The sequence below is a fragment of the Beta vulgaris genome, chromosome 8, assembly GCF_026745355.1.
Source record: "Beta vulgaris subsp. vulgaris cultivar EL10 chromosome 8, EL10.2, whole genome shotgun sequence".
Classification (NCBI taxonomy): Eukaryota; Viridiplantae; Streptophyta; class Magnoliopsida; order Caryophyllales; family Amaranthaceae; genus Beta; species Beta vulgaris.
The window spans coordinates 12400995-12473083 of NC_079209.1; the positions used below are offsets into that span (position 1 = coordinate 12400995).

General features: G+C 37.5%; 4 protein-coding genes across 5 annotated transcripts; 1 reads left to right on the forward strand and 3 right to left on the reverse strand.

Annotated features, from left to right (window-relative positions):
* Window positions 1-16661: 16661 nt before the first annotated feature.
* LOC104882857 (uncharacterized) lies at window positions 16662-17210 on the reverse strand. The gene has a single exon (XM_010667274.1). The coding sequence runs from the start codon at window positions 17208-17210 to the stop codon at window positions 16662-16664; it is 549 nt and encodes a 182-aa protein (XP_010665576.1).
* A 3690-nt stretch (window positions 17211-20900) lies between these two features.
* Window positions 20901-31370, forward strand: LOC104882806 (uncharacterized). The gene is made up of 4 exons (XM_010667206.4): window positions 20901-21191; window positions 27764-28377; window positions 29627-30145; window positions 30754-31370. Exons 1-4 carry the CDS (start codon window positions 20954-20956, stop codon window positions 30907-30909), a joined length of 1527 nt encoding a protein of 508 aa, XP_010665508.3. The 5' UTR covers window positions 20901-20953; the 3' UTR covers window positions 30910-31370.
* Window positions 31371-31510: 140 nt separating this feature from the next.
* Window positions 31511-34371, reverse strand: LOC104882805 (U-box domain-containing protein 17). The gene has a single exon (XM_010667205.4). The coding sequence runs from the start codon at window positions 33800-33802 to the stop codon at window positions 31646-31648; it is 2157 nt and encodes a 718-aa protein (XP_010665507.1). The 5' UTR covers window positions 33803-34371; the 3' UTR covers window positions 31511-31645.
* A 9809-nt stretch (window positions 34372-44180) lies between these two features.
* LOC104882803 (protein STICHEL-like 4) lies at window positions 44181-59378 on the reverse strand. 2 transcript variants are annotated; one of them, XM_010667204.4, is made up of 8 exons: window positions 59083-59378; window positions 58935-58961; window positions 56330-58798; window positions 52504-52723; window positions 51129-51668; window positions 47025-47553; window positions 45569-45632; window positions 44181-44484 (listed from the first exon to the last, which is right to left on the reverse strand). In XM_010667204.4, the coding sequence occupies exons 3-8, from the start codon at window positions 58349-58351 to the stop codon at window positions 44392-44394; spliced, it is 3468 nt and encodes a 1155-aa protein (XP_010665506.1). In that variant the 5' UTR covers window positions 58352-58798; window positions 58935-58961; window positions 59083-59378; the 3' UTR covers window positions 44181-44391. The 2 variants fall into 2 exon arrangements, with proteins under 2 accessions (XP_010665506.1, XP_010665505.1); XM_010667203.4 differs by lacking the exon at window positions 58935-58961.
* Window positions 59379-72089: the final 12711 nt, after the last annotated feature.

Below are 72089 nucleotides of genomic sequence, written 5' to 3' on the forward strand. Positions count from 1 at the left end.
CCAATCCACTATATGAGAAGATTACAACTTACAGCTAGCAGCTAGCAGCTTATAGCTTATGCTAAGTACACTTGAGAATATTGTAATTGTAAAAGAGAGAAAGAATGTAAGTAAGAGCAATGTAAAGACTTATCTTTTACAGAATGTTTTCCCCCTTATTTATACTAATACATTTGTATACCGTTGTTCTTCTATTTGAACGTTGCTCAACAAACTCTCTTAAGAAGGTGCCACTACTCCTAGAATCGAGGGAGATCTTCTCTTCTGCTGGCTAACCACTTCTCCTATTTCTTTGGCTTAACGCATTTATTTTGACTAGGTCTTGATCAGTATCCAATGTTCTTTCAACCGGATTTATTCAGCTCCCTTCGTCTCTGCTTGCTGTAGCTGCTACTGATAATCTCTAGCTGGGACAGATGCTAACCTGCAGGTTCAGCTTAGGAAAATTTTTAGGACATAACAATTACCCCTAACTTGTGATACCAACCTAGGCGTAGCTGAGTTAATAAAATCGCAAGTTACCAATCAAAACAAACTGTTAGCAAAAGGACTTAAGATTTAAACAAACTTATTTTTCTCAAAATTTTATCTCTTTTCCTGAGGAATTAAAACGTTTGAAGATAAAAACTTTTTACTTTAGAAGATAAATTCTCTTAACCGCCGAAAAAGATAATTTTCTTGGGAAGAGATAAAATTCATCAGATAATTGATTACTTATCAACAGCTAAAAGATAATTTTTCACGCATCATTAAATATTTATCCGTTAGCCCAAACTACCGTTGAGCTACCAGTATTTAAAGGAACTCTTCCCTTTTCTGAGCTTCACTTTTCTCTCTAGCGAATTCATCTTCTTCTCAGGTAAAGCTTCTCTCTCTTCTTTCTTCCTCAAGAACTCTTTAGTCTTTTCTTCTTTTCTAATGGGTAGAGCTATAGATGACGTCGCTTCGTCTGTACTGAGAGAGATATCGAGGTGCTCAAAGTTCTGGGGGTTTCCCTGAAAGCACTCAGATTATCCTTCCCACTCCACATGCAGGCCCGAAACCTGCCCTGAAGATTACATTTGCTACTACGAGCACCCTTTTTACTAGGGTACAATTATGCATTCTCCCCCTCACTAGGTCTTTCATGGAGGTTTTGCACCTATCTCCTGGCCAGCTGATGCCAGCTTTTTGGAAAACCTGCCTAACTTAGAACCCTAACTAAGACATGGCACAACCCTTCTCTCTAAATGACTTTTGACTGCCTATAGCGTTAGAAAATCGGGCAAGGGTTTCATCACTTTTAGGGCTAAGGCTCCCTTCCCCCACTTAATAGAAGGACAATTGCATCAGATTCCATATGGAAGACTAGGTATTTCTTTGTAGTGAAAGATTCGCTGGGCGAAGCTGGGGGCCCTCTAGTTGGGGGTTGGTCTACTAAAGGTACCTATCTGTTCAATTTGTGCTTTGTTCCTAAAAACGAATTAACTAGGTTCTTACCTTGTTTCCCTTGCAGGTCTTGGCCCCATTGTCTCCCAGATTCCCCGAACAAGCTGAGAGGCATACGGAATTGCTTAATTCCCTGTTGAGGAACGCACCTTACAGCTCCTGCTGAAGTTTTACCCTAGACTCTAAGGCTTCTCTCGCACTAACTCAATGTCACACAGGTAATTTTGGTTTTTGTGAAGGTTTTATTTTACTTATAATTCTTGGACATTAGGCCAACTAGGTTTTCCTTATTCATGCAGCCCCAGCAAGGTCTAGCAATTTGTCCGATGAAGATGCTATGGACAGGCTGAAGAATAGGAAGAGATCAGCCGCCTCTTCTGGGCAACTCAGGTTGAGAGGTTCCTCGCAAGCACCTACGCTCATCCACCATCCCAACCACCATTGACATCACGACTGACTCTCCTAGAGATGAAGTCCTTGTAGTTTCCTGCGACTTTCTAGCTGAGAAGGTCTAGAAGGTGGGATCTGGCCTGCAGCTGACAACTCGTGTTTCCCAGCTGCACAAAAGAGGTTAAAGGACAGGACCCTGAGGTTGTCCTGAACCATGCTGTTCAGCTTTCCCTACAGGTTAGTAACGTTTTTTGATTCATTTCATGCTAAGAATATAATTACTGCTGCTTATACTTATGATTTTCATTAATACGCCAGCTTTCCCAGAGCTGCATAGCTGCCAGGGACAGCTTGCGGACTGTTGCACCCTTCAAGATAAGGTGGCTCGTCTGCAAAAGGACAATTGAGCCACCAAGCTAAGCTAGAGAGGGAGAAACAGTCCCGGCTGGATGCTGAGAGCAGTTAGCTGCTGAGCAAAAATTAATGAGAAAGAGAGGCTGGAGAAAGATAAGAAGATAGCTGAGGCGGAGAAAGAAAATGCACGCCTGAACACAGCTGTCAGAGATGCTGAGGAGAGGGTTTTAGATGTTCAAGCTGAAGCTAAAATCATTGAAACTGCGAAGCTGGCATACCTGATAAAATTCAAGAAGCTGGATGACAAGGGTGTCAATTTTTACATTGACAGTTCCTCAAGCTGGACTCGATGGCTGCACTGGAGGCCCTAGCTACAGGTGGCAAGGCAGACGATTCAGAGCAATCTACAGCTGGATCTCCTCCACTACTCAACCAGCCAGAGGGTGCCGCTCCAGCTAGCAAGGAGAAACTGTCGGTGATGATGCCAGTGTAGCTTCTTAGTTTCTTCAGTACTTTATCAGTTTTCTTTCTGGAACAATTTAGTTTTAATTAGCTTTGTATTTTACCATTGCCTATGGGGGCAATGCGTTTTTGTAAGAACATATTTCCTTTTAGCAATTTAATCGTTTGAACTTATGCTTTGCCTTTTGATCTTAGCTATTGATACTTTGATAATACTTAAGTTACATGCATGCTTTTTGTTCTTAGATATTAGAACAACATATTTACCTGGGGTAAGTGTTGTTCAACTTAGGTTGGGCCCGTTTTCTTGGTGCTACGACCATTCAGCTAAGTTTGGGTGATCTAACCCTTAGCTGCTTATGCTGGTGCTACGACCTTGAGCTGGATCTCGAAATTCCAGCTACCCACCTGGGTGCTGCGACCCCTTGCGTTTACCTGCGTATGAAGTGGACTTAGATGGCTTGTGCTACGAGCATAATAAATACTTAAGTCGTTAGAAAATTAATTGTTGTTTACCTGGTGGACCAATGCTTTGTGCAAAGCAGATGGTTGCCTTTAAAGATTCTGGCGTCTTTGGCCCGGTAGTAACCTGGTTATGCCCCAGGTAGAAATGATATAGCTTAAGGTGAGAAGCGTTCCAGCTTCTAGGTACTGCTTTTCCATCTTTAGTAGTTAAGCGATAAGCTCCTTTTCCAACTACTTGATCGATTAGATAGGGGCCTTCCCAGCTGATCCTAACTTACCTGCATTGACTCTTGGGTATTCTGGAAAACTTTCCTTAGAACCCAATCTCCTACCTTGAATACTTTAGCTTTGACATTCTTGTTGAAGCTACGAGCCACTATTTGCTGTTGTGCAGCCATTCGTATTAATGCATTATCTCTTAACTCTTCGATGGAATCTAGGTCGTAGCTAAGTCTTTGTCGTTGGCTTCAGGAGTCATCAATCCATATCTAGCTGTAGGGACAGCTACTTCCGCAGGTACACCGCCTCGCATCCATACACAAGTGAAAAAGGAGTTCTTCCTGTGCGCCTCTTGGTGTTGTTCTGTTTGCCCAAGCACCTTAGGTAGTTCTTCTACCCATTTCCTTCTTAGCTTTTAGGCGCTTTTAATGCCATTGATAATTACTTTATTGCTGGACTCAGCTTGTCCGTTAGCTTGCGGATATCTAGGTGTGGAAGTTATCAAGCTGATGTTCCATTCGTGACAGAATTGCCTTGTCTTGTCACTTATGAATTGTGATCCGTTATCACAAATAATTTCGCTAGGTACCCCGAATCTGCAGATAATGTTAGTATGCAAAAAGGATATTATCTTTATCTCTCACCTGCTGGAATGCCCCAGCTTCGATCCATTTGGAGAAGTAGTCGTGAGTGCTAGCATGAAAACTTTTTGCCCTGGAGCTACAGGTAATTTCCCCACAATGTCCATGCCCCACCTCATGAAAGGCCAGGGTGTTAAGGTGGGGTGCAATATCTCAGCTGGCTGATGTGTCATGCCTGCGTGTTTCTGGCAGCTTTCGCATTTTTGCACATACTTCTTAGCATCAGCACGCATGGTTGGCCAATAATACCCGTATGCTAGGATTTTGTTTGATAGGCTTCTTCCAGCTGCATGAGACCCGCATTCACCTTCATGGAACTCCTTGAGTGTGGGCTCCCACTGGTCTTTCTCCAAGCATCTTTGTAATAGATCGTAGCTGGCGCAAGCTCTTTTGAATAGAGTGCCGGAAATAACATGATATCTTGTGGCTTTCATTCGCAGCTTCCTAGCTTCCAGCTTATCTTCTGGCAAGATGCCCCTCTCCAGAAAATCGATGATTGGCTGGGTCCAGCTAGTTTCCTGCCTGGCTGTCATCTGTGCACCATGTTTACCTCTTTGCTGATAGCTGGCTCAGCTAGGTGGGCTATAGGTATTGATTTGAAATCGCATTTTCTGAGTGCTGATCCGAGGTTAGCTAGGGCTCGGCCTTGGTATTCTGGTCCCTTGGGATCTGTTTTATGCTGAACTCTTCGAATAACTTGGCTTTGTCTTTGGCTAGCTCAGGTAAGAGGCCATTTTAGAATCTTTAGCTGCGTATCTCCATTTACCTGGCTTACTATTAGCAACGAATCACTGAAGACACCAAACTGTTAGCTTTTAAATCATGTGCTAGTATCATACCTGCGATTAAGGCCTCATATTCAGCCTCATTGTTGGTAGCTTTAAAATCGCAGCAGATAGCGCGTACTATCATGTCCCCTTGTGGCGACTTTAGCACTATACCTAGACCAGCCCCTCTGAAGTTTGAAGATCCATCCACATACAGCTGCCATGAGCCTGATTTACCTACTTTGTTAATGTGGCGCACTTCTTCCTCAGCGGTAGCTGCTAGGTCAGGGCTAAAGTCGCCACAAAGTCAGCTAGGGCTTGCGATTTTATAGCTGTCCTGGGTAGATACCTAATGTCATGTGCACTCAGGGATATGGCCCATTTGGCCATTCTCCCTGAATGCTCAGGTTTTCGTAATACTGCTTTGATGGGGTAATTAGTCATAACATGAATGGGGTGAGACTCAAAATAGTGCTCAACTTACGAGATGCCATATATAAAGCTAACACTATTTTTCAAGTGATGTGTACCTGGTTTCAGCATCTAGCAAGGATTTGCTAACGTAATAAACTGGGAGTTGTTGATTTTCAGCTTCCCTGGCTAGTACCGCACTTACCGCTTTGCTGCTAACAGCTAGATACAGCTGGAGAGTCTCTCCTGTGATGGCTTTGATAGTAGGGGAGGTTGAGCCAGTAGGCCTTCAGATCCTGCAATGCAGCTTCATGCTCATCTGTCCAGTTGAATCCTTTATTCTTTTTTAGCACGTTGTAAAACAGTGGCATTTGTCGGATGATCTGGATATGAATCTGTTCAGCGCAGCTACCTCTCCTGTCAGCTTCTGGACCTCTTTCAGGTTTCGTGGTGACTGAATATTGATTAGTGCTTGCACTTGGCTGGGATTGGCTTCTATTCCTCGCTGGGTGACTATGTAGCCCAAAAACTTGCCTGCTGGGACACCGAAGGAACACTTGCTAGGATTAAGCTTCATCCCATACTTCTTTAAGACTTCAAAGGTTTCCTGCAGGTGGTCCACATGATCCTCTGCTTTCTTTGTTTTGACCAGCATGTCATCTATATAGACTTCCATCGTGTCCCCCAGCTGCTTCTCGAACATCTTGTTGACTAGCCGCTGGTAGGTGGCACCCGCATTTTTTAGCCCAAAGGGCATTACCTTATAGCAATAGATGCCTCTTTCAGTCATGAAGGCGGTCTTTTCTTGATCTGCAGGATCCATTAGTATCTGATTGTACCCTGAGTATGCTCAGGAACGTTAGCCTTTCATGGCCAGCTGTAGCTCCACCAATGCATCAATATGTGGCAGCGGGAATGGATCTTTGGGGCACGCCTTATTGAGATCTGTAAAATCGATGCACACCGCCATTTGCCATTTTTCTTTCCAACAACCACCACGTTAGCTAGCCAGTGGGATATTTGACTTCTCGGATTTTGCCAGCTTTGAGTAGCTTGTCCACCTCCTCGTTGACTATCATATTTCTTTCTGGAGCAAACTTCCTTCTTTTCTGCTTCACGGGCTTTGAGTTAGGATCGACGTTTAGCTTATGGGTGATGATGTCAGGCTCAATGCCTACCATATCTTCATGGCTCCACGCAAAACAGCTTACATTTTTCTTTAAGAATTCAATAATCCGCTGCTTCTCCTCAGCTGGCAGGGATGCCCCAATCTGCACGGTCTGCTCTGGCTTTGCTGGGTCCAACGCCACTTCATCTACATCTTGATCTGTTGGCTTGGCTGGCGCTGGACCTTGCTGTAATTGCTAGATAGATTCCTTTTTTGCTTTTAGAGATATGCTATAGCATTCCCTAGCCAGCTTGCGATCGCCCCTGATTTCTTGCACTCCCCACTTGGTAGGGAACTTAATAGTCTGGTGATAGGTTGAAGGTACAGCTCGCATTTTGTGGATCCATGGTGTCCCCATTATGATGTTGTATGCTGAGGGACAATCTACCACATTGAACCTGGTTTGGAGGTTGACTCCTTTTGCATAGGTGGGCAATACGATTTCCCGAGCGTTGTAGCTGGCTCGCCATTGAACCCGAACAGAACGGTTGCTTTCCTGAGGATATCAGCTTCCTGCAGCCCCATGCTTTCTAGAGCATTTTGAAAATGATATTAGCTGAGCTGCCATTGTCTATCAAGACTCGCTTCATGAGGCAATTGCTGACGGTGAGAGATACGACGAGGCCGTCATGATTATCAGCTTCCTCATCTCCATCTTCTTCGTCGAAGCTGATGGTCATGCTTCTGAGCTTTTTCTCTTCAGCACTCCTCAGCGGGCTAGGTGCGTTTTGGAACCTTCTCGAGCAAATCTCTTGGCTGCAGAGTATGTTAGTCCACATATTTCTGAACCTCCAGAGATAGAATTGATTACCTTATCGTGTAGGGGCTCAGGTGGCGGATGAGGCTGTTGCTGGCTGGGGCCAGCTTTATCTTCTCGCTGCCCCTTCTTCCCCATCAAGTGCTCGAGATAGCCCTTCTTGAGCAGCCATGCCACTCCTTTTTGAGAGCATTGCATTCTTCTGTTCGATGGCCATGGTCGCCATGTAGCTACACCACTTGGTGGTGTCCTTCTCGCTGTCTGGTCTGTCGCTTTTGCGAGGCCACCTAACGTGGTTCCCAGCTTTTCTAGTGCGTTTACTACGCCTCCTGCATCCACGTTAAAACAGTAGGAAGCAATGGAAGGGTAATCGTTGTTAGTGATTTACCTGTGGCCTTGCTGGCTACGTTATTACTTTCGCGCTTCTGATATGGCTGATGGCGCCAATCATCTTCTTCTGGTTCTGGGATTTCCGAATAGCTAGGCTCGCTACGTACCTGGACGCCTCGTCCTCCTCGACACGTATCTCAGCCATAGCTCTGGCCCTGACCTCTTCGAATGTGCCACATGGGTACCTGGTCAATTCATAATACAATCTAGATTTATAGGTTAGTCCTCTCCTGAATGCTTCGATAGCTGGGGAACATCCAGGTTCTTGACAGAGATCATTTCCTTGTTGAATCGATCCAGGTACTGCCTCACAGCTTCATTGCTTTCTGGGTGATGCGGTACAAGTCGCCGGTTGCTTCTCTAGGATCTGCTGCTTGCAAACTGCATATAAAACTTGTTAATTAAAGCAGCAAAATTTTGGATGCTACCTGGCTTAAGACTTATCAGCCATTGTAAAGCGGCCAGATAGGGTGGCCCGAAGGACTTGCACATGGTGGCTTCTCAGCAGATGCTCAGGAATGGACAGAGTCCACATCTTCTGTTTATATTGAGCACATGGTCATAGGGATCCGCAGCTCCATCATACAGCTTGTGAGGCTGGGTCACGTTGATCTTTTTGGGAATCCTGGCTCTTGCGATTTCTTCCACGAAGGGGGATTGCGTAGCCATCAGGAGATTCTTCAGCCACAGGGTAGTGGTGCTCCAGGTAAGCTTCGTCAGCATGCGAAGTATTTTCCTGTTCTGAGATTCTAGGAGCGCCATTTTTAGCTGCGGGATCAGCTTCATCTGCTTCATCGTCGGACCTAGCTGCTCCATCTTCACCTTCACTGGCCTCGGAATCTTCGAGATCAAGCATCTTAGGAATTACGTTCCGGACACGCTGTTTGGGCGTTTTGCTACTTTTGACAGAATCCAATTCCTTTCTGAGGCTGTCAATGGTCTGCTGGGCTTCAGATTGAGTGCGGTGAAGGTCTTCTTGAGCCTTCAGCAAAGCCGCTTTCATTGCTTCAGCAGAATCGTCAGCCATTTCAAAGTTGGGTTGAAGTGTTTCTTTTTTTTTGGGATTTTGATGAGAGTTTAGCTGTAGAGCCCCACGGTGGGCGCCAAACTGTTTATGCCAAATTCTGATCAGGCAGAACTTAGCTGAGGATCTACAACTAATGCAGCTAGAAACGATTAAAGAAGCTAGCTACGAAATTAAAAGAGGATGCAAAGAAGAGACAAAGACACCAAGAAATGGTGACGCGGAAAACCCCAGGAAGAGGGTAAAAACCGGGGTGGAATTGAGTCCACCAATCCACTATATGAGAAGATTACAACTTACAGCTAGCAGCTAGCAGCTTATAGCTTACGCTAAGTACACTTGAGAATATTGTAATTGTAAAAGAGAGAAAGAATGTAAGTAAGAGCAATGTAAAGACTTATCTTTTACAGAATGTTTTCCCCCTTATTTATACTAATACATTTGTATACCGTTGTTCTTCTATTTGAACGTTGCTCAACAAACTCTCTTAAGAAGGTGCCACTACTCCTAGAATCGAGGGAGATCTTCTCTTCTGCTGGCTAACCACTTCTCCCTATTTCTTTGGCTTAACGCCATTTATTTTGACTTGGTCTTGATCAGTATCCAATGTTCTTTCAACCGGATTTATTCAGCTCCCTTCGTCTCTGCTTGCTGTAGCTGCTATCTGATAATCTCTAGCTGGGACAGATGCGTAACCTGCAGGTTCAGCTTAGGAAAATTTTTAGGACATAACAGATGTCTTGGCCTAGTTGTTAAGAATGAGGTTATGTGAATGATAGGTCACAGGTTCGAATCCCCCTCCTTTTCTTTATACTGCCTTCGTGGCTCATATAGATAAAAAATCCACCCTTTAATTTTCCCTTCCTGAATAATTCATCGTGCCTCTTATATAATAGTTCCTCGTAAGAATAAGTTAGGTTGAAATAAACTCTACAAGGTTCCAGTCCAATAGGATACCTATTTGTACCGATCTAACAAAACAACTACTTTGAGAAAGAGGAAAAGACAATTATTAGGACTTTCAAATTCGCGGTTTCCTTAGTTATGCATTTGCTTTTTGGCTTTTGTTCTACAATATTTGTCTTTTCTTTTGTGTCTTTTTTCAACTAACGTCTTATTCCTTTGTTCTAAGTTACGTGGAGAATCCATAGCTACTAACTCCAGCTAATGGACAACCTGTCTTCAAAGTGATGAAACTCCAAGCTAGGTGGGTATAACTTTATTTCTCGTATTGATATTAGCTGAGGATGCTAATTGGACAACTTGATTAGAAGTGGAGTTATGGAGTTCACTCATGGTACACCCAGGGGTATTTTTGCAATAAATTAGAACTTCAGGTGCTCATTTGACACCAAATTTGCTCATATGGTCATTTTGCTCATTTACTCATTTGCTCATTTTGCTCATTTTGTAATAAAAGTGTTTGCTCATTTTCTTAAATGAGTAAAAATGTTTGCTCAATTGCTCATTTGTTCATTTTACTTATTTGCTCATTCGCTCATTTTGCTCATTTGGAGAAAATAGTCTTGGGTGTACCATGAGCATGGTACACCCAGGTGTACTATAAATATTCTCGGAGTTATGCTCGACTTAATTGAAAAATGTTCAACTCACTTCAAAATGGTCAAGCTCAAAGTTGTCGAGCTCGACTCAAGCACAATATAACAAACTTGTAGCTCAATCGATCGATACTGAGGACTTGTAGGTCGGGTTGAGTTCAAACATTAGGACTTGATAATTTTTTTAAAAAAAATTGGTAAGAAGAATTCTTCTGGACTGCCTTTGCACAGGGCCCCATCCAGAGATTCATTACAAGTCAAATACCCCCAATTGTAATCTTCTTGCTTAGACACTTGATAATGTTTATGAGAAAGCTTAATTGTATTGATGCTTGTAAGTGAGTATATATATACATGTCTAGGAAGATCACAAAGTCACTAAAATGCCTAAGCAAGAAGATTACAATCAGAGTACACATGGTAATATATGCACTAGAATAAGTGATTGTGATTGATTAAAATAAATCACTACCTATCTCTAAGATTTAAATAAGGAGATGATAGTGATATCTCCTAAAAACATTATATCCTTATAATAGGACCCGTAGCTCAACATGACTCAAGTTTACAAAACGTAACTCCATTGACTTTAGTATCTTGTATTAAGCAATACTATGGGAGTGCAAAAATTTTATATAAGACCGTCTTACTCTTAACATAGTTTATGGTAAGACAATAGGGTGACAATTAGTTCTAAAAAGGCCACCTAAAGTAGAAGTAATCATTCTAAGTTAAGAGGTGACCCTTTGCCTATAAGTGATCCTTGAACTTAAAAAGTAATATTTTTATAGCAAAAAATAAGGTGGACTTTTACGAATTTTATGATAAGTTATTATTGTCAAAAAGACTTATATGGGGGTTGTTAGGCTTGTGATCAATGAGAGAACCAGATATCCCACTCCAAGGCACGGAAACTACGCTTTCCTATTAGTTTAATTTCCCCCCTCTAGGATCACCGGGTTAACACGAAATAACTAATGAGATACAATGGAGAGAAACAATCCACTTAGATGATCTTCTAAGTGAATCAACAAGAACTTGTGTTTTTGTGTTTGTGAAGAACACTCAAGAGAAGATTGCAAGGTTTCTCTTAAGCTAAGCAAGAAGACTTTTGAGAGAGTATAGAAAATTCTGATTTTCTTCTAACCCCTCACTCATAGGAATCCAAAGGTTATATAAGCATAATCAACCTTTCATTGACTAGAGAGGTTAATCACATAACCCCCATCTTAATCACTCATCAAAGGCCTTTAATCTACTGATTTAAGGACCTTAAAAGTCATTAAAATGATCAACAAAGCATCACAACGGATATAAAACCGTCGAGGCATTTTTTCGCATTCCAAGGCAGAAGACGCGTCGCGACTCGCGAAGAAGCTCGCGAGTCGCGAGGCGCTGGTCGCGACCCGCGACGCCTGTCGCGACTCGCGGCCAGTCTTCTGTCTCCCTTGGTATAACAATGCGCGTTGTTACCACTTGATGCACTCTAACCTTTTGCATACTAGACCTCCTCCTCTTCTAGTACATACCCATATGAGTTTCAAACCCATTACCCTATAAATGTTCCAACAATCCTCCTCCCATTTATAGGGTAATGTTGAAAAGTTTTCCAACTTGCTATAAATCGCAAACACTCATGTTCATGCATCATGGAAATATCTAACGATTGAATTTTCATTTAGTAAAAGTAATCTTTACAATAATTTAGATCATAATGATAGACAAAGCTTTGAATCATATAACCATTACAAATTATTGAAGTTACTAATACACACAAACATAAACTAGGTTCTTAAAACCACCGACACCTATGAAGCCTTGGTGTCCATATCCATTCATAAGCATTCCAAGTCAAGCCTTAGACTTAATGAAGCGGCCAAACTTCTAGCTTACATAGGTAAATCTTTCCGAACATGCTCCTACAATTGAGCACTTATCAAAGATTTATTAAGAATAAAATTCAACCTCTTTATCATTGTAGCAACAAGCACTAACCTCGGGATGTTTTAAACACGTGCTCCCAACCTCTTAGAGAAGTACTATCCTCCTTGAATTTGAGATCTAACGTTGTATTAGACATCAAATTAGGGATGGCAAATGGGCGGGGCGGATGCGGATACCCCTAAATCCACACCCACCTCTACCTAAATTTTCCATACCCACCACCTACCCGCCAACCATGGCGGGTACAAGTTTCCATATCCACCTCCGCCCACGTGGGTATAAGGCTATACCCACATCCGCTCCACCACCCAAGTGGATATCCATTACCCACTTATACCCGCCCATCACCTAGGTGGATTTTCCACCGGCCCACCTGATTTATTTTCTATATATAACCTATTATATAAATTGATTATTAGAAACACCCATTTCAAACAAAAAAAAGTACACATTTTTAGTATTCATATTTCTTAATTATTTTTTAAATTTTTTAGATTTATGAACATAATTCTTTATTTTATAAAGGGTAAATTAGTAAATATTATACGGGGCGGATGGATATGGGGCGGGGCGGGAGGATATGGGCGGGGCGGGTGGATTTGGGGCGGATGTGACCTCATATCCACCACCTACCCACCACCCATGGCGGATTTGACTTTTCGTATTCATACCCACCCACTACCCACCAAAGTCATATCCATACCCGCCCCAAATGGGGCCGATGCGGTGCGAAACCCGCCAAATTATACCCACCTGCCATCCCTACATCAAATAGAGTTTTCCTTCACCATAGGTTGATCAATAGGCTTAAGACCCATCCCTTTGTTCATTTTGTTCACTAGTTCCCTTGACAATGGTTTTGTAAATGTATCCGCCAAGTTCAAACTAGACCGAACAAAATTAATAGTTATACAACTATTCCTTATCATTTCCCGCACATAGCTATGTCTAACTCCAATGTGCCTTGACTTGCCATTGTAGACTTCACTATATGCTTTAGCTCTGGTTGATGCACTATCACAATGGATAGCAAGAGGTGACATTAGTTTCACCCATAAGTCCACCTCACTCAACACATTCTTTAGCCATTCCGCTTCTTGGCAACAAGAAGCCAAAGCAATGAATTCCGATGCCATAGTGGAATCCGTTATACATGTTTGCTTCTTGGGTGCCCATGAAATGGCACCTCCTCCAAGAAGAAACACCCAACCACTAGTGGATGAATAATCTTCCTTATTCGAAATCCAAATAGCATCCGAGTAACCTTCTAAGATAGAAGGTTTTCTTTTGTATGTTATGACATAATCCAAGGTCTTATTCAAGTACCTTAACACTCTTCTCAATGCTTGCCAATGCAACATACTAGGATTACTAGTATACCTACTGAGCTTGCCAATAGCAAAGGCTATATCCGGCCGAGTGCTAGTCATAGCATACATCAAGCTTCCAATTAAGCTTGCATACTCCAATTGTGAAATTGGAGTACCACTACTCGGAACCAAGTGAATACTAGGATCCATAAGAGTAGCAAAATGAGTCGAATTTGACTCATTATACCTTGACCACTTTCTCAATATAATGAGATTGTGATAAAGAAAACGACCCTTTCCCTCTTATTATTCTAATACCTAGAATAACATCCGCTTCACCCAAATCTTTCATGGAGAAGCTAGAGGAAAGAAAGACTTTGGTCTTTTCCACTTGTTCCAAATCAGTCCCAAAAATAAGCATATCATCAACATATAAGCAAATTATAACTCCTTTACCGTTATTATCAAATTTGCTATATACACACTTATCAGACTGATTTCTTTTGAACCCACTAGACAAAATAACTTTATTTCTCGTATTGATATTAGCTGAGGATGCTAATTGGACAACTTGATTAGAAGTGGAGTTATGGAGTTCACTCATGGTACACCCAGGGGTATTTTTGCAATAAATTAGAACTTCAGGTGCTCATTTGACACCAAATTTGCTCATATGGTCATTTTGCTCATTTACTCATTTGCTCATTTTGCTCATTTTGTAATAAAAGTGTTTGCTCATTTTTCTTAAATGAGTAAAAATGTTTGCTCAATTGCTCATTTGTTCATTTTACTTATTTGCTCATTCGCTCATTTTGCTCATTTGGAGAAAATAGTCTTGGGTGTACCATGAGCATGGTACACCCAGGTGTACTATAAATATTCTCGGAGTTATGCTCGACTTAATTGAAAAATGTTCAACTCACTTCAAAATGGTCAAGCTCAAAGTTGTCGAGCTCGACTCAAGCACAATATAACAAACTTGTAGCTCAATCGATCGATACTGAGGACTTGTAGGTCGGGTTGAGTTCAAACATTAGGACTTGATAATTTTTTTAAAAAAAATTGGTAAGAAGAATTCTTCTGGACTGCCTTTGCACAGGGCCCCATCCAGAGATTCATTACAAGTCAAATACCCCCAATTGTAATCTTCTTGCTTAGACACTTGATAATGTTTATGAGAAAGCTTAATTGTATTGATGCTTGTAAGTGAGTATATATATACATGTCTAGGAAGATCACAAAGTCACTAAAATGCCTAAGCAAGAAGATTACAATCAGAGTACACATGGTAATATATGCACTAGAATAAGTGATTGTGATTGATTAAAATAAATCACTACCTATCTCTAAGATTTAAATAAGGAGATGATAGTGATATCTCCTAAAAACATTATATCCTTATAATAGGACCGTAGCTCAACATGACTCAAGTTTACAAAACGTAACTCCATTGACTTTAGTATCTTGTATTAAGCAATACTATGGAGTGCAAAAATTTTATATAAGACCGTCTTACTCTTAACATAGTTTATGGTAAGACAATAGGGTGACAATTAGTTCTAAAAAGGCCACCTAAAGTAGAAGTAATCATTCTAAGTTAAGAGGTGACCCTTTGCCTATAAGTGATCCTTGAACTTAAAAAGTAATATTTTTATAGCAAAAAATAAGGTGGACTTTTACGAATTTTATGATAAGTTATTATTGTCAAAAAGACTTATATGGGGGTTGTTAGGCTTGTGATCAATGAGAGAACCAGATATCCCACTCCAAGGCACGGAAACTACGCTTTCCTATTAGTTTAATTTCCCCCCTCTAGGATCACCGGGTTAACACGAAATAACTAATGAGATACAATGGAGAGAAACAATCCACTTAGATGATCTTCTAAGTGAATCAACAAGAACTTGTGTTTTTGTGTTGTGAAGAACACTCAAGAGAAGATTGCAAGGTTTCTCTTAAGCAAAGCAAGAAGACTTTTGAGAGTATAGAAAATCTGATTTTTCTTCTAACCCCTCACTCATAGGAATCCAAAGGTTATATAAGCATAATCAACCTTTCATTGACTAGAGAGGTTAATCACATAACCCCCATCTTAATCACTCATCAAAGGCCTTTAATCTACTGATTTAAGGACCTTAAAAGTCATTAAAATGATCAACAAAGCATCACAACGGATATAAAACCGTCGAGGCATTTTTTCGCATTCCAAGGCAGAAGACGCGTCGCGACTCGCGAAGAAGCTCGCGAGGCGCTGGTCGCGACCCGCGACGGGCCACTGGTCGCGACTCGCGACGGTTGTCGCGACTCGCGGCCAGTCTTCTGTCTCCCTTGGTATAACAATGCGTGTTGTTACCACTTGATGCACTCTAACCTTTTGCATACTAGACCTCCTCCTCTTCTAGTACATACCCATATGAGTTTCAAACCCATTACCCTATAAATGTTCCAACAGGGGTAACGATCATTTTTTTGTGATAACATCAGCTATATTTTCTTTCTTACCAAACAAATATGATGTTAGAAACTGACAGAACACAATGGTAAAAGAACAAGATTTAAAGACTGTGCCATGGTAGGAGACCACTGACCTGAAAGCAATTACGGCCCGACAACGGTGGTAATCGATCTGACAGAAACGCTCCCCAAGGTTAACACAGCAGCCTAGACTGCCACCACTAGCAGAATAGACTTTGGAGAAAAGCACGAAACCCAGGAAAAAAGAGAGAAGAGAGTGTTTTTTGTGCATCTCTTAAACTTATCAGAAGCACTGATTTATAGGAGAGAATCAGGCCAAAAAAGGAAGGCAGTAAATGGGAGGATATTAAGGGATTGCTGTCAATCCTGTAACGGTCAAAACGTTAGAAATCTCCAACGGTCACACACGCGCTCAGCCTGGGTCCAAAAAGTTAGTTAAGTTAAGTTTATTCCCCCAAAGCCCATGGCCCATGGCCTTGGCCCGGGAGACGCGCATGTGTGTGTGATAGCAAGCCCAAGCCCGAACCAAACATGACATCCAATCCAACCACAAAAACATGTCAAGTACCATCTTAATAATAGGAAAGAGGGAGGGAATATAAAAACAAGGAGGCATTTCCTCTCACAAACGATGTGGGCAATAGAATAAAGGAAGATAAGGCTTTTCAAGCCTTTAACTCCAACATATTAGACAACTTTGGTATCTTTAGGTTCTCGTTTCTCATTTATATAGAGCATAAGTTCCTCTTGATTTTGTCAAACATCGGATAATTTTGTTTCTCCATCATTCTAATAGTTCTATCTTGCTTAAATTTTTTTTTATAGCTTTTCTTTGTATGTAATGTCCCTATAACTCTTCATAAATTTTTTTTTGAGGGGAAAAGAGAAGCGCGTAGATTAATCAAGGGACAAAACATCCATGAGTACATATGGTGACACAACATTGGGACAATGATTCACCCAACACTGTTCATAGCCAAAAGGCACTACCTTCGCGAGGTGGTGGGCAACAAAGTTCTCATCCCTCCGAACATGAGAGAAACTAATATCATGGAAAAAAGAACAAAGAGATAAAATGTCCCCAAGAATAGAATCCAGGTCTGAGAAGAAGATTGACGCGCGAGCAAGACGGGATACGATTACTTGGGCATCCGACTCAATAATGACACTTCGAAGCCCTTGTTTCTTCGCCCAAAGGATTGCCATATGAATTGCCTTAGCTTCCGCAATATCCGAAGGCCACCAAGCTCTAGTTCGCCTTACCACCGAGAAGAGCACCCTACCCTCCGTGTCGCGTGCAACAGCTCCTAGTCCCACAACTCCTTCATCAGCTAAGGAGGCGTCCGTATTAATCTTCACAAGGCCGGCAGGGGGAGCCACCCATTTATTTGGGCTGGGCGAACTACGGCTGATGGAGCCAGCGTAGATACGCTGAGAGTAAGACATTTAATTATGCTTTTCACTTTTACCATCCTCGGGTCTCTTAGTTTTTTTACAAACAAAGTTGTATAGTTATATCACTTCTTAATACTTCTAGTCACTGGATGTATTGTTGATAATAAGTTTAGCAGTTGGTATTATAAAAGATCGTCTAATTTAATTTGAAATTAGGTGACTGAGAAGAGAATGTACTACCTTTATGAATATAATAATTAATTTAATATATTTAGTGACTAATTTGATCTATTTAGTGACCAGTTTAACCCATTCATTTCTCATAATTTTTAATCCATTAAGTGAAAAGCATAATACATTTATTGACTAGTTTAATTAGTTCATTCACTAAGACTGTCGGGTTATTTTTTAAAACGATCTATTGTAGTTCGAAGGGAAACAAAGGAAGTAGAAGAGAAGGGACGTCGAGGGTGATGCGAGATGTCTAGGGATAGTGATGAAAAAATAGAATGAACTTGTTAGAAGAATGTAAGGCTCAAGTTTGTCTTATTTTGTGTTAAAATTAAACAACCTATTCTAATAATTTGTGTATGTTTAGTTCCACATGCGCATATAAATAGTTTCAAATATCAAATGAATAAATCCTTGCATTTTTTAGTTTGCTCACTTGAATCTTAACACAATTCACAATTAAAATAAATCTTTTAAATTCTTTTCAATATATTGGAAAAAATGTGGTCATGTGGTGTCTTATTTGATTCGCCTGAAAAAGTATTTTATTAATATTCAATCGTTATAATTTTTACAAATATGTAATGAAAGTCATTTAAGGTCAAAAGTGTATATTGGCAAACATGGACAACCAATATAGACAATCTAAAAAATACAGAGGGGGTACGTTCTAGTACCAATATAAATTGCTAAAATAGTATATTTTAGCATAAATTTTTTTAGTAACAACAAATCAATCTCTAGAATGTGAGTAGTGCTGTCAGTTTTGTTGAAAATCGATGGTTAAACTGCAAACTGATAAACAACTAAACTAAATAAACTGAACTGAATTGATCCAAAACTGAAAAATTAAAACCCGATAAGTTAATTAGATTAAAACAAACTACAATTAACTCAAATGAAACTCAACTGAAAACAAACTAAACTGAAATTAACTGCATGAAAAACCGATTTAAACTAAACTGAAATGAAAATGAACATAATTTAACTGAAAACTGTTAAAAAATTATTTTTAACTGAACTGATCAAACTGAATAAAACCATTTATAACTGAACGGAATCAAACTGTTTTTAACTGAGCTGCATAAAACTGAATAAAATTGTTTTGAACTGAATTGAAGCAGCTCTTCTGAAAAAGTTGGTCTTGTGAAAAAATCTTAGAAATTGGAGATGCATGCAGAACCCTCAACTCCTCACTTCAAAGTACTGATACTAGATATATGAACAACAATGTTAGAATTTAAAGTTTAGCAGCAATCTAGCATACATCGTTAAGAAAAACAATCCAGGTTGATGGCAAAATCTAAGATCACTCTACATATATATACTTCTAAATGATTGGAAGTGATAATGAATAGATAGATGAGCAAACATATAAACATGAAGTCAGTCTATGTTGTGTACTAGGAGTATAATTTGTTACATATACTTCCATCAAGCTTTCTCAGAACAGTGAATTTATTAATAATGCACATTTATTGCTTTCACTTCCTACAGCTTTGAAACATGTAAACCTGCAAAGCAATTGTATCAGCAATTGTATCAGCAATTGTATCTACAGTCAATATACAAAGCTAAGCTAACACATGTAGATAATTCATGAACCTAGAAAATTACTTAAAGCTCTATCATAAACTTTCAGTTATAAATAGGAATTTGCCCTGCAGAAACAAACTCATTAAAATCTTACCTTTTTCATTACTTGAGAATCTCTCTTTGTTGACCAGATGGTATGTTGTTTTATCCAAAAGAACTTTCAACATGACCATTATAATCAACATATAAATGAACAATGACTAAACATTCTATAATGAATAATTTGAAATTGAAATTTTGAATATCAACCAAATGTATTGTCGAACCTTTGATAACAATTTTACAGTAAATGTAACAACTTTCAAATGCACTTTTGTAGACAAATATAAACACATCTCTTGAATCTTGATGGTATCGAATATCGATGGTTCTGACAAGCTCAATCGATATCAAAAGTCCAACCGACTTCAAATTTTATGTAACGGGTAAGCCTTTGACCCAAAACATGAAGAGATAAAAAGATGCATATGACATAACTGATATCAAATTCCACCTGAGTTGATGCAGTTTTTTTAGGAACTGAAATTAACTCAATCTGAACTGAAAATAACTTTTTAACTTATAGTAATAGGTAAAAAATCAATTGTTTAAACACAAAACTGTACGGGTCAAACCAAAAGACAACTGTAAACTAAACTGAAAATTGAATTAACTGTATGGATTGAAACTAAAACTAAAAAAGTTTAAACTGAATCAATTAAACTCGGAAAAACAAACTGAATTAATTAAATTGAAGTCAACTGAAATATTTGGTTTCAACTGAACTATTTGATTTCAACTAAAACTAAAGTGATTGACTTAATTGACGCCACTAAACATCTAAACGTGAGTATCCATAACTTGACCCGAAAAAACTTGTACCCCATTACTCCAATTTTTTCATCTTTTTTTCGGATTGAAGGGTATCTGGGGTACTAATAAATCGAAATCAACAAGGCTCAAGTGCCCCCTACAGGCTACACCATTCAAACTTGTTACAAAAGGACACAACACTCCCATATTGTTAGCAGTTGACGAATTTAAAGTCATGCTCCCATCTGGTACAATTATTAAAGTGTATTATCAAGGAACATCAATGACCCATAGGCCATAGACCTTAAGCTAGTGAGTGTTATAGAAGAGTGCGGTTGAGGCCTGAGGGCTGAGGGAGCTTTGACTGAGCATTGAGAGTATAGAAGAGAGTATCAAATATTTAGGGAAAAAGAAAGTAATAAAACAAAAGGCCCAGGATTTTTGGTTTATGTATATTCGACCTGTGGTTGGACCCAGTTCACACCCTTTGTCCCATACCGAGTAATAAAACAAAAGGCCCAGGATTTTTTTTGAAACTTAATGCATTTTGATTTATGAATAATTTACAATGGCTACAATAAAAATTGTAATCATAACAATTTGTGTAATCGAGACCATTCATTTCTTGACTTTGATCTACACTATTTATTTATTTGACTTTTAAAATCAAAATAAAACTAAAACTAACAGTTATACATTAATAAATTAACCATTAAAAAATCATTTGGTAGTTTTCCTCAATTTTTTTAAATATTTTAAAGGTCAACGAGTTAATGGATAAGATAAGTCACTAATTAAAGATAGAGGGTTCAAATTAAGTAATTATAAATGTAGATTTTCACTTTCCAATATTTAGAGGATATTATCCTTTATGATGGTCAAATTTCTCTTCCCGCAATTTCATATTGTTAGCTTAGTTCCTCCACAATACAAGGAGCCTATGTGGCTATGTAGTTAACTTCAATCATATGCATAATAAGCACGTTACGATTTGTTACAAAGTCTCTTGAACACTTCTTTTCTTTTCGTTTCTTTTAAGAATCTTAACCTTAATTTTCGTCTTTTTGTTGTTGTTTATATATATATAAGAGCTCATTAAAAGAGAAGTAAAAGCAAGTTTACTTTACAACTGATTCTTTTACATATTTCTATCCACTGCATAATTTGTAAAAAAAATGAGGAAATACTTGAGATATAGTATATTGTTCTTCATTGTTTTGATTTCGACAAGTTGTAAACGAAGCTTTTCTTTGAATAATGGAACAAAAAAGTACATGTCTGCCATAGGTGATCCAGGAATGCAAAGAGATGGACTGAGGGTGGCCATTGAATCATGGAACCAATGCAATGAAGTTGGGGAAGAAACTCCTAATTTTGGGAGCCCTAGAGCTGCTGACTGCTTTGATGTTATTGGTTAGTTAATTAGATCTTCATTTAGTAGGATTTCATCTTTTTACTTGCATTTTAAATACACAAGTGCGATCTCCTGCTATTAGGTTTTCTTTTCCCTCGCTTCCTTTTCTTATTTTTTTATAACAAATATAAGTAAGTTTCTTTTTTCTTTTCATTTCCTTTCTTTTTCATCCAATTGATACTTTTCGTTAGCAATTAGGTTCGGATGGAAATTTCACCGATTTTACTATGATGGTAGGATTTTCACTTATTAGTGTAGTTTGTTTAGTTCTTCACTAAACACTAGTTTGTTCTCTCACCTTATTAGCAAAATTATTACGAAAAAATTACTGTCCCATCTTTAGTCATTTGTTTAGTTTAATTTTCGAGCTTGGATTATTTGAACCATTTTCCTTTTATTGAAGTGCTTATATCTATAACTTGCTATTTAATACTACTTCTGTTTCAAATTAATTGTTACACTTACACTTTTCACGCATGCCAATGCAAAAATTTTGAGGACATATATCTTTAGTTTTGTATTTGTAAAAATTATAAAAAGTACATATTAATAAAATACATACTAATACAAATCTAACAAGATCCCACATGACTATGTTTTTATTCACGTATAAATCACAAACGAAGGTCAAAGTGGAATTTGTGAATAGTGTAAAATGTCAAAGTGTAACAATTCATTTGAAACGGGGGTAGTATTTATGTTAAGACTACATCTTCTACAACTGCTCACACTAATGACTCAGCACCACAGAAGATATTATTAGTGTCCAGCTCAGATTAGTAGTTTGTTATAGCTACAAATAATTCTGTTAGCAATCAGTTAACAGAAAGTTAGTTTGTTATAGTTAGTTAACAAACTGTTTTTACAAGCAACAACTCTTAGCTTCTATTCTATAAATACTAGAAGCTACATTCTATTGTATTCATTCACAAATAATGAAAGCTGAATACTAAACTTTCTCTCTCTATTCTTTTCTATTCTCTCTGAATATGATCTGATTAACATTGCATCAATTAACATGGTATCAGAGCAACTGAACCACGATCCTGACGCTTCCTGGTTTGCAATTCTGAACTTCTTCTCTCTAAAATTCATTCTCTGAAATTCTGAAATTCTTCTCTGAAATTCTTGATTGATCATTACATCAAATTGTCTGAAATCTGCAAATGCTCATATAATCTTTCTCTGATTGAACCTTAAATGTTTCTGATGATCATTCCTCTCTGAGAATCACAAAATTGATTCTGAAATTCTTGTCTGATTACTCTTATTTGATTGATTTGTCTTGTTTCTGAAATCACTAAATCCTCATATCTCTGAAATTGTCATTCTGAAAATCATTCTGAAAATCTATCTAAACCTCTGAATTTCTGATCAAAATGCCTGAAACAATCAACACTTCATCTAGTAATAATCTTGAATTAACTCAAGATCCTACTAGTGTCTATTTTCTTCATCCATCTGATAACACTTCAGTTCAATTGGTTTCTCCTACTTTTGATGGCACTGGTTATGCTGACTGGAAAAGAATGATGATCATTAGCTTATCAGCTAAAAATAAAATATGTTTTGTTGATGGAAGCCTTGATAAACCTACTGAAGTTAAAACACTCAAAGCATGGCAACGATGCAATAACATGGTTACAGGCTGGATTTTACGATCTCTAGATGCTATGACTGCTAAAAGTGTTTTACACCTAATGACTGCTAGAGAGATCTGGAAAGATCTTGAAGAAAGATTTGGCCAATCTTCTACTGCTCAACTGTATTCAATTCAACAGGATCTAGCAACTATTTCTCAAGAAAATGATGATGTTGGTGTCTTCTTTACTAAGATGAAAGTTTTATGGGATGAACTGGATAATACTAACCCCTTACCTTGCTGTGAATGTACTGGTTGCACTTGTAATTTGACTCAAAAGTTCCTCAAGATCCAACAGGATCAGAGGTTAGTGCAATTTTTAATGAAACTAAAAGAAGGATATCAGCAAGTTAGAACCAATATCCTCATGATGCCACAACTTCCACCTTATCTCAAGCCTACAGATTAGTTCTTCAAGAACAAAGGCATAAAGAGCTGAGTTCTCTTCATACTTCTTCCTCTGAACCAATGGCTTTTGCTGCAGACAGACAAAATTTCTCTATGAATCGAAACAATTACAAACAACCAAATTTTTCCAACTCTGGCTTTCATTCTTCTAAACCTCCTTATTCTTCTGGAAAAAACCTGTTATTGGCAACAAAAGAGGCTCTTATTACTACTGTTCTCACTGTAAAATTCCAGGACATAGCCTTGAAAGGTGCTTTAAAGTCCATGGATATCCAGCTGACTATAAACCACCTCAGAAAAGGTTTGCTGCTGCTATTCAAGGAGAAGATCTTACTGATGATCTTCCATCTTCTTCTTCAGAAGTAATTCAACCTGTCTTGACTATGGATCAATATCAGAAACTCCTTGATATGCTGGGCCAATCAGGAAACTCAGAAACAAGATCTCAGCAAAGAACCTGGTGATGGTAAGACTAATGTTTGTTTTGCAAGCAAATTTTGTCTAACTACTCAATACAAATCAGGTTGGGTTCTTGATAGTGGTGCAACAGAACACACATTTGCCATGATCTTCTCTTTTTCATTCTTACAAAGTCATTGATAATCCTGACAACACTATTACAGTACCTGATGGCAGAAAGATACAGATCACTCATATTGGCACTATCATCCTCAATGATATTATTACACTCTCTCAAGTGTTATATTGTTCCTGGCTTTCATTTCAATCTTATTTCTGTGCCTAAGCTGTGTCATGACTTCTCTGGTATTGTTACCTTCTCTGCTAATCAATGCACTCTACAGGGCCCTTCTTTGACAAGGCCAATAGCTCTTGGTAAGCTGTACTCAGGTCTTACTATGTTCAAGATCCTTCTTCCACCTCTGATGATATTGCTGCTGTTACACCTGATGCTGCTGTTGTTAATACATGTGAAACATCACAACCTGGTTTCATGACATGTATTCCTACCTCTCTTACTTCTTCCTATACTGTTGATGATATCAAACTCTGGCACTTGAGACTAGGCCATATGCCATTTTCACAAATGGCTGTTCTGTTTCCAGAATTCAACTTCAAGCTTGTTAGTATTCATTGTGTCAAATTTGTCCTAAGGCTAGACAAACTAGATTGACTTTTCATTCTAGTATTTCTACTACTTGTAAGCCTTTTCAACTCATTCATGTTGATACTTGGGGACCTTATGTTCATCCTACTAATAATGGCTGCAGATTCTTTCTTACTCTTGTTGATGATTACACAAGAACCACTTGGGTTCATCTAATCAAATTTAAATCTGATGCTGTGGATATTATCATCAATTTTGCTGCTTATGTGAAGACTCAGTTTCAATCTACAATTCAAACTATTAGAACTGATAATGCTAAAGAATTATGTGAAGGTTCTATTCTTCAGTTTTACACAACAAATGGTATTATTCATCAGAGAAGTTGTGCTGATTCACCTCAACAGAATGGCATTGTTGAGAGGAAGCACAGACATTTGCTAGAAACTGCTCGAGCTCTTTTCTTTCAAGCCAAATTGCCATTTCATTTGTGGGGAGAATGTGTTTTATGTGCTGCTTATCTCATAAACAGAATGCCACTTTCATCTCTTAACAAGTTTTCTCCACATCAGAAGTTGTATGGTGTTGTTCCTGACAAATCACACTTCAGAAGCTTTGGTTGTTATGCTTTGCTTCTACATTGAAATCTGGCAGATCAAAGTTTGATTCCAGAGCTGATACTTGTGTATTCCTGGGTTATCCTCCTAATCAGAAAGCATATAAGTTATATCATCTGGCTACCAAGAAAATAATTATATCTAGGGATGTTGTTTTCCATGAACAACATTTCCCATTTCATATGTCTCCCTCTCCTTCTAATTCTACTTCTTCTTTTCAATTCTTTCTTCCCACAATAAATCATGACTACATCTTTTCTGATCCATTTGTCTTTGCTCATGATCCACACAACAACAACAACACTACTTCTCCACCTTCTCCTTCTTCTTCTACTCCTATTCTTTCTTCAGATTCACCTCTTTCACCTTCTTCTTCTCCTCCTACTGCTGATCAGTCTTTCACTTCTCCTGCTACCCTCCATAATTTATCTATCACCCCTTCTGTCCAACCTAGACACACTTCCAGATCTCACCACCCACCTTCTTACTTAAATGACTATGTTTGCAATACTACTTCTTCTTTCTCTTCTCATTGGTGTAACTTAATAAGTTATAATTCTCTTCCTTCTGCTCACAAAGTTCTTCTTTCTCACACTTCTTCTCTCATTGAACCTACTACTTATTCTCAGGCTGCCAAAGATCCTCTTTGGCTTGCAGCAATGGACAAAGAATTGCAGGCTTTGGCTTCCAACAATACCTGGGACATTGTTCACCTTCCTCCTGGTAAAACTCCTATTGGCTGTAAGTGGGTGTTCAAGATTAAACTCAAATCCACAGGAGAGATTGAAAGATATAAGGCACGATTAGTTGCTAAAGGTTATACACAGCAACATGGCATTGATTTCCAGGAAACTTTTTCACCAGTTGTAAAACTATCCATGTGAGATGTGTTGTTGCATTGGCAGCTTACAGAGGCTGGAAACTTTATCAACTTGATGTTAATAATGCCTTCCTTCATGGTGATCTCCATGAGGAAGTGTATATGAAACTCCCAGAAGGCTATCCTAATCCCAAGAATCAAGTTTGCAAACTCAAAAACCTTATATGGCTTGAAACAAGCCTCAAGGCAGTGGTTTGCTAAGCTAACCTTTGAGCTTACTCAACAAGGTTTTCAGCAATCAAAGAATGATTATTCTTTGTTTTTAAAGTCTAATGGCTCTCTCTTCACTATCCTAGCTGTTTATGTAGATGACATTATCTTAACTGGGAGTGATTCATCTACCATTCTTCACATCAAGCAACATTTAGACAGAGTCTTCAGCATCAAAGACCTGGGCATTCTCAGTTTCTTCCTAGGGATTGAAGTTTCCTATCTTTCACAAGGCATTGCTCTTACTCAAAGCAAGTTCACCAAGGACTCTTGTCTACTTGTGATCTTGACATAACCAAGCCTGCAGTTACTCCTCTACCTATTAACCTTAAACTTGCTGCTACTGATGGTGTTCCCTTGGATGATCCCACAATCTTCAGATGCCTAGTTGGGAAGCTTAATTTCCTTACACATACTAGGCCTGACTTGGCTTACTGTGTTCAGACTCTTTCTCAGTTTATGAACTCTCCTACTTCAGCTCATATGCTTGCCTTGACTCATGTGCTACGCTACATCAATAACACTGCTGGTCAAGGAATTCTCATGAAAGGTGCTGACAAACTCACTCTTCAAGCCTTCACAGACTCAGATTGGGGAGCTTGCCCTGACTCAAGAAGGTCTATTTCAGGCTATGTTGTTCTCTTTGGCTCTTCTCCTATCAGTTGGAAGTCCAAGAAACAGGCAACAGTATCCAAGTCCTCTTCAGAGGCTGAATATAGAGCCATGGCACATGCTACTGCAGAAGTTACTTGGTTGATCAGGCTCTTGGATGAGCTGGGTGTTTCTCATTTGCAGCCTGTTGCTATTCATTGTGACAATCAGTCTGCTTTACACATTGCAAGGAACCCTGTGTTCCATGAACGCACAAAGCATATAGACATTGATTGCCACTTCACACGCGAGAAGCTCATGGAAGGCTTAATCTCTTTAACCTATCTTCCTACTAGTGCTCAACTAGCAGATGTTTTTACCAAGATTATTCCTTCAGCTCAGTTTAATCAGTTGCTGTCCAAGCTTGGCATGTTTACTCCTATGCCTAGCTTGAGGGGGGATGTTAAGACTACATCTTCTACAACTGCTCACACTAATGACTCAGCACCACAGAAGATATTATTAGTGTCCAGCTCAGATTAGTAGTTTGTTATAGCTACAAATAATTCTGTTAGCAATCAGTTAACAGAAAGTTAGTTTGTTATAGTTAGTTAACAAACTTGTTTTACAAGCAACAACTCTTAGCTTCTATTCTATAAATACTAGAAGCTACATTCTCATTGTATTCATTCACAAATAATGAAAGCTGAATACTAAACTTTCTCTCTCTATTCTTTTCTATTCTCTCTGAATATGATCTGATTAACATTGCATCAATTAACAATTTATAAGCAAGTTGTACCTAATTTGTTTTGTTTGATAAATACTTAAATAAAATTACTAGTATTAGAATGATTTCTTATGTACTATCTCCATCCTCTATTAGTTTACCCCTTTCGTTTGCACAGAGTTTTAGGAGGAAAGTATTGTGGGGGCATACAAAGAGAGAAAAGATTATTTATACTTAAAGTTGAATATATGTGTGATGAAAAGTGTATGGTCCCATTTCAAAAATAGCAAAAAAATAGAAAGGGATAAACTAATAAGGGACACCCTTAACAGAATACGGATAAACTAATAAAGGACGGAGGGAGTACTCTAGTAAGGATGATTTATTGTCACATTATCTAACATTATAATCAATTACATTATTATTGCAGAAAATCCAAGGAAGGAAGGTTACACATTACAACACAAAGTCACAGAGCATGACAATAAACTAGGAGTAGGGACACCAATTCCAGGTGAAAGCTCAAAATCCTTCAACAACATAGACTTATATGCAGCAGAAAAAGAAGTGTATTTAGGTTCAAAATGTCAAGTATCAGACAAGCCAAATTCATGGCAATTCTGGATGATCATGCTTAAAAATGGTAACATGGACACTTACGCTGCCTTATGCCCTAAGGACGGCGTAAAAGTTGGCCCTTATGGACCCGATCATCGCTTCGATTGTTTCGGAAAAGGGTGCATGAGACACCCTACTATGCACCATAAGTATACTACTTTAGTAGGGAATGATACTCTAATGGGAAGATTTTTTGGGACATGGGATGTGGATAGTGATTTGAGCAAGTTGGGAATCGATGAAGTGAAAAATAAATCTTTCTATTCCGTAACTTGGAAGAAAGAGATTGGGAAAGGAAGTTGGGTTTTCCATCATGTTCTTAAAACCTCTAAACGATTTCCTTGGTTGATGCTTTACTTGAGATCAGATGCTATTCAAGGATTTTCTGGCGGATATCATTATGATACAAGAGGAATGATAAAAACTGTAAGTTTTCTACTATGTTTTCTTCTTGTTTCTTATTTGAAGTACAAGATTTGTTATTTATAGTGTAGTGCATGCTTAATTATAGGATGAGCTTTAGGGGTGTTCGGCACAAGCTTTTTAAGTAACTTTTAGTATCTTGACTCGATCAAAACACTAATTAGAAAAAATAATAGTGTTTGGCAAGGTAGTGGTGTAACTTTTAGTGGTACAGGTAGTATTTGTCAAAAGCTACAATTTGTAACTTTTGGGTAGCTTTTAGTGGTGTAGAAATTATACGTTACAGTTTTTTTTTTTTTGAGTTTTTAACTAGTTATTCTTAAACAACTACTTTGACAGCTTTTTTTACCGAACATCAATATTTTATACCGCTACTTAGACAACTAAAAGCTACACACCAACTATTAACAGCTACTAGCACAACTAACAACTACTCTCACAGCTAAAAGCCACCACTATAGCTACTGTTGCCGAACACGCCCTTAAGAAATAACGGTACACTTTTATCATATTCATTTGATAAAACTACTTCAACTTTTTTGTGAGACTTTTTCCATCATTATATAGGGAGTGGGCTTAAATTGAACACTTTCTCTTAACATTGTTTCACATGGCATTAGCAACCCAACTACAAACATGGTAGATGAGAGTATGTTGAGAATCAACAATCGATGATGATATGATACTTTGCTCTTTACTAAGCATGGTGGGACTTGAAATATATACCCAAAATTAATCGTAAAACTCACATGTTTAAAGTAAGAAAAACACTCCTATAGTTGGGCAACAACTGTCTTTCCCTTCCCACAAAACAATAAAGTTAAAACTAGATTTGTTCCCACAAAAGTTTGCAAGAAGCCCTCAAGATATAAAAAAAAAAAAAAAAAAAACCTTTGCAAAAAATTCTAACATGTAACTGTAGGTGATATTTATCATTATGATATGATCCTTTACCTGTAGATGAACTTTATTACACACAAGTGTCTTTAGCTTATCTTAACTTACACCTTCCTCCATACAATAATTAACAGTCTTACAACATTTGTGAATTTTAAAGTTGATCTTTATTGAATTGCATCTTACTCAGCTTGATGGTTTAAAGAAATATACTTCACATTATCCGAAAGTAGTTAAGATAACAAGAAGTGTTTGTATAGTTTTATGCCAACTTGTTTCTTATCTTCTTGAACTGTTCTTTTTATGTGAAGGTAAATATATAACCAACACTGACAAATCTTATTGAAACTTGCAGAAATATCTAGTATCTCCAAACTTCAAAGTAAGATTCACTTTGAATGTAACCAAAGGAGGGGGTTCAAAATCCCAGTTTTACCTCATGGACATGGGAAGCTGTTGGAAAAACAACGGTCAGCCGTGTGATGGAGACGTAACATCAGACGTCACACGTTACAGTGAGATGATCATCACACCTGAGACTAAGTCATGGTGCAGGCCTCATAAGGTGGAACTTTGCCCACCCTACCATACCTTCTCAAATGGTAGCCGTGTTCATCGTGAGGACACCAGAAACTACCCATACGACGCGTATCATATGTACTGTGGTCCAGGAAATGGGAAACATTTAGCAGAGCCTAATAGAAGATGTGATCCTTTTAGCAACCCACAAGCTCAAGAAATATTGCAAATTTTACCTCATCCTGTTTGGGGTGAATATGGTTATCCTACAAAGAAAGGAGAAGGTTGGATCGGTGATTCCAAGACTTGGTTGCTTGATGTTGGGAGGATGTCACAAAATTTATACTTCTACCAGGTTTGCATTTCTTTATTTTCCTTACTAGATTTTAATCTGGTTTCCTTTAGTTTGAGTCTGAAGCTGTGATACATCCATCTTAGTGACTGGGCAAATTTGTGATTAGTTTCACTTCTCCCAACTGTTTTATTCTTATGTGAGGAAGCATGCAATAAGAAAATTCTCAATTCTGAGATGGCTAGATGGGGTTATAATAATCCATGCATCCCTTGAGCCCTTGTGCTACAAAGTAAAAATTGTAGAAACTTCTTAACAAATCTCAACTGACATATGTTAGCGTTGTTGTTATACACCCGGGTATATAATGTGCTACACCTGATGGCATGTTTTGCACACCACGAGGCAACAACACCTGAGTATATAATGTGCTACGCCTGATGGCATGTTTTGCACACCACGAGGCAACAACACCTGAATATATAATGTGCTACGCCTGATGGCATGTTTTGCACACCACGAGGCTTATTCGGGGTTGTACAATAAAATTTGTTTTACGACTGTAATTCATGATGAGTATTTATTGTTGTTGTCATAGTCGTGGATGATTTTACGTGAAGCCTGAAGGTGCTTCCTTGGTAACTAATAACTATGATACACAAAATGTGCAGGATCCTGGAACACAACCAATCAAGAGGAGATGGTCATCCATAGATTTGGGAGTGGAAGTATATAGAGATCCTGATCAAGTTGTAGAATGGACTGTTAGTGACTTTGACATCCTTGTACCAGAACACAGTTTTACATCTCTAAGCAATAAGAACTAAGTTTTAGGGGTCCAAGAACACTGGGAAATATATGTTAGTTTTGTCATATTTTCTTAACCGATAATTTCTTGTTCTTTTACATTGAACTAATGTTCATTTATCATTGCATACATATACAGAACGTTTCAAGGTTGGCCTAGTGGCTAGTGGTTGTAATACCCTCCTTCCACTCATGTAACAGGGCTTCGTTTCTCACCCCTTACAAGAAGGATCCCGATTTCCCTCATTCTTTTTAAGGGAATTCTCCTTATCTTTAAAAAAAATATACTCATACAATATAATGAGATATTAAAGGCCTTGTACAAATAGATGGCACGTCCTTCCTTTGGAGGTTGACTAATTAAATTTATTTATGCTATTATTCCCTTAAATAATGCCAATCTTACACCAAATGATCCATTGAATAGATCTTTTAAAATTACTAAATTCACAGATACCATAATTAAAAAGTCTATCCTCACAAGTCGGAACCATGAAATTTCGCTTGATGCAACAACAAAACAAGAACACTCATTTGTATGACGGTGAAATCAGGGCAGCTTCATACATAGAAGTGAACGTTTCAGACAAAATTGTTATGTTATAAGATCACACACTATAATAAGGTATAGTATTCCTATATTTCGTTACTCTTGCCTCGTATTTGAATAAAAGAATGTCAACATTTGCCAACCAAAATTTGAGAATACAGAGATATACATTTACAAACATAAAAACAAAAGGGTGCGATGAGTTCTTAACCTTGCGCAACTGGAACTGATATTGACATGGGCACTGAGACATCACCAACAAAACTTGTTGTATCTCTGTTGGTAGTCGAGTTCCCGGCTAACTGATATCCAACTCCCAACCCACCATAATGCAAAGCTGCATTCTCTCGCCTCTGGAAAACTCTAGCAAGGGATGCTGCCTTCCTCCTAGCACGTTTTGTTCCAGTGAATAGTAAGGTTTGAAGCAAACCCGCCAAAGCCGGTGCCTTAAGCACCCTTTCAGTTGCAGCCCCACCACTCCGACAAAGCTCCAACAATGCGGCAACTGCATTCTCCTTTGCTCGGGGGGTCCCACAACGCATCATCCCGAGCAAACCAGCCACTGCCATTTCCTCTCTCCCGAGAGCCTCAGCCCCAGCAGGCTGCCTCACTATCAAGGCCAATGCACCAGCTGCCTCTTCAGATACCCCCTCAACCCCTACAGCTCCCACAACTGCGGCCACTGCACCAGATTCAATCATCCTTGCACAATTCCCTGTATGTGTGGAAAGATTGAACAGCGCAGTAATTGCATCTTTCTTGCCTCTGGGAGTCCCATCCCTCAACAGATTAGCAAGAGCTTCAACAGCCCCATTTTCATCAGCAATTCTCTTCTTATAGTCATGAACTGCTGAGAGGCTAAACAAAGTTGCAGCAGCATTTTCTCTTGCCTCAGTCGTGTGTCCAAATCTTAGAACATCAACAATGGACGTCAAACACCCTTCTTCCTCCATGATCTTGCTCTTATTCTTGTCAAAAATTGAAAGATTAAGCATTGCAGTAACAGAGTTCTCTTGAGCAATTGCATTTCTTGATGACAATAGCCGCTTGAGATGGGGAACTGCACCAGCTTCTGCAATAAAAGCACGGTTTTCCTTGCCTGTTTTCGCCAACAACCGGATCTCCCGAGCAGCAATAGCTTGCCCATCCTCTGACCCAGAAGCGAGTTGTTGGATAAGGAGATACGCTGTAGCCTGATTCGCTGCAACTGCAGCCTTTGAAGATGAAGCTGCAGCTAACTCCCAAGAGGACTCTGCACCCTCTGGTTGCTCAGAAGGAACTCCAAGAGCTGCAGACCATTGAGTAATCAGATTCCTAAGTGCCCGATTAGGAATCAGCCGTGTATGAGAAAGCATTTGACCTGTCTTTGGACAAGTGTAATGTCCTTCATCCAACCATCTTGATATAGAAGACCGATCATAGGTCTGCCCAGTAGATACAATCACTGGATCTTGCATCAAATCCAGCGATATGGGGCAACAAAAATCCTTCGGAATCGTAAGAAAAGTCTCCGCAATCTCCTGAGTCATCATTCCTTTCCTCACTTTCTTGTGGCTCCCAGCTCCTACCTCCATCTCCTCCTCTTCAAACCCAAATAGCATAAACCTGCAATAACGTGTGAGTGCCACAAACCCATTAAGCACTGCAGCCGTGGGTTCCACATCCCCCTCATGATTAACAATCTGATCCTCTAAGAACTCAATTTCATCTCGGCAACTCTTGGCATCTCGAATTCTCAACTGATCAACAAAGAAAAACCAAAGCTCATTTGAATTAGGAACCTCACCATTCTCAAATTCATTCAAGAAAGAATACAAACGACGCCTCAACATCTCATCATGCTTATCCACTAAGCACTTAGTTCTTCCCAACTGCCGCTGCAACAACTCCATCTGCTCTCTAACATCCTCACTCAAACTGAGCTCTTTAATGGGAAGAACATCCAAAAGGGTCGAAATCTCTTGATTAAGATCATGAAAATGCCCTGAAATTGACTGGTTTTGTAAGAGCATCCACATTTTACTAGACTGTGCACAATAATCCAACAATATTTTGCATCTATAGAACAGCAAATGAAGCTCTTTAAAGCACATAATTGCCGTGTACGAAAATCTTGAACATGACCGAAATTCCTTCAAGAAATCCAATAGAACAACAAACACCTCAATCTTCCTAACCAAAGAGGTGAAATTCTTCCTCTGAAACGGCAATTTCTTCCCAGAATGCAATTCAACTAATTCATTAGCAACAGATAACAATGTTCTAACAATCCCGCCATCGGTCAGGTCAACCGGAGCAAGAAATGCCTCCAATGGCGGGGACCTTCGCCGTCGCAACGACGAAAATGCAGCTGCAGTTGCCATTTTCGACCCCAAATTCTAGGGTTTTAATCACAACCCAATTCTTAAATCTCAAAGATAATACAACTAAATCACCCAAATCAAAAAATCACCCAAATCAAAAAAAAAAAAAAACAAAAACCCTAAATACCCAGATCAAAAAATATCCTAAAAATAAAAAACAAAGACAAATTTCTTCCCTCTAAATCAAAAAATTCTCTTCAAATCAAGAAAAAAAAAAAGAAACTTTACCCCTCTTTTATTTCTTGTTGTTGGTGGTGTTTGTTGGGTAGTTAACTTGTTCTGATGTTTGAAACTTCAACAATTGAATAATAACCCACAACTTCCTTTTAATATAAAAGATTTAAGAGTGGGAAAATTAGAAAAATTCAAGGTGCTAATTACGCGTTGAAGCAAAGAAAAAAAGGGGGTTTTTCCTTTAATTTTCGTGGGGTTTTTGTTTTTGTAGGTGGAAGAAGAGAAGAACAAGAGTTTCTTCAACGCTGCCTTTTAATTTTTTCTCACTTTTGTTATCTTTTTTCTTGTGTGTGAGAGTGACTTTTCTGGATTTTTAATTGTTTTATAACATTAAGTGGGGAGTTGACGAAACCTAAAAAGAAGGAGAGAGAAAATAAATTGTTTGTGTCCATTCATTTTGCCCTTTTGCCTCTGCCACCTTCTTTCATTCTTTATTTTTTTTTTTCCACACGCTCAAATGAAATTATTTTGGTTACTGTTACTAGATACCAAAGGACGATGCATTGACTCTCTTTTTTGTCAAAGCTATCTTTTTTGGTGTCTCGACAAAAAAATTTATATATTATAAGGCAGACAAATAAAAAGGCAATTTGGAAGATTTGATTGTATTTGGCCATGTTTATAAATTATTATGATCCTAAATTTCTAACGTCATCATTGGGATATTTGATATTATCTGAAGATGTTGTTTGGTTGACATTGTTTATTACTAGTCTTATATGCACGTGATGCATGCGAAAACAAACAAAAGGTCAATTGTGTAATAATATATAGGAAAAATTATTCATAAGTTCATTGTATAATCAATGATGAGGTAAATATTTTGTTAATTGAGGATATAATGATAAAAGATGATGAATTTATATTTTATTACTTAAGGGTATAAAAGTAATTACTATTTTTGGTGTCTCCCTCTTCTTCCCCTATATAATAGAGATAGGAAGCTGAAATTGTTAGAAATTAGAATTTGTTGGTGTTGTTTGGTTAACAAATTCATGAGAAGAAAAATTTCTTAGGAAGTTCCATTTTCTTCAAAATGGAAGAATTTACTTACTGAGAGTAGGTAAGTGAAAATTCTCATGGGAACTTTCACTTTTCATGAATCACCGAACAACATGTAGCAATTTCTAGAAAATATAATTACATTGAAAAATAAATTTCCTAGGAATTTACCATTTCTACCTTCAACCAAACGAGCACTAAGTTTCTAGTTGATGTATTTGCTTAGATTTCACTCATTTGGACTAATTTAAACGTATTGGTCCTAAATTTGAATACAAGTAGTATATATTTATATAATTTAGCTATTGATCCTAAACCTCTAATTTACATAACTATTGGTCCTAAATTGAATAGAAGTAGTTGAATTAATATTGGTGTTTGGTAAAAATATAGGATTAGAATAGAATTATGTACCCAAATTAATAATTTCGAAAAAACTAGTGGGAGAAGCTTTCGGTGAGAGAATTGCAAATATTGAGTTGAAATAATTTAACAATCAACATAAAATACGATAATCTATCACTTATTTACTATTATTAACCAAGGATCCTTGGGTCCAATGGTATGACTTCCAATCTCCTACGTAGGAGACTAAGTTTCAAATCTTGGTGGAAGCAAAATTTCAATATTATTGGGGAGAGGGGGGTTAGGGCTTGCTGGGCCTCTGGGTGAGTGGCCATGTACGAGGGCAGCCTAGAGGAAATTCATCTTACCACGGGTTCTCGAAAAGGAGTCCAGAAAAAACAACTAATACAATAAATTAATCAATCCCACTAATGCAATAGACTAGTCAAATTCGCTAATATATTAGCTCACAACTACCAACTATTCGTTAATTGCCAAACAAGACCATAATAAATTTAAAATAGTATTGTAAATAACTCAACATGCTCTAAATTATATAAATATATACTACTTCTATTTAATTTAGGACCAATACATTCAAATTAGTCCAAAACATTCTTCCTCATAGTTTATTCTTCCTATACTCTTTGTCATAGTTAATTTTGATGGGTCTAGTAGGCAGTAGCTCGTCCTCCTCCACAACTGCTGCTTGATGGCGCGAGATTTACTATATATGGCAGTTTCAATCAGTTTACTTAATGACATTTATCGAGATGAAAATCAACTTGTGAATCAACTCTCAAAGATAGGAAAAAAAATCTCTACATACAAAAATTATTAAGAGAGACGGTCTAATTTTAATTTAAAAGTAAATTTAGTAACTAAATGAATTTATCTAGTCCCAAAAGAAATTAACCTAGTCACTATTGGGTTAATTCTCTTTTTAATATTGCGTTTATTATTATCTAATTTTAATTTAAAAGTAGGTGATCTCTTACAAGACAAACTCCTATACATATATCTATTATATAAGGCAACACATGGGGGACACCAAAAAATAGAAAAAAGAATAAAAGACAAAAAAAAAGGAGAATAACTAACTGTTTCATTTTAAATGAAAAAAGGGGGGAAAGTATGACATTCAAACTGAACATTAGTTTTTTGAGAAAATAAAATATAAAAATAGTTATTCTACCCTGTTAATTTTGTATTCTACTTCATATGTTATCATACATTATCGCACGCATTGCGTGCATGTAAGGCTAGTACAATATATACTCGTTCACCTTTACCTAACTTTGTTATATATCTTTGTATAACTCCGATATAGTAGGAGTTTTCTTGTGAGAAGGTCTCCTAATTTCTTACTTGTACCATTTTACAAAATAGTGAACAAAACTTTCCAAATGCATACTAGTTGCAATGTCTATAAGCCTTTATAACCCACAACTATGACCAGTCTTATCTAATTACATATAGATATAATTTAAAAAAATGATTTTGAAATCAAATATTGATACAAATCCCATTAGATCAATTTTAATCACCCACAATTTTTTGAATCATGAATCTATATTAGTTAATTGCAACTTTGGTATGCCTTTAATTTCTAGCTCACAATCTTATGTCAATAATTTGTGTACCATATATACTCATCTCAATTTGTAAGTTGATCATAATATATTGTAAATTTTAAATCTATGAGATGTCATAGTGATAATACCAACCGACTATAGGAACGAAAACTGGTAACAATTATATCTAACTTATCTGATAACCGTGGCGTGAGAAGATCACTGCCTTAAAGTTGAATTTGCCCCGTAACAACATACAAACTCTTAGCAATCAACCTCCAGGGATACACAGTTTCTGTGTTTCCCGTGTTGATGGAAAAACATATTGAGAACGCTCTTGAATATAAAGGGCACTGGCCCGGGCCATAGGCCATGGGCTATGGGGAATAAACTTAACTTAACTAACATTTTGGGTCAATATTTTGTCAGATTTATGACCGTTTTTAATCCAGTATTAAGTTATCGTTTTCCCCCTTAATATCTCCCTTAATGTGTCCGTTTTCCCTAATTTCTTCCCATAACTGCTGCCATTATTCTTCCCACTAAGTGACCGTTTTTTAGCCACGTTTTCAGCCTTCTTTTGGTTTCTCCTCTCTACAAATACCGAGGTTTATTGTTTCATTTGGCACACAGAAAAATACGAAACACCTTCTTCTTCTCTACTTTCTTTCTTCTCTAAAATTCTGGGCAATATTCAAGAGCGTTCTTAATCTGATTTTCCATCAATACTGGAAACACAAAAATCGTGTATCCCTGGAGTTTGATTGCTAAGAGTTTGTGTGTTGTTACGGGGCAAATTCAACTTTTGGGAAGTGATCTTCTCACGCCACAGTTATCAGATAAGTTAGATATAATTATTACCTATTTTTGTTCCTACACCGACAAAATAAATACTTCCGATCCTCCATTCTTTTTTAATTGCAACATTGTTGTCTTTTCAACTTTTCACTGTTTACGCTTTGATTGTCCATGATGATCTAAGTGATTCACAAATCTATCTATCTATCTATCTATCTATCTATCTATCTATCTATCTATTTATATATATATATATATATATATATATATATATATATATATATATATATAATATATATATATATATATATATATATATAACCCAAGACAAACAAATGACATGCTGTCACATGTATTCTTCTCTCCTTACACAATTAGATGATACATTACACAATAAAACTATTTGTTCCGAGACTCAAACTCATGACATCTCATTTGATATGCTAATGCACTAACCAACTACACTAAAATACTCTGTTGATATTAGTGGGAAAAATCATTTAAAGACAAAATACTATTTCTATTTTTGAAGAATTCAAATACACTTTGGTAAATAATACGGGACATATCGCCCGAAAAAATAACTAGTTATATTATAATTCTGGAATTTTGATTCGTTCTTTTTCTTGCACTACATCACTTGGCCAGTCGACCAGTCGACCTATAAAAATAATCACAAAGATTCACTTCCATTGTTTATTTATTTTTATTGGTATTAAGTGGTGATAATAAAAGATTAAGAAGAAAACAAATGTTTCAGTTGAGTTGATTGTTTGGTTGCAGAAAGTTCTTGACTTTGTGTTATTGTATATTTGTATCCCCTTTGTTTCTGGGTATTGTAAATTTGTAATAATGTCGATTGTTTTCGTGGACCCAGACCCGTCGCCGTGTCTTAAAATTATTTGGTAACTTCCTTCTAGGTGATGCCATGCACAAAACAACACGTCCACATTTATTTAGTCAACTTAACGTAACTAAATCAAGTAGGTGAGTTTGATTATTGTTGGATAATTATGCTGTTTAAGGGTATTCAGACTCCATTTCCTTCTCAGCAATTACAATCACGTAGTAGAATTTCAACACAAAGGACTGAGGAGAGTATTTTCATGAAATGTCGTGGACAAACCGAGTAGATGCATGTAAATTACTAGTCATATCCTTTGATGATGTAGTCATCTATTTCACTATTTGTTGGATGTCTTTAATTTGTTTAGACTAAGTGACTGATCCAACACTCTAGAGAAAATTCAATGTGAATGCCTAGAAATTGTGGGTCGAATCACTATAAATAGGATATGTTTGATTAGATTCGTGGTTCCCATCGGCAATATTCTTAGAGTTGGCAATCAAAATAATAGTACATTGACAATTGTTTAAATTTTGATTCACCTTACGTGTTCATACATTAGCCAATTGCTTCTTTGAGAGTAACCTAGCTAGATCATATAGTTGTATATATAATATTGACCATGCAATTGTTTTGAAGAAATTAAGTCAGCTCAAGGCATGCATAGCATGCTAAGGAAATACTCCAACATAATGTTGGGAGTAAGGATCAAACCCCCTGACCTCAGGGGCCAAGACTCCTATCCTTGTTTTGAATATATATATATATATATATATATATATATATATATATATATATATATATATATATATATAAAGGTATTTATTGTTATAAAATTATGTCCTTTAGACTACAAAACCCAGGTGCAACATTTCAATGATTGGTAAATCAAATGTTCAAAGACTAACTTAGTGACACGATGGAGGTGTACATTGATGACATGTTGGTGAAGTCTAACAAAGAAAATGACCATGTCAAGATCTATCCAAAGCATTCGATGTGCTCCGGAAGTACGGTATGAAACTTAACCCTACTAAATGCACAGGAGTTGCTGTAGGTAAATTTTTGGGCTATGTCGTGACGCAAATAGGGATCGAGGTAAGCCCTGACCAGATCAAGGTATTGATCAATATCCAATTACCTAAAAACGTCAAAGAGGTCCATAAGCTCACAGGACGAGTCGTTGCGCTTAATCGTTTCATATCAAGGTCTTCAGAAAAATGCCACCATTCTACAACGTCCTCTGAAATAACAAAGGCTTTGACTGGTCACAAGAGCATGAAGATACTCTAAAAGCACTCAAGCAATACTTAGCCTCTCCACCTCTTTTATCCAGACCAAGCAACGGAGAAATCCTTCAACTTTACCTGGTCGTCAGCAATACATCCGTCAGTGCTGTCTTGACGAGAGAAGATGAGAATCAACAAGTCCCTATTTATTACGTTAGTAAATCTCTGTTTGACGTAGAGACCAGGTATTCGTCACTAGAAAAACTTGTACTGGCTTTGGTTACTGCTGTTAAGAAATTACGATGTTACTTTGAAACTCATACCGTCGTTGTAATGACTAACTACCCCATAAAAAGTGTTTTGTGTAGACCCAAATTGACAGGTCGTATGGGAAAGTGGGCCATCACGCTCAGTGGATACGACATCTAGTACCTACCTAGGACAGCAATCAAGTCACAAGCCCTAGCAGATTTTGTGGCAGACTTTAGTCTAGAGCTCAAGAAGATCGCAGACGACGAAGTCGCTCGAATTATTAACGTCAACAATGACGCTTTGATATTATTAGAAGATCACGACCTAGATACTATAGAAGAATCGCGAGACACATCATTACTACACATGGCAGCACAGCAACCAATTGTCGCAAGGAGTTTCAATAAGAATGTGCAAGCTAAAGAGTTTATCGAAGGAGATTGGGTGTTGAGGAAGGTCTTCCAGAACACATAAGAGCCAAACGTGGGTAAGTTAGGTCCAAAAAGGGAAGGTCCCTATAAAATCAACAAGGTCGTTGGCAACGCTGCATACAAGTTAGTCTGACGCGACTGAACTATGGTCCCTCGCAACAGGAACGCTATCGTCCATCTCAAAAAATACCATTTTTAGCTAAGTATTGTGTGACATGTTATTTTCTTAATTTATGTTTTCAATAAGTGATGAACTTGTCGTCGCAGGCTCGTTGAAGTGTCAACGACAAAAATTAATTTGTGTTTCTTTTTCAGAGTTTTTCTATTGTTTAAAGAAATCAATAACTTCATAACGTTCAAGCATGGTTAACAACTATTCTTTTCGATAAGTTGAGTGGATTGACAGACTCTTATATACAACGTCAATAAGATCAAATTACTTAGACATCACATATTATAAGGTTCCAACGTCAAACACGGTTGAATGGCATCGTCGTAAGCACCAGATTTACTGAAATTAAGTAAGCATGCATGTTTTACGACTATGTGATTTTTTCTTATGATTCCTAAGCCATATGACAGAGAAAGGTAATCAAAGCACTTAAAATTTTTACTTAGACGTCATAAAAACGGCACGATATAAGTTCTAAAGCAACACTTGCATATAATAAAATTAAATGACGTGTCTTAAGAATGGCCAAAAGCATGCATAAGTTGTGGTCACTGCCATGAATGACCTAAAAATGACACAACTGTGATTACTCCCATGATTAATCCAAAAGAAATACATTGTTTCTAAAGCAAAGAGATTTTAAAGCATTAAGTGTAGAATGGCTAAACGCCAGAAACGTCAGTAAACTTCTCCACAACAGATTTCTCAGATGCTTGCACTTTAGGGACGACGAACCCCTTTTTCAGATTTGTTGTCCTACGGAATGTCTGATGCTATGAATGTTGCGTTGGAAGTAGAGACGTCGCCCTCCTGCTAACCGACGCTCAAAGAAGATTTTGCAGTCGCCTTGATCAGATTGCCTGGTTCCATCAAGTCCTTCGTGGAGCCCAACTACTCAAGGTACAAGTCAATCTCCTTCTGAGGTTCCCATGATGTTGTACGCCCCATCATGAATTGGTACATTAACTTCGCCTATACTTGCATCGTCAACTCAGTCTCCCTCCCATCCAGTTCGTTCTTTTGGGCAGCGACCTATGCCTATAGAGCTTCAAACTCAAGTCGGGACGTTTCCTCGACCTCTGCTTCTTTTTTCTTTAAAGCCTTCAGCACTTCACCATTTTTTCTTTAGTGTCTCTCCCATCTTGACCACCTCTAGTTGGAATTTTTTTAGCTCTGTTTCCTTCCCATCAAAGCTACTTCGTTTTTCTCCATCCGGTCTTCATTATTTGGTGGCTCCTGAACATCGACGACATTTCCTTCTTTGCCATTGGGAAATTCTGAGACGCCTGTAAGGTAGCGACCAGAGTTAACAATTGAAACAAGAATGAATGAAAATAACGGAAAGTGTGATTTTCATACCTAGAAGATAAGTTCGATACCATCCGACATCATCCCAGGCATAGGACGCTCCCACGGACGATCTTTCCGCTTCGGGCCAAATTGACCTGGCTAACGACATAAAGTCGTTAGGTACCATCACTGTGTACAAAGGTCCCTCCTTGTCAAGAGGCGTAGGAATTCAGCCTTACGAATTTTGTAGGAAACGTCTGTGTCGTTATCCTCAACAAGAACGAAGTCCTGATCCCTTATTTGTCAGACACTGCGGGAGACGATGCAGCAGAGCATTCTTGTTCCCTCTTCCTTTTTCGAAGAGCCTCATTGATCGACTGTCCATTGACCCTCTTGGTCGTGATTGGGAGGAATCTGTCGCACAGAGCCTCGATGCGTCAGAATTATGTTGCAGCGACAACGATTAATAACTTACTGAAGACGGGTATTTACCAGATGCCATTGATGAGCAGCTACCTTGATCATCAACTACAACTTCCTTGAAGGAACTTTCTTCTTTTATTTCCGAGAACTCTTTATACCTTTGTTCACACTCACCATGAAGTTCCAGCAGCTTTGGGTCCAGATCTGCGAAAGAAACGACGTAAGAATAAGATTAACATCAGGATGTAAAGACAAATTGCAAGAACATTTACGAACCTTCTACATTCCAGCCTCCGATAAAAGATTTCCTAAATCTCTCAGGGATGATCTTTTGACAAAGATGTAAAGATTCTTCCAGCCTCTATCGTCCGATTGTACCCCGTCAACCAACGCGTTCTTTTTTGCTCCGGCGTGCAGGGCTAACCTGTTTCTTTCCTTAATCCTAACCTCGTAGAAGTAAAAAAGGTCGTGAAGGGTAAAAGGTTCGTCCCAAGACACTGTCACTCTGTCAACAACGCTAAGCACCTTCCAGATTTGGGGCACTATATATCCTGAACGAACTTGGTAGACTTGCAGTAGTTCTCTGCCTATGGGGGGAAGGGTAGCCTAAGATCTATCTTAAAAGGGTATTCATAGAGTACTACCCAGTCGTTGGGGCAATCCTCCGAATGCTCATTCGGTTCAACGTTTCTCAAGATCGTTTCCTTGGGTAAATTGCCTAGGTCTAGGAATTTCATTAAGTCGTCTTCTGACGTAGTTGGTTGTTCATCGTCAAATACGAGATACTTTTTCTATTGCACGAATTTTTATACCAGTTGATGTGATCGTTAGCATGCAACAGATAGATATTAATTGCCGAAGTTAAATTATTATCTTTTAATTTCTTATCTTTTGCGTATGACTCTTAGGCTATCTTTTGCAAAAGTTATCTCGTTGAATATTAATTTATCAGCTGAATTTCTTAATTAGCGAATGATTATAGGCACTAAACTTATCAATTGTTTTATGACTCTTGTGTTTTCCTCATTGCAACAATTGGAGGCAAACTATTATCGCAGATTTTTACAAATGACATTAACGCAACGAACAGGTGACATTGACACACTCAGCCCTCCGACAATTAAGGGAACGTGGTTGCAATTTTGTTGCTAAGTTACCGTTGGAGACTAGAGTCAAGTCTTGTGGCCGACAAAAGAGTAAGGAGATCAACGGTTTGTGTTACACTACCTCCGAGATTATTGGGCCCACGTTGAAGGTGGAAGTTGTATATAAAGACTTCGGAGCTAAACAAGAAGGGGTTACAAACACTCACATTGCTCATACAAGCAACAACAGCCATAGCTTACAAGTTTTTGCATTCATTAATACTCTGAATACTAAATTGCTTTCCATTACATTGCAACTTAACTATTGTACTTAGACTAATCATCCTAGAGTGTATTAACTATCATTCACCCTGAACGTCAGTTGCATATAGTAGATTGGTAGACTCATTTCCTTCTGTGGTTTCTTACCATCTTCATTAGGGGTTTTTCGTGTCACCATCTCCCTATGTCACTTCCCTTTGATTCCCCTTGCATTTACATTCATTTAGTCGTTTTAATCTGATTGTTATCGTCCCAACATTGATTTGTGTCGCTAAGGCAAAAATCTGCAAAATAAACACACCCATGTATATTTATGATCCATCAAGCTCCTGCAAATGGCTCCTTATTCACTCGAACTGTCAAACATAATAATGGTAACTGGTAGATTACATACATATCAGCAATTCCTGCAAATGGGTAAAACTTGAACTGGAACTATAGCATAAAATTGATTTCCGTAGCCATGAATGAAGGTAACAAAGATACAACTGCTCTACCCTATTTGCCTAGCCGTTTATTACGAGCCTATCTAAGTGGTACAATTGAAATTATAATTGCAAGAAAACAGATAAACTAATCTAGAAATACAATGAGATGGACAGGGAAGCCTCAACAGCCATAACATTTATCTCGGCGACGTAGAGGAGAGACACTTTCCACACGATACAAGCTTCAGCAATGAATGAGGTCTTCGAGCCCGAATCTTCAATCGTGATAGCTGCAGAGAGACATGGAAAATCTATTGGCAAAGATGGAAAATATTTCTAAAAAGATTTTAGTTCAGGGAAGCATTCATAAATAGTTCAATAAACATCAACATTGATGGCCCAAAAGTTCTTAGCCACATTGCGCTTTACCAAACTGAATATGCTCAAATCCTTCCATGAGATAATACAGTTATATCACTCTTTAGTCTTTACTTCGTAATATATCAAATCCACTTTCCAAATCACCATTTCCATTCTAGTATAGATTAGGTATGCGTCATATCAGTGAATTATGAAGAAAAGAAAAAAAGAAAAATAGGAAGTTGAACGACAGAGTTAGTGGTTTTAAACTAAGGCTCCATTCAGTCCACCTGATTTTTACTAAAGTGATAATTTTTACCAACTAAAACTTATTTTTATTGATTGGAATTCTTCTATTTGTTGATTTTCTCTGTATTCTGATTTCACTGATCAAAAATTCAAAACTAATCTGACTTTAATTAATACCCATTTTGCTGAATAATAGAGTACTTTTATGTTGAAGTCAACATGGCTTCTTTAAGTGAACATTTGGTGTAACATAGGATAGACTTTCTTCCAAAGGAAGTTTCCCGTTGTAGTTCATTTCCTATGAAGTGCAAGAAGTTGTTTGGTTTATCATGAGAAAATGGCCCTAAAAGCCTGCTTGACCTGGCCTGAAATAACGGGAAAAAAATTGACACGAGGCTTGGCTTGGCCCAATCCTAGGCTTCGGCCTAAAATGGACCACTTTTTTGGGGGCAAAAACCCAGCCCGGCCCATGATCACCTCACAACTAGATGCAGACCCCATAGCGCTCAAGTTCATACACAGTTTTAAGTGCTCAGTTATTATTATAGGGGTCACATGTCCAGTTGCAGATCAAGCAGAGCACAGTAGACCCCCCCCCCCCCCCCCAACCAAAAAAAAAAAAAGAACTCTCCACCCTTCTCCTGCAGCAATTAAGTAAAAGAGTTCGCCTGATCAAGTTTCACCTGGTTAGTCAGCAATGACAATTTGTTTTTTCTATTTTTCCTACCAACATTAAAGATGTAGACCTTATGAAGCACTGATTACCTTCCGCCGTGTCGTTCGAGATGTTTTCCAACATAACAAGCTTCTCGATCTAGGTTCCAGCCTCCTGAAAGACAGAATGTTTAAGATCTTAGTTGTTATGCATTCTATATATGCAACAGAAGTATCATATTGACTGACAATAGGCTGCTAATTTTAGAACAAAAATACGATATGTACTTCATGTGAAAGGAGCTGGTATATTTTCCCACGACAACAATGTATCAGATAATCGCTGTGACAGCTTTGATTTCAAGAATAAGACAAAAGGAGTTAAAGCTAGTGGTTGCTCTATGCTACCGTAGAAGGCCAACATAAAATGTCATTATATTCATGAACTCTATCTTTATTGCAATATCACAGTTCTTGTTTTGTAAAATGTTTCCATTCTTTTCTTATCCTATCAATAGACAGAAATTATATAATTGTGCATGACATTTGGCCATCTGAAATCATGCTGCTGATGATGGAGGAACCCCAATACTGTGCCAAAAAACAAAATCATACTATGATGTCATCTGAACTGGATATGTTCAAGGCTAACAACACACACATATTAAGTATTAACAGACAGTCTTAATGTTGTTGTGCAATCTTGAGTTGAAGCTTGAAAAGATAAACGACAAAGCAGGACGTAATAATCTTCCATTGAAAAGAAAAAAAAAAGATTAACCATCAAGAAGAGAATTCTTATCCATTTTTACACAAGAAAACACCAATTAGTTACAGAAAACAGTCATGTACATTACTGCAGAGGTTAGTAGAATCAGCATCTAAGTAGCACACAAGTCATAGTACCAGTGTCAACTCAAATGCAGAATGTTCCAGTAAATACAACAGGAATAGGACTATATCTTGCTACCTATTTGACTAGTCATCAGGTATATAGTTCAATATAACACGGATTTTGGCAATCCCAGGTTCAGAAGGAGCAGGTATGGATTAGTTAGGATGACACAGAACAATGTCATAGAAAGTACTTGTTTTCTGATACCTGGCAAAGAATATAATAACGGCCCATTTGTTAGGCAATGATATAGTGGTGATGATAATGAATCTATAGGTAAATTTGTGAACAAAGTTTCATCCTTATATCCATGATAAAGCTTGTTCATCAACAAATGCCTCTTTTTATTCATAAATCTGCATTGAGATTCATTACCACTTTAAAGGAGGTATTGAGTAGTAAAGTAAATTTATGAAGAAAACCACATTTCAGGGAAGATGGGCATTGAACGAGACTTCCTACACAAATTACACTTAAATTCATTACCACTACTGCTATTCATTATTGCCTATCAACCAAGCCGTCAATGCTTTCCGTAAGCGTGAAATTAGCTTCCAAGAAAACTGTGAAAGGTTGAGATTTTGTTTTTGGAAGAAAACAAAGAAATAAGAAAATAAAAGCATGAACAAAAATAGCAGATGGTGTATGAAATAGCCATTGTGGAATACATACAAGTTCTCTTGCTCCAGTTTTTCAGCAATAGATACAGCCTTGCGTTTTGTCCATGCACTGCGTTGCGTGGATCCTTCTGCCTGCTGAATGACATGGGCAAGAGAGACTTTGCCTCTTACCAGGCTCCTACACTGATTTTGCTCCCCAAATCTTCCCCTTTCAGGTAAAACTGATGAGTCAGGATGTTGAGTACTTCGAAGATTTCTATTATCTGATTGCCCATGAATATCAATATGGTCACTAAACTTTTGCTCCCTTGGAGAGCCCGCTAGTTCGACAATTTCACTAGTCCCAGAATTAACCCTGTTTTGTGAAATCATTCTGCTAGAACCACCATATACATCTTGAGATGGTGGCAACACCAGTGATGCATGACCCCCTGATCTTACATCTATTCTTGATTCAGATCTTATATCAATGGTAACTGGGGACCCAAGTACAGATTCAAATGCTTGCAGAATATAAGCCCTCAATTTCTCTGCCTTGGATTTGGTCTGAGGTGAACTGAACATCATTTGCACAGTTGGAGCTGCAAGAAACAAACTTGGTCAGTCAGCCACAAGAAGACTGCCACAAACACGAGTTCCTGATGGGTCCACAACAATAACACACAGAAGATATTAAGAACAATGTCTCTCTGATTTCTCAATTACACTGCAGTGCTTTGAATGAACTTCAGTCAACTTCTTTAAGACGTATATGTCACAAGATAAAGGTTGGGTAACTTGCAGAAACAACCACAATGGCACCCAAAAAAAGAAATTTGCCTTTGATTTTGTCCATTGATGATTTTATTAGCACATGAATTTGATAACAACTCCACATCTTAGTTTAATTTTTGTGCTTAAAAAGGTGGCAATCTCACTCAAAACCTATATAAAGATCCCCAATAACTGATAATTTGGAGAGACAACCACTATTCCCTAATAACTAATACTTTTGCTGTGCATGCTTGATAGAAAAAAATAAAAAGTCTCAGCATATAACCAGTCACTGTTTCCACTCCCCCACCCGACACCCCCAATCCCCACAAAATGTTTTTATTAAGAAGCCCTCTAAAAGTATCATGAAACTGGAATAAAACAACACAAAGAAGTGGAGGGACCCAATCGGAAGTTGATGAAGTTCTTCCCCTTGATGTGCCAATGCCTAAAATAGATGTGCACATCCCTATATTTCAAAGGATCTTTATAACACACTAGTAAGTGCAAGCACACAATGTTTTTGATGTGATTCAAAGTGGATGTGATAGCTTGTTCCAAGAGCTTTCCAGCAATAGGTCATATGCCCAGATCTGCTGAGAAATGAAAAAGTTATGGTTGTTTTACGAAACTGGAATTCATCCCGCTCTGGACCATGCAGATTTTGGTCCGACCGGGCGGTTTGGCCCGGTCGACCGTCGCGCTGCATTTTAAAACTTAAGTTTTTATGCCATCATTAGAGTTATACTAGGACAATGTTCTATGTTTTATTAGGATTTCCTTATGTTATAAAAGGAGCCTTTTGGTGATCATTGTTTGACACACAACTTATAGCCTCTAGTATTTTAGGACTCCCTTATATTATTCTCTCTGCTTTTCTCCATCATAGTGAAGAAGCTCGAATCCACCATCTCTTAACGTAGGTCTATTTTGACTGAACCATTATATTATCCTTGTGTTCTCTTGTTTATCTTCTTTATTATTTTTCTCATTCTTATTATTTCATTGATTTGTTCTGCATTAATCAAACAATACAACACCCGTTTCCAAAAAATTGGTATCAAGAACATGGTTTTAAGATCCCAGGTGTTCATAGACGAGTTTGATTAAATTATGCCAATGACATTCGACATTGAGAAATTCGATAGGCATATGACACTTGAAGATGAAAGCCACCTTGACTCTTGAAAGTGCATCCAAAAAGCATTAGGGTATGCCGGATGATCAGTGAAGAGGAGATTGATTCAAAAGCCTCTTTCGGCAATTCAATTATGTCTTTCTAGTGATGTTTTGAGAGAGGTTGCCAAGGAGATGACTGTTGCGGGTTTGTGGTTGAAGTTAGAGTCACTTTATATGATAAAGAGCATGACCAACCGTCTACTACTCAAATCTAGACTTCATGATCTCAATCTAGAAGAAGGTAAACCGCTTGAGTCTCGTCTAAATAAATTTTTCTATTATTTTGAATTTGCAAAACATCGATGTTGAGATCAATAATGAGGATATGGCTATTAGGTTTTCTTTACCGCATTCGTATAAGCATTTTCGAGATACTTTATTGTGTGGTAGAGATGATTTGAGTCTCAAGATATTAAGAATGCCTTAAATTAGGAGATTTAATCGACAATAAGTTCGTTAATAAATCTAATAATCTCTCTCAAACTAATGCTTTGGTTGCTAATGGTGGTAAGAATTTTGGCAAAAACAAAATCCGTAACTATTGTCATGTGAAAAGTCATGTCAAAGCCGATTGTTGGAAATTAAAGAAGAGGAAAAATGGGGAAAAGTCCAATGAGGACTAATCCGCAATTATTGTCAACGATGTGTTTGATGATGGTCTCGCACTTTAGGGTTTAAGGATTTGGGGCTGCGGTTTCCACAGTCTTTTCATGATTAGTGCCCTTTGAGATCTCTTGGTGAAACAAGAAACCGTATGGATTTTGCTATGGAGTCTATGATGGATTGTTTTTTTGACTTTGTAATAAAGTAGTAATCTTGGTATACATTAGATTTTGTTCTAGTTATGCTATTTCTTATCTCAGTTTGTTACTTTTGTGTTTTGTTAAGTACAATGCAATTTAGAAATTATTGATGTAATTTAATATTTTTTAGAATTGCATAAGTTTGTTGTTGAGATGAAGTGTTTGAATAGATTTCCGTCAATTTGAATAAGCATGTTTAGCGTTGGTGACCCTATATTCTCAATCTAGGCCATGTGATGGTTTAGTATGCGGAATTTTGTGTTTGAAGACGCATCGATACACAGTTTATAGAAGATGTCCGTTCTTGATTGCCTAAAGTGAGTAGGCTTATGGAATTTTGTTTAAGGTGGAGGTTCTATGTTTATGGTGAGCATCACTTCTTGGTTTTCAACTCAAGGTGGATTTATTTTGATTTATCGGTTTCAAGTCTAGGCGGAGATTTGTTACTTAGTGACTTCAAATCTTGTGAAAATGGCATAAGGCTGACTTTGAATGCACATATCTTTCGATCTATGATTTTGAGGTGATTCAAATCGGAGGTGATAGCTTGTTCCAAGAGCTTTCCAACGATAGATCAGATGCCCAGTTCCGCTGAGAAACGAGAAAGTTATTGTTGTTTTACGAAAAAATAACGAAACTGAATTTCCTCCCGCACCCGACCGGGCGGGCGGTCGACCAGGTGATGCGTTTTTCACTGGTTTTTATATTGTTTTTAACCCTAAGTTTTTAAGCCGTCATTAGAATTATACTAGGAGACTATTCTATTTTTTTATTAGGGTTTCCTTACGTTATAAAAGTACCCTTTTGGTGATCATTGTTTGACAAACAACTTTTAGCCTCCAGTATTCTAAGACTCCCTTGTATTATTCTCTCTGTTTTTATCTATCATAGTAACGAAACTCAAATTCCCCACCTGTGGACGTAGGTCTATTTTGACCGGACCACGTAAATCCTTGTGTTCTCTTGTATATCTTCTTCATTGCTTTCCTCGTTCTTATTATTTCATTGATTTGTTCTGCATTAATCAAACACTACAACACCCGTTTCCTGACACTCAATGTAGAATATAATTATCTTCCAAATCTATGCACGCACCTTAAGTTACTATTTGTTGTGGCAATGAAACTATTTACAACTGACAAGTAAAATTACCTTTGTAATTTTAGTTACGAGCAAGACTGCAGCAACATTTCAAGTGACTGATAACATCGAACTAAAAGTTAGTAAGTGACATATATTTTGATTTGGTGTGAGTGAAAGCTAGCAACAGAACCTAATTCCTTCAACTTGCAAAAATTAGCAATGATATTGAATATTAATGCCAACACATGATATATGAATAAGAAAATTAACAGATGCGCTTTACTATCATTCCAGCATATGGCAATATGGATCATAGTAATCAAAGGAAGCATCCATACCTGCACCATAACTGACAGAGATCAACTTTCCTTCTTGATACATGAACTCTTTTATGCAACTAATTTGGATATTCCCTAGCACCTCCAACCAGATGTCTTCAATCTCCGTATGACCTTTACCTCGCTTCCCATTTACGCCCATAGCATCATCATATGCGGAATTTGCCTGAGAAGCATTCCTAACACCTTGCCTTCTGTTGCCTGATACCTTGCTACCATCATGAGTACCACCAGGGCTTCCTTCAAGATGCTTTTCCATACCACCATCTGTAGACAAACGTCTCCCATTATTGTATACTATGGCCCGCTCCATGCCACCTTTTCTGGTTACAGCCCTCCCATCATTCTGGGGAAATGGACTGTGATTGAAACTCGTGTCTTCTGCAGAGGAACTGGGCAACATATACTGTTGATCCGGAGCAAGTTGAAGCAATGCGGCCGTTAGCCAAGTCAGTTTATCATTAGACATTCTTAGCTGCTTCTCAGCTTCTGAAAGAGTTTTTAATGCTTGACGAAGTTTTTCCATATCTTCCTTGGACACTGGATGATTTATTATAAAAAAAAAAAAAGCTCTTTAGTCACAGGATAATACCAATAAAGAAAAGAGGCGCAGGTGAATGCTTTATTAGCAATTGCACAAGAGAGATCCAATACAGCAAATGAATAAGGTATATATTATCCAAACTCAAACACATAGGTCACTGGAAATTATATACATAAATGCCCGGAGGGAGGGAGTGAAGCCTAGATGGAGTCAGCATAAGGTATCCACGATTATCATATGGCTGAGTCCACGATAAATAATACAAGCAAAGCCCAAGACTGGGCAGCTGACACAAGTATAGTGATCATGGGGTAGCTAAAACAATTACACAAGTATAGTGATAGTTTTGTGTTCCTTTTTTTTCTATGATGATAAAAAAAAATTCTTTGAATTGATAATGATCACAAAAGTAATTAGAATTATAGTCTGACATGCTCACAATCAATCAGGCTATAATATTTAATTACTTCCTCTGTTCTTTTTCGATTGCAACAATCGAGTTTTCATGCTTGTCAATGCACAACTTTAACTATTAATTCTTAGTAAAATTTATAAAAACTTGATATTTTAAAAGTTTATATCGAGATGAATCTAATAAGACCCCACATGACTATATTTTTTCCTTATGAAAAAACACAATAGTTAGTGAAAGGATGGTGGGTGAATATTGCAAAAATCCAATTGTTGCAATAGAAACAGAACAGAGGAAGTATAAGGGTATTCATGACTGGCAATCACAAACTTGAATTAACAAAGCCATTACATACAAGTAAGCGAACAATCATATATATATATAATCCTCATCACGAAAAATAGTATTTCCAGCCTCACATGGTTGTCGCCGAAAAAATTTCCTTCTACGTCTTTCTTGTTTGAAGTTGTATGTACCAGCTAGTACATCAGTTATAACAGTAGCCAGTTGGGACATCAAAGCCAATGGCTCGACACCACTTTCCATGATTTCTCTCAGGTTCTTGACTGTATTAACTGTGTCTGCAGACAGAGCAAAGTCAAGTAGATCTACCAACTTCTCGTCAGATATCAGACCAACCTGAGAAGGACAGAAGAATTCTAATGTAAGTTAAGAAGCAAGTAAAGCCATTGATAATACCCAGAAAACTGTTTTGCAGCCTAATATGGTCTTCATCATTTGCTTCCATGAGTTGGCACATTTATAATCAAAGGATTCACACTGGTTTAATTTTACTATAGGCCAAAAGAAGCAGAAGAGTCTTGACAAGAATATAGGGCGTTAATGCTAGTACTAGTACATATTCCCTCCATCTTTTTTCTATTGCAGCATTGACTCTTGGCACATAAATTAAGGAGGACATATGAGAGAAGAGAGATAGAAAGAGAGAAAAAGAGAGACCCATGTACAAGAGAGAAATAGACAGAACTTCTGGTCAAATGTAGAAATGTTGCAACCAATATTGAACTTTCATAAATGAGAATGTTCCAATGAAAAAATACAGAGAAAGTATTACAATAAACTATACATTTCTTATTTTATCACTACGAAGAATCAACACTCAATAGAATGGATCAACAGTCACAAAGTCGTCCAAGTTCTTCCATAAGAAACTAAGGGCTTTCATTTAATTAGAACTGCTTTTCCCTCAAAGAATACAATGTAATAAATGCTTAAAAATTCAGAGCTTGTTTGGTTAACCTTCAAATACATGGGAAATTAGAATTCCTAGGAAGTAGGTATGTGTTGTTTGGTTGGCAAAAACATGGGAAGTAGAACTTCCTAGAAAGTTCTATTTCCGACAAAATGAAGGAAATAACTTACCTAGGCCCCCCTAGGTAAGTGGAAATTCCCATGAAAAATAGAATTTCCCTTGTTCAACCAAACAAAAAAATGTACTTCCTAGGAAATGAAATTTCATGGACAGTGCAAATTCAAGGGAAGCTATACTTCCCAACTTCAACCAAACGACCCCTCAGATATATTGGATGAATCATGAATGGATAGAGTATCGATACCCCCAGGCCATCATAGTTACTAATGAGGTTGATCAAATGATAAAAGACACCCTTGCTTAACTATTCCAAATCTCCAAAAGCTACGAGGATAAGGGAAATTAACGGGCCAGTCCAAATGCTGAGATTTTTTTTTTTTAATAAGGTAAGAAGAAACCTTAACAAGTTGGGGGAATAAAGGGGAACCCAACTTACCAAGGGTGAGAATCAATCCCAGCCGACCTCCTGGAACCGGGAGGGAAGCCCTAACCACTGGGCTATCCCTCACTCTCTCCAAATGCCGAGATATATGAAGCTGCCACCATACTTGAATTCGATATTTGGTAAGCTTTTACTTATAACAACATTTGTTGCAAGTATTCAAATTGTGCCCAGAGATTGACTCTCGTTTATATCTCAGGTTTTGCTCCTTCCCTCTCACCTCCCAAGTCCCCACAGCCAGTGATACCCGCTTTGGAAGATCTTGACTCTATTTGTTTGAAAGGGATCACGGTTTGTTTACATTCCTGATTGCTATGCCTAATGTGAATGATCTAATTGGTTCACCAAGAATTTAGACATCACTTCTGCTTAATTTGTGAACGACTGAATTTCCCAATTTGGTTTAAGAGAATTGTGCCAAAAAAAAGTAATCTATTTCACATCATACTACACTTAAGTGCACTGTTTATAACACAGCCTCTACTCAGAAAGATTACTTCAAACAAGTTTAGCAGCTGTCTAAACAACAATATCTAGATAACCCTGTACAAAAGACCTGATTTCTAGTACACACACAAAAACAGACACATTTACTCTCTGATATGCAATGCTATAATGTTCAACGGAAGCCATGCACTTGATAGGATCCTATGGTTTTAAATTCAATTGTTCTTTTGGAAAATAGATAAATTTTGTATCTATTTTGAATTGAAATGATCCCAATAAATGAATTTGTTTAAAGGATCCATGATTTGAGACGTCTTCTTTTTTCTACTATGTTATAGATATTAGGAAGTGAAGTACTACCTCCGTTCCTTTTTAATCTATCCATTTTCTTTTTCGGGCCGTTTATTTTTAATGATCACAATGTTACTTTATCTTAGAGATGGCCACTGGTGCGGGATGGGCGAGCTAGTCTATGGTCCCTACTTAGCCGGGTTGAGATTACCCGGGCCAGGACCGGACCGTAAAATTCACGATTTGGGCCGACTGGTCCATGGTCTGAAAATTTTGGGCCCACAATGGTTTGTTACCGGTTTTCACAGTTCGAAAAACGGTCCGTGGGCCTAGCGGGCTGGCGGGCCAACATGAACTTTTTTTTAAAAAAAATATTTAATCATTGTAATCATTTATTATTGTTACATAAAACCTTTAAAATTAATTAAAATATATACAATTATTGATATTAATAAATAATTTCATTATTTTTGAATTTGATTGAATTATAATACTTCCTCCGTCCCAAAATACTCTCGACACTTATCAAGGCATGTAGTTTTAGATGATACGTTGTTGTTTGGTTACCAATTGTTATTAGTAGTTAGTAAAAGTAGTATTATATTATAAGGAGAGAGAGTGTGGGCCATGGTTAGAGTTGGTAGGTAATAAGAGTGGTATTATTTAATTTTGAGGAGAGAGGGTGTGGGCCAATAGTTAAAAGGTGGAATGATTAAAATAATAGTGGGTCATATCCCAAAATAAAAGTGTAAAGAGTATTGTGGGACGGAGGGAGTATATGCAATTTGATTAAAATATATACAATTTGATTAAAATATTCACAATTTGGTTGGATAATTACTTGGCTGGCTGGTCCGATTTCGTGGAGCGGGTGTGTGGATTTACTAGCGGGCTTTCGTGGTTTGGGCTTTGAAAATTTGTCCCACGGCCCACCAATTTCATAGCTTGAGCTGGGTTGGAACGGGCTTTTTGCGGGCTCATCCCACACAGCCCAAGAGGCGGGTTGGGCTGGGATTGGCCTGCAATGTTGGCCATCTCTACTTTATCTATATAAGGTAAAATGCCCAATCATTATTCCCCACTTTTGTCCCCCATGTGGTATTTCACCAAATAAATTAATGCACTTAAAAACCTCCACCTACCCCCACTTTTCTCTCTCCTCTATTTTTTTATTTACTATTTGTACTTCTTACTCTCCACTTTTCATAAGTCCTCTCCTCACTCCTCTATCTCCTACTTTTTCACTTTTTCTTGGTTCTAAGCAAAACTGTGTAGATTAAATAGGAACGGAGGTAGTAACATATATTCTTTTCTATAAGAATTCGAACTTTGTTTGGAATGGAAGACATAGAATAATTATGAATGAACTCCAGATTCCAGAATATATTAATTTAAGTACTTATTTCTTTTTCTTCTATCATGACTTAATTAGTCTAATTCATTTGGTGTTTTACTGGAGCAATAAATAAATCTTTCGTTACCTAGCTCTAATTTATAGATAACCATTTTCAGTCTGAGAATTGGGTTAAATCAAAATTCAATGAGAAAACTTAATTCACATGGGCTCAAAGAAGAGTCAGTAATGTGCTCCACAATATAAAATCCAAAATAAGAATACCAATAGAAGAAATAAACTAAATAGACTAGCAGCAAGATTGATAAACAAATTGTAAGATGCAAAAACCAAAAAGTTCTCTGCTAGATAAAAATATATGTTCATGCCAAAGCTTACCAATTCCTGAACCAAAGTCACTGAGATTCTCTGCCCCAATAAGCTTAATTGCTCGAGCGTCATCTCTGCGTCTCTCAAAGAACCATCTGACCTGGATGCAACAAGCTTCAGTGCATCCCTATCGATGTCTAGACCTTCTTTGGTAGCAATCCACTGTAAAGCATATATAATATCTGCATCTTTCAATTTGGGAAAGAAAAACTTCTGGCACCTGGTAATTATTATATGGGGTAAAACATCCAGACTCGAACAAATGAGGACAAAAACAACACGCCTAGGTGCTCGATCAATGACTTTGGATATTGCACTCCAGCAATCATGGGAAAGCGTATCACAATCATCAAATATGAATACTCTGTACTGAGATGCCTGCTGAGACAACATCATACTCTCAAGCAAATCCATAATGCTCTCAAAGTCGAAATTACTCACAGGACCAACTTCTTTAATACTTCTACTTTTACCCATATCATGCGCAATGCAAGAACCACAATAGCCGCAGGGTTTGGGATGTTCAGGCGACTGGCAATTCAAAGCTCTTGCAAATATACGTGCAGAGGATGTTTTCCCTGTTCCATGAGGCCCATAGAAGACATACAACAAACCCACCTTCTTCCGAACAATGGCATTAGAAAGAGCCTGTGCAACCAGGTTCTGGCCAACCAAATCTCTGAAAGTTCTTGGCATGTATCTCTGCGTCAAGCTCTGATGTCTAGCAGCGCGTCCCCCTCTCAACTTGCGTTGGTTACCAGACCTAGCTTCAGAATCAAGGTCAGATTCAATTCCATTCTTCAAAAGGCTATCAGCAAATATGCCAAGCTCACCAGAGTAATCATGGGTCCAAGCAGCATTATCCGAGCTCAGTGATCCAGATCCTTCAACCAGTAAAGGCAAAGCCTCACCATTCGATTTACTAGATGAGCTCGACTGCTCTGACACTGCAGGAAAATCAGAAGCATCTCGTCCTTGGGGCATTTGATCACCTCTTTTTAACCTTGGATCAGACAGACCACATGATAAACTTCTACCAGCCATATCAAGAAATGACTTACCCCTGTGATGAATCCTTGACCAATTAAAGGGTATCCCACATCCATTTCGTGGAGCCCTCGAAACATTATGCTCACCTACTTCCTCTTCTCCCTCTTGCATTGGATGCCTCTGCTGCACCACACCCTTTACTGATGAATTTGAAGCCACGGATATATCCTTTTGAGCCCTGGTATCCCTCGGTGCATTGGCACCTGGTGTTCTTTTTAGTCTCCGAAACTTACGCCTCCTCACATTATTAAAACCACTGCAGGTACCACGAACGCTAGGTTCCGCTTCTTCCAAAACCTTTTCCGATTTTGAATTCCTCCCATTACGATGTTTGTTAGAAGAGTGTACACCATCACTATCCATTGTCATCTCATGCAACTGTTGTGACAGATTGGGGCGACCCTCTTGGCTGCATTTCCCTGTTGGAGTGCTCTTTCTACTTTTCCGGTCAGAATTTCCAGAAACCCCTTGGGACAACTCTTTTCCGTTCTCATAAGGACGAGTCCCCTGGTAACCACCAGACAGGTCACTCTTACAGCTGGATTCTTTCTCTCTATCCCTTCTAACATCCCGTGCTCCGCTCTTGCTACTATACTCACTGCCTAATGCTGCTTGGTAATTAGTCTCCCCAACCTCAGGACTCTCAAGAGGTGGGGAACAGCGAGATAACCTTCCTCCATCCTTTGAATGCTCACCAGTCGATCGTCTTCCATTCTCAAACAGCTCCCCATCTTTGGACAACAGATCAGCTATGACAGGAGAATGCCATGGTGGGGGGCTAGCCGAAGGATCCCTAAGCGAACGAGACCTTTGAAGCACAATAAGGTCCCTCATAAGGGACCTATCATGCAACATCGGACTATGCTTATGCATGTGATTTTTCAAATGAATACAGTTTGTCAAATGTATGTGGTTGCGCAGATGGTCACTAATATCACCATTGGCATCTTTGAGAATCCTATTGCGAACAGCCCTAGTCATGATCAAAATAATAATCACCCAAGATCCCAAAAGATTTCCAAATTAAGAGAAGAAATCCATAAGTGCCACATTTTCCTTAAATCCAACACTACCCCAAAATCTGCTTCAGTTATCACTCAAAGCAAAGCAATTGCCACCCACCTATTCCACCCCAGTAATACCAACACATTTCTGAACCCCACTTCCAAGTTCAATCACTCCATCCAATTAATGACATATCCATTAATCCACCCAAACCTACAATTATGATCAACTCCCTTGCATAAAACAAATCATAAATTTTCAAAAATTTACCCAAATAAACATACACTACTATCAACAAGACAACATTTTTAGCAACAAATAAGAAAAACCCAAAACTGACTAAATTAGGCACCAACGGTCCAAAACTTATCAGAAACAGCTCAGCAGGGAAAACCCACAAAAAATTTCTTCAGCCTGGTCCTCCTGCAATTAAAACAAACCAAAACAAAACAAACCCAAATTTAGCAACAAACACAAAGTAGGGACATTAGAAAAAAATAAGACAAAAACTAAAATTCTTGACTAAATGCATTCAAATTTAGAAGAAACAGAAACATACACACATCAAATCAAACACAATGAAATGCTGCAAAATCAAAAGAGTAGTTGAGAAACAATCCAATAAAGAAGAAGAAGAAGAAGCTGAATTTAATAAAGTAGAAGAAAGAAAGATAAAAAGATAAACTACAACTACATAATACATTCACCTGAATCAGAAGCAAAGTGGGCCTTTTATTAAAAACAATGTTGGTTCCACCTCAAATAATAATAAAAAGTGATGGCACATATATAATACATTAGATCTCTTTGATATACTACTACTAAGTTTCACATGAACTGTGTTTTGTTGACAAGGGTTTCTTTCAAAGAAAACGACGGTGGGTGGTGTCACTGATAATGATAAAGAGATGTTTGAGGAGAGAGAAAATGAAGGTAAACAACTAACAAAGTAGTAGCTGAGACTTGAGAGTGGAGACTAGAGAAACAACAACAAGAGATGGATGTGGGAGAAAAACAAAACAAACATATTTCCAGCAAGAGAGGTGGGTGTGGGTCCCACAAATAGTCCCCAGTCAGAATCCACGTGGATTCTGCATCCTAGCCGTTTGATATAACATGTGGGGTCCATTTATGTAATTTGGATTTTGGACCATGTTGTAAATTGTAATGTGGAGTGGTAAGGAGAAGTTGCATCCCAGCCGTTGGATGTAGAATGTGGGGTGGGGTGGGGTGTAATTGGATTTTGGACCTTTTGTAATTGTCTTGTGGAGTAAAGAAGTTGCAATAAGGGTTAAAAAAATCATGAGATGAGACTCTTTTCCAAAGTTACCAATTTACTCGTATACAAATTCCAAAGTTACCAATTGACTCATGGAATTGCTTCATTCTTATTAGGAAAGTAAACTCTTTTCTTAGTTTTGAAGGATGGAAAAAAGGAGCAAATTTATGGTGAGGGTCAATATTGATAAGAATGCACTAAAATCAAGATTAACCCTACTATCTAAGCTATATTCAATTCATCTTATTTTTACTTATTTAATATCAGATTAAATGAAATCAGATCAAATAAGATTATATCAGATCACAATAAATAAGTTTAGCTCAGATCAAATCAAAAAAATAATCAGTTAAGATTATACTTATATTTAAAAAGTTATTACTATATGTTATCATTATCATGATTATTATGATGATTATTATTAGTATTACTAATGCTATTATTATTATTGTTATTATTATTACAATTATTGTTACTATTTTTTATTAAGAAAGGTAATTGGTATGAATACCAACCCCGACTAGGCTATTAGCCTACAGGGTACACCAGCTCAAAGATTGGGTACAAGGCTAAACAACCCAGAAGTAAATGTCTTAATATATTGTTGGGATGAGAATTCGAACCCTGTGCAATGCCATGGAATGCGGGGTGATACGTATTACTCCACTGAGCTACCACCTCTCCCTCGATTATTATTACTATTAATATTACTATGTAATAGTACATTTATTCAAAAGGATTACTATTATTGTCGTTCTTGTACTTATTAATTATTAATATTGGTAATCATTATTAATATCGTTGCAATTATTATAAATGTCATTGATATCACTATTGGATCTATTTGTGTTCAAGAAAAAGAATGTTCTATTGGCATGTTCTTTTTTTTATATATATTCTAATTAACAATTTTGATATGTAATATTCTTTTTGTTGTTGTACATGTAATGAACATGACAATAGTTTATGATGTTTATTTTATTTAACAATTTTGGCAAAATAATATAAAGTACTCCCTTCGGTCTTTATTAGTTTACCCGTTTAAATTTAGAAGAAACAATGTTGTAGGACATAAAAGGAAAAGGAAACTATTATTTTATGTTAAAGTTGAATGTATGTGCGACTGAAAGTTAGTGGTCACATTCCAAAAATAGAAACAAAAGAAATGGGTAAACTAATAAGGGACATCCCAAAAAGGAATACGGGTAAATTAATAAAGATCAGAGGTAGTATATGTTACTAGTTTATGTAAAACATGAGTAGCATGGGATAACCTAATGATGTTGATATCAAGTTCAAAAAAATTCCTACAAGGGATTCAACTTAGGGCTTGTTCTCTCCAGCTTATTTTCAGTTCAATTCAGTTCAGTTCTGTTCAATTCAGTTCAGTTCAGTTCAGCTCTAGACAATTCTTTTACTCTCACATATTACTATATATTTCAGTTCAGTTCAATTCAGTTCAGTTCAATTCAGTTCAGTTCAGTTCAATTCAATTTAGTTCAGTTCAATTCAGTTAAGCTATTTTATGCCGAAGAGAACAGGCCCTTATATTTAAAAACAAAGTTTATACTTCCTCCGTTTTTAAATAAGTGCAACATAGAGAAGTGGCACACATACCAATGTTCCTAGAGAGAGAAAGTAAGGGACCACTTTTTCCCACCTTTAATGACTTCAATTAAGTGCTTAATTGCCAAAAGGAAATTTACCCAGCTGTCATTTTCAGCTGAGATTAAAAGCAAAAAGGGAGGGAAGTTCTAAAATTTGGGACCACTTTTAAAATTCAGCAAAAATTTGAATATTTGCCTCCAAAAATTACACTGCCATCACAACTTTATATAAGGAGTACTATTCACTCCATTTTTTACAACAAGGGTTTTTTCAAAGCAAAACACACATTTAAACTAGAAGAAAAAAATTCACTGTCACTTTCTTTGACTTGCACACACTAAGCACTTTGATTTTCAACATTTTTTTTTTCTACACAATTTCAATGGATGAAGAAGACTTTGAGGCTTTTGTTGTGTTTGCTGGAATTGGAGAAGAATTTTGCATGGATGAAGAGGAATTGCTACTGCTGGAAGGTTTGTTAGGGCAGAATTCAGCACATGACATGAGTGTTGAAGAGCTCCTAAGCTTGGAACAACATATGAGAGCCGATGAAGATGAAGATGAAGATGATGCGGTATGGTACTTCTCTGACTCACATTTTGACAATGAAGAACATGACAACACAGAGCATGTAAATGAACAAGAAAATAACATTTCAACTAAAAAACCAAAGTTACGAAACAATTTAAGAAGACAACTAGTCCTTGACCTTTTTTCAGCCGCTTCACCAGAGCTTGTGTTGCCTAGGGGGATGGTGACTCATGTTGTACTCCAATATGCCATAAGTACATTCACTGTCAACAGAATTTGGGGAGAGGCCAAAAGACAAAAGTTGGATGGTTTGGAGGTTAATGTATCAAGTAAAAAAATCAACAGTGGGAGAAAGCCCCTCATAACAGATGAGGAAGCTCTTAGGGCAGTTTCCTCTAAAGCAAAGAACTACCATCAGGTCATTTGCAAAGGTTAGCCCATCAACCATTTATAGGCTTCTCAAGAAAGGAATACTTAGGAGTCACACAAATTCCATCAAACCAAAATTGACACCAAAGCACAAAACTAATAGACTAAAGTTCATTTTGTCACACATCATACCATACACAGTTAGAAGCAAGCCAAGGTTTGATTGTCTATACAATATGGTGCATATAGACGAGAAGTGGTTTTTTATGAGAAGAATTACACAAAGATTCTACTTACTATCTGAAGAAGAGGACCCATACAGGGCTTGTCAATCAAAGAATTTCATCACAAAGGTTATGTTTGAAGCTGCAATTGCAAGGCCGATAATTACGCCTAATGGAGAGGTCATTTGGGATGGAAAAATAGGCATTTTTCCATTTGTAGATTATATTCCAGCACAAAGAAACAGCTCAAATAGACCAACAGGCACCATAAAAACAAAGGCAAAATAGAGTATAACTAAGGAAACCATCAGGGAATTGATAATCAATGTGATATTACCAGCAATAAGGGCAAAATGGCCTGATTTTGGGTGCAAAACAATCTGGATCCAACAAGATAATGCCAGACCCCACATTAGACCAGATGACATGCAATTTTTGGAAGCTGCAAAGCAAGATGGATTTGATATGCATCTAATATGTCAACCTGCCCAATCCCAGATCTAAACTGCCTTGATTTGGGATTTTTCAAAGCAATTCAGTCCATACAACATCAATATTTTCCAGATACAGTTGACAAATTAATTGAGAGTGTTGTTGATGCATACAATTGCTATGATGCAAGGATCATTAACTACACATGGTTGCATCTTATGTATGTAATGGTTGAGATCATGAAAGTAAAAGGGGGAAACAACTACAAAAACCCTCATAAAGGGAAGAAAAGAATGGACAGGTTGGGTCAATTACCCACATTTGTTGAGGTCTCAGAGCCATTAATCGATGTCACAGTGAACTACCCAAATGAAAACATAGTGAGTGGAGCAGATCCAATGTGGGAGGGCATGGAATTAGGTCCAGAAATCTGAACCAACAACAAGAAATGGCAGTAAGCTTAGCACAACAACAAGTACCAAGCAGCAAGCAGAGTACATTAGAGTAGTACAGTAAAGTAGCAGGAAGCAGACCCCTTTTTTGTAAATCTTAAGAAGAGAAGGTATATTTCACCAGGTACCCCTGTGGTTTCTTAATATTCACCTGGTATCCTCGTGTTTTCCAATAATCACCAGGTACCCTTGCGATTTGGAAAAATTCTTGAAATTCCCCTACCATTAAGTTTCCGTCAATTTTGTTAGGTTTCTATCCAAATCATTCATATTAACCCAAATTAACTCTAATTAACCCTAATTAAACTCTATTTAACCCTAAATAACTCTAATTAAACTTTACTTATCGCTAATTATATTAACTTTAAACCTCCACCCACAATTATACTCTGCCACTCTATCCCCAGAAACCCACCTCCACAGCCCCCCCCCCCCCCCCTCAAAACCACCCACCCACCTCCCTACCCACCCCCAAAAAAGTCACATCCCTTGCTCTCGAAAACCACCCCTCCCTCCCCCTGTGAACGACCCTCACCCCTCCCTCCCCTTGTGAACGACCCCCACCCCTCCACAACCCCATGCGCAAAACTCCTCCACCCCTCCGCCCCCCGCTTCTCAAAACTCCCTGCCACCCCTCCCTCCCCCTGCGAACGACCCCCAACCCTTCGCCACCCCATGCGCAAAATTTTCTGCCACCCCTCCCTCGTCGAGAGCCACTTGAATGAAAAATTCATAATCAAAGATCCCTGCCACCCCTCCCTGACGAAAAATTCGTAATCAAAGATCCATGTATGATTATTCATATTCAACATCTCCATACCAATATGTTTGCTATTTTCATACCAAGGTAGATATAAAGAGAAAAAGAATTATTTTTGGCAAAAGCCCAAAATTACTTGTTCACTTGAATGAACAATGATTCGATTGAATGGCTATATTGGTGCCTAAAACACCAGAATCAGGCATGACACCAACACATTTTCAAATAAACTGGTTTTGACAGTATCCCAAACTTCAAAGTAAAGGGCTTACCCAGTTTGAGAAAGTCGTCTCCAATTCACAAATTCGTGAGACTGTGGATGCCTCTGCAAGAATGAAGAACTGGGCCCCATTACCATTTTATCATTTAGATACTACTCTACAAAGGCAGAACTTGAGGAAGACCAAACAGGAGCCACCTCACTACTTTGGTATTAAATTTATTCAAATTTTTGATGGATTTCAATTATGTGAATTCAAGATAATTCTCTAATCTCCCTCATAATCATCAAGCACTAATTGTCAAAGAATACGTGTTTAGGGGTGGGGGTTACTCGCGAGTGGTGGGGAGGCAAGTGTTGTAGGTGGGGGAGGGGGGCTGTGAGGCTGGTGGTTGCCGTAGAGAGTGGGGAAGGTTTTTTAGTGGGGTTGGGTGGGGGTGGGGAGGTGTGGTTTCTATTTGGGTGGTGGGGATGGAGGTGGGGAGGAGAGAGAAAGTGGTTGGAAACTTATCAAACCTAAGGGATATTTAGTGAATCAAGAATGTCACGAAAACTTAACTGCATGGGCATTTCAGGAATTTTTTTCAAACCTTAAGGGTACCAACTGTATATTGGAAAACGCGAGGGTACCATGTGAATATTAAAAAACCTCAAGGGTACCTAGTGAAAAAAATGTGATATATATTTATAGGTTTATGTATAATAAAAAAAGAATAATTTCGTGATATAACAAAAAACATGGTGTTAGTTAAATGTAAACATATCATCAATATAAAAATAACATCTATCTTTTATTTTTAGAATGTGTTCATTAAATAGAGTTTGTATTCTCTTTCGATATATGTTGTGTTTTTTAATATCATTATATGTTCTTTTCATTACTACCTAAATTATTATAATAAACTAGGGCTGACGATCCCTAACACGACCTGATAACACGACACGAACCCCACCCAAAGTTACCGAGAGAAACACGAACCCGACATGAACACGAACACGAATGATACGAAGTCAACCCGATTAATTACATTTATCATATTATGCAACTATTCAACTTTTTATATCATTTTTGATACATTTGGGGGCCAACACGAAATCGACACAAAACTAAACACGAACATGACCCACTGACACAAATTGCCAGCTCTATTATAAACGTACCTTAGACATGAACAATATTTTCTCTTTACCATGAACAATACGTTTCTTTACCTAAAATATATGCTCTTTTATTTTATTGTATGTTCAAATACTAATGTGTTCTTTTTAAATGAAGAAAAACTAATTATGCTATTATTTTATTGTTATTGTTCTTATTATTATTATTGTTATTATTATTATTGTTGTTGTTGTTGTTATTATTATTATTATTATTATTATTATTATTGTTAATATTACTTTATACAATTACTGTTACTATATTAGGAAAGATAATTGGTCCGAATATCAACCCCTGCTAGGCTATCAGCCTGCAGCCTACACCAGCTCAGAGGCTGGGTACAAGGCTAAACAACAGAAGTAAAGGCCCTAACATATTGTTGGGATGAGGATTCGAACCCTGTGAAATGTACTCCAATGCGGGATGGTACTACACTGAGTTACCACCTCTCCCTCGATTATTATTACTATTTACTAGTACATTTGTTCAAAATGATTATTATTATTATCGTTCTTATACTTATTTATTATTATTATTATTATATTATTATTATTAAAAAAAGTTGCTCATAGTCATAAAATGATAGTAATATGTAATGTTAGTCATAAAATACATAGTAATAATAATATTAGTAATAATATGTTTTATAAAAGATAAGTTCAGATCATATAAGATTCGAAAAAATAAGTTCGGATCATATCAAATAAGTTTAGATCAGTAAAAATAAGGTGAACAAAAGCCGTAATTATACTTCCTATGTTTTTTCTTGCAACATGAAAGTATGATGTAAGAAATTAAGAGATGAACAGATATTCCTTCGTTTCATAATATAGTGCTCATTTCTCATTTTTCACGTGAATTAAGAAAAATAGTAGTAGGATTTCTCAAAAAATATATATATACTTAAGAAAGTGCTTTTGTGATACATTTGTCTTAAAACAGCTAGCTCTTTATTTACTTGTTCCTTTTCAAAAGGTCAACGAGCAATGAATATTTCTTGGAATTGTGTAAAACATAAAGAGGGACACATATTATGAAAGAAAGATAGGGGTATTTTGGAAAGCCTATGTAGAAATTAAGGATAATTTAGTCTAATCAAATTATAAAAAAGAAAATATGGAAAACATTTTGGAACACCCCAAAAGCAATGCGAGCACTATATTATGGGATGCAGACTCTCTGTATCCCATTTTAGTTGTCATACATTGGGAATATAGAAAAATAAGGGGACGTCAGTTATCTTTTAGTTTTCCACTTTTTATATTACTTTTGACAAATAAGAATTGAGTCTAGTGGTACATTAAATGTTTTAATTATTTAATAATGAAACTTAAGACTATTTAGGTTCTTCCTAAAAAAAGAAAAATTTGACAACTTTTTAAAATGGAAACCATTATAAATAAATAAAAAGGATAAGGTATACGAGAAGAGGGCAGAGGTTACTACTTTTTCATCTCATAAAACTACCTTGATTTCTTTTTAATTACACTTACACTTTTCACAAAAGTCGATGTATTATTTCGAGCATTTATATCTCTATTTTTGTATCTGTAAAAATAGAATAAATCGATATTCTAAAAGTACATGTCGAGACGAATCAAACAAGACCCCACTTAACTATATTTTCTTTTAACCATAAATCAAAAATGATAGTCAAAGGGGAATGTCTGAATAGTGTAAAAAATTAGAGTGTAACTATTAAAAAACAACGGAGGTAGTATAGTGGTTATAAAAAGAAATTACCCAGGGAAGATCTTGTTGGAACATTTATAGTGTAATGGGTTTACAAGCTCATATGATCATATACTAGAAGAGGAGGAGGTCTAGTATGTTAAGATTAGAGTACGCGAAAACGCAAATGCACGTGGAAAAACCAAGCAAAACAGAAGGTTGGTCGTGGGTTGCGACACCCGTCGCAGGTTGCGACCTGGGGGCCGTCGCGGGTTGTGACAAGTGTCGCGGGTCACGACCTGTGCGTTGTCCCGACTCGCGATCTGTATCGCGAGTCGCGACGGGTGTTCTGTTTTGGGGACGTGAAAAGGTGCGTTGACGGTTTCTAACCGTTTTATTGTGTACGTTATTTGTTTAATGACTATTATGATTCTTAGTCAATGGATTAAAGGTCCTTAATCAGTGATTAAAAGGGGGGTTATGAAAATAACAACTCTAAACTATGAAGGTAATATATTTATATAACCTTTTTGATTCTTATGAGGAGATAGGAAAAAAAATTAGTTTTTCACACTCTAATCTACTTGCTTTGCTTGAGAGAAACTTTGCTAATTTCTCTTGAGTGTTCTTCACAAACTCTAACCACAAAGTTCTTGTTGATTCACTTAGAATATCATCTAGTGAATTGTTCTCTCCATTGTATCTCATTTGTTATTTCGTGGTAACCCGGTGATCCTAGAGGGGCGAAATTAAACTACTAGGAAAGCGTAATTTTCGTGCCGTGGAGTGGTATATCCGGTTCTCTTGTTGATCACACATAACAATCTATTAGTTTAATTTTTCTCTTCCTTTTCAGATATGGCTCAATCACTCAGGGACATTACTATGAACTCCAAAAGTTGGACAAGGTCGGGGGGGTGGGATATCAAAGATGGCAAAAGTAGATGCACTTCTTGTTAACCACTTTGAAGGTGGTGTATGTTCTTTCAACACCCATGCCACCATTCTCGAAAGATGGCGAAGAAGAGTCCATTGAGACTACAAGGATGAGAATAAAGTGGGAGAATGATGACTACATTTGCCGGGGGTCACATTCTCAACTCTCTTACCGACCTTTTGTTCGATCTTTACCAAAACGTGGAGAGTGCAAATGAACTTTGGGATGCTCTTGAGGTCAAGTATATTTCGGAAGATGCTTCAAGTAAGAAATTTCTTGTTAGTAATTTTAATTCATTTAAAATGACTAATGATCGCCCTATGTTAGAGCAATTTCATGAAGTTCATCACATTTTGAACCAAATAAGATCACAGGGTATGGTGATGGATGAGGCGATTGTGGTTGCCTCAATCATCGATAAATTACCACTCCTGGAAAGATACTAAGCATTCCTTGAAGAGGAAGATCCTCACTTTTTGGGTAGGAAGGAAGATATGTCCATGGAGCAATTAGGAACTCATCTTCATATTGAAGAGGGTGTCCGGGCTCAAGATGGGGTTAAGAATACTACTTCTAGTATTCCTAAGTCTACCGTAAATATGGTAGAGGTTGGTGGGTCTAGTAAGACTAAAAAATCCAATAATAATAGCTCTAAAACCAATTTTGCAAACAAGAAGAGGAAGATCCTCACTTTTTGAGTATGCAATGGTCCTCATCTCAAGAGGGATTGTCCTTCTAAGAACAAGAAGAAGACAAAGAATGAACAACCTAGTGTTGTTCAAAATCAAGGTAAAATTGCACATGAAAATGTAATTGAAGAAATGAATTTTGTGGCTATGATTTCTGAAATTATGTTTGTGTAGGTTGATGATTTTTGGTGGATAGATACGGGAGCCTCTAGACATGTGTGCAATAATAAGCAATTCTTCAAGTCTTTGAAAGATTTGGATGATGGTCCTATCTTGTATATGGGGAATGATTCTACGGTAAAGGCTAAAGGCAGGCCAAGTAGAATTTTTGTAAGACATGCATGCTAAGTAAGATTACAAAGAATCTTTATCCTAATGTGACTAGACAAACGGTTTTGCTAGAATTGGTGCATAATGACTTGTGTGACTTTCATAGTTCACCTTCTTTGGGAAATAAACAATATATTGTAACTTTTATTGACGATTTTTCAAGTTTTTGTTACATATATTTATTGTTTACTAAAGATGAAGCACTAGAAAAATTTAAGACCTTTAAGACCGAAGTGGAACTTCAACTTAATGGAAAAGTTAAAAGACTTCGGACGGATAGGGGTGGTGAATACTATAATCCTAGTTATTTTAGTGCCGTTGGTGTAATTCATGAAACAACCGCCCCATACTCACCTCAAAGTAATGGTATAGCGGAAAGGAAAAATAAGGTTCTAAAAGAAATGGTAAACACCATGCTTTCTAATTCGGGTCTTAATGACGGTTTTTGAGGTGATGCATTTTAACTGCATGTTATATTTAAATCGAGTTCCTAATAAAAGGAATAAGACTACCCCTTATGAACTTTGGTGACAAAAAGCCTAATCTCAATTACCTTAAGGTATGGGGTTGTAGGGCAATTGTCAAATTGACGGAACCTAAAAGGAAAATTTAGGTGAAAAAGAAATTGATTGCATTTTTATAGGCTATGCGGTACATAGCAAAGCCTATAGGTTTTATGTCATTGAGCCCAATGACTTTGTCTCTATTCATTCCGTGATGGAGTAAAAGGGATGCAATATTTGATGAGACTGATTCTCATCGATTCCTAAGACCAAAGGACATGATACCTAGTACTAGTTCCAATGTTGTGATGACATTACAATGATCATGATACTACAAACCAAATTAGGAAAAGTAAAAGAATTAAAAGAGAAATCTTTTGGACGGATTTTCAACTATATTTAGTTGAAGGGTCAAGGGAGTCAATTTCGACTCAAATTTCATATTGTTACAATATGGAGGAGGATCCTAGGACCTTTGATGAGGCTATGAAGTCTCATGATTCTGCTTTCTGGAAAGAGGCAGTGAATGATGAAATGGATTCAATAATGGGAATCAACTTGGATTTTAGCTAATTTACCTCCCGGTTGCAAACCCTAGGTTGTAAATGGATTTTTGTAAGGAAAAGAAAATCGATGGAACCATACTAAAACATAAGGCCCGTTAGTGGTCCAAGGTTTTAGGCAAAGATATGGTATCGATTATTTTGATACTTATGCTCCGTAGCTAGAATAGCTACTATTAGATTTTTGATAGCATTAGCTGCGATTCATGGTCTAGTAATTCACCAAATGGATGTAAAAACTGCTTTCTTTAATGGTGAATTGGAGGAGGAAGTGTACATGAATCAACCTGAAGGGTTTGTAGTAAAAGGTCAAGAAACTAAAGTTTGCAAATTGGTTAGATCTTTGTATGGTCTTAAACAAGCACCTAAGCAATGGCATCAAAAATTTGATGAAGTTATTTTGTCTAGTGGGTTCAAAAAAATCAGTCCGATAAGTGTGTATATAGCAAATTTGATAATAACGGTAAAGGAGTTATAATTTGCTTATATGTTGATGATATGCTTATCTTTGGGACTGATTTGGAACAAGTGAAAAGACCAAAGTTTTTCTCTCTTTAGCTTCTCCATGAAAGATTTGGGTGAAGCGGATGTTATTCTAGGTATTAGAATAATGAGAGGAAAGGTCTTTTCTTTATCACAATCTCATTAATTGAGAAAGTGTCAAGAGGTTAATGAGTCAAATTCGACTCATTTTGCTACTCCATGGATCCTAGTATTCACTTGGTTCCGAGTAGTGGTACTCCAATTTCACAATTGGAGTATGCAAGCTTAATTGGAAGCTTGATGTATGCTATGACTAGCACTCGCCGGATATAGCTTTGCTATTGGCAAGCTCAGTAGGTATACTATAATCCTAGTATGTTGCATTGGCAAGCATTGAGAATAGTGTTAAGGTATTGAATAAACCTTGGATTATGTCATAACTTACAAAAGAGAACCTTCTATTCTAGAAGGTTACTCGGATGCTAGTTGGATTTCAATAAGGAAGATTATTCATCCACTAGTGGTGGTGTTTCTTCTTGGAGGAGGTGCTATTTCATGGGCATCCAAGAAGCAAACATGTATAACGGATTCCACTATGGCATGGATTCATTGCATGCATCTTGTTGCCAAAAGCAGAATGGCTAAAAATGTTTGAGTGAGGTTGACTTATGGGTCAAACCTATGTCACCTCTTGCTATTCATTGTGATAGTGCATCAACCATAGTAAAGCTTATAGTGAAGTCTACAATGGCAAGTCAAGGCACATTGGAGTTAAACATAGCTATGTCCGGGAAATGATAAGGAATAGTTGTATAACTATTAATTCCGTTATGTCTAGTTTGAACTTGGCGATACGTGTACTAAACCGTTGTCAAGGGAACTAGTGAACAAAATGAATAAAGGGATGTGACTTAAGCCTATTGAACAACCTATGGTGAAGGGAAACTCTATTTGATGTCTAATACAACGTTAGATCTCAAATTCAAAGAGGATAGTACTTCTTTAGAAGGTTGAGAGCACTTGTTTAACACATCCCAAAGTTAGTGCTTGTTGCTACAAATGTTAAGAGGTTAAATTTATTCTTAATAAATCTTTGATAAAATGCTCAATTGTAGGAGCATTTCGTAAGGATTTACCTATATATAAGCTAGAGGTTTGGCCACTTCACCAAGTCTAATGCTTAACTTGGAATGCTTATGAATGGGTATGGACACTAAGACTTCATAGGTGTCGGAGGTTAAGAACTTAGTTTATGTTTATGTGTGCTAGTATGTTCAATAATTTGTGGTGGTTATATGATTCAAAGCTTTGTCTATCAGTATGATCGAAATTATTGTAAAATTACTTTTACTAAGTGAAAATTCAATCATAAGATATTTCCATGATGCGTGAGCATGTTTTGTTTGTGATTTATAGCAAGTTGAAAACTTTTCAACATTACACTATAAATGGGAGGAGGATTGTTAGAACATTTATTAGTGTAATGGGTTTACAAGCTCATATG

Bases quoted from the DNA above. Each gene is read 5' to 3' on its own strand.
- LOC104882857 (XM_010667274.1), bottom strand. From the start codon at position 17,210: ATGTCTTACTCTCAGCGTATCTACGCTGGCTCCATCAGCCGTAGTTCG.
- LOC104882806 (XM_010667206.4), top strand. From the start codon at position 20,954: ATGAGGAAATACTTGAGATATAGTATATTGTTCTTCATTGTTTTGATT. The intron at 21,192-27,763 runs GTTAGTTAATTA...TTATTATTGCAG, and splicing joins TGACTGCTTTGATGTTATTG to AAAATCCAAGGAAGGAAGGT. The intron at 30,146-30,753 runs GTTTGCATTTCT...CAAAATGTGCAG, and splicing joins AAAATTTATACTTCTACCAG to GATCCTGGAACACAACCAAT.
- LOC104882805 (XM_010667205.4), bottom strand. From the start codon at position 33,802: ATGGCAACTGCAGCTGCATTTTCGTCGTTGCGACGGCGAAGGTCCCCG.
- LOC104882803 (XM_010667203.4), bottom strand. From the start codon at position 58,351: ATGACTAGGGCTGTTCGCAATAGGATTCTCAAAGATGCCAATGGTGAT. The intron at 51,669-52,503 runs GTGAGGCTGGAA...TAAATCATCCAG, and splicing joins ATTTTTTCGGCGACAACCAT to TGTCCAAGGAAGATATGGAA. The intron at 44,485-45,568 runs GTAATCAGTGCT...GTCTCTCTGCAG, and splicing joins CTCGAACGACACGGCGGAAG to CTATCACGATTGAAGATTCG.